This window comes from Myotis daubentonii, chromosome 4 (assembly GCF_963259705.1).
Source record: "Myotis daubentonii chromosome 4, mMyoDau2.1, whole genome shotgun sequence".
Taxonomy (NCBI): domain Eukaryota; kingdom Metazoa; phylum Chordata; class Mammalia; order Chiroptera; family Vespertilionidae; genus Myotis; species Myotis daubentonii.
In genome coordinates, this window is record NC_081843.1 from 35,535,395 (window position 1) to 35,605,960 (window position 70,566).

The 70,566-nt window shown below is 48.8% G+C and overlaps 2 protein-coding genes across 3 annotated transcripts; both read right to left on the bottom strand.

Moving 5' to 3' along the window:
* Positions 1–11,690: 11,690 nt before the first annotated feature.
* SERPINE1 (serpin family E member 1) lies at positions 11,691–19,136 on the bottom strand. Its single transcript, XM_059693590.1, has 9 exons — positions 18,979–19,136; positions 18,135–18,406; positions 16,995–17,228; positions 16,257–16,451; positions 15,487–15,685; positions 14,362–14,462; positions 14,159–14,245; positions 13,601–13,684; positions 11,691–13,309 (listed from the first exon to the last, which is right to left on the bottom strand). Exons 2-9 carry the CDS (start codon positions 18,403–18,405, stop codon positions 13,272–13,274), a joined length of 1,209 nt encoding a protein of 402 aa, XP_059549573.1. The 5' UTR covers position 18,406; positions 18,979–19,136; the 3' UTR covers positions 11,691–13,271.
* A 17,752-nt stretch (positions 19,137–36,888) lies between these two features.
* TRIM56 (tripartite motif containing 56) lies at positions 36,889–45,613 on the bottom strand. Of its 2 annotated transcripts, XM_059693591.1 has the most exons (3): positions 45,346–45,613; positions 44,134–44,210; positions 36,889–44,038 (listed from the first exon to the last, which is right to left on the bottom strand). In XM_059693591.1, exons 2-3 carry the CDS (start codon positions 44,178–44,180, stop codon positions 41,746–41,748), a joined length of 2,340 nt encoding a protein of 779 aa, XP_059549574.1. In that variant the 5' UTR covers positions 44,181–44,210; positions 45,346–45,613; the 3' UTR covers positions 36,889–41,745. The 2 variants fall into 2 exon arrangements, with proteins under 2 accessions (XP_059549574.1, XP_059549575.1); XM_059693592.1 differs by lacking the exon at positions 44,134–44,210.
* Positions 45,614–70,566: the final 24,953 nt, after the last annotated feature.

Sequence of the window (70,566 nt, forward strand, 5' to 3'; positions counted from 1 at the left end):
AAGAAAATTAATCTTAAACTAATGTGGGGGACAATTTGCAAAGACAGATGGAAGACTGGAAGGTCATCTGGGATGCAGTTTGAGGAATCCAGGCACAAGGATGAAATGGAGAGAGACAAATTGGAGAGATACCTGTAATGGGCCAATAACTGAAGTTGATAACTCATCTAAGTGGAGAAGAAAAAAGGAGAACCAAAGTAGTTGCGTGTGTGAGTTGGCCTCATCTCTGCGGCTGGATTATAAGCTCCTTGTTGGATGGTGTCTTATTCATCTTTATTTATTTACAGCACCCTGCACAGTGCTTGTTGATTGGCTTAAAATATGATTGTATACCTGGTTGTCAAATCTAGATATTTAAATCTTACTTCTCTGTACTATACAGATCATTATCATAGAAATGTACACTTGAAACCTATATAATCTTATTAGCCAATGTTATCCCAATAAATGTAATCTATATATATATAAGTCTAAGTGACCGAATGACTGGTCAACCAGTTGCATGATGTGCACTGACCACTAGGGGGTAGACACTCAACACAGGAGCTGCCCACTGGTGGTCAATGCACTCCTATAGCCAACCTCCCACAGCTAGCCAACCTCCCACCGACAGGCCAAGGGACCCCACCTGTGCACGAAATCATGCACCGGGCCTCTAGTTAATAAATAAAATTTAAAAATCTTCTCACCCAATTATGCTAAAATCTATTTTTGTATAAATGGAAAAATGGGAGAAATGAGATTCTCCTCCGTAGGTACAGATGGTGTTTGTGTTGTCACTCTACAAACTGTGCTGACACTATCCAATACTTTCCCTAATCTGGTTGTAGAGGTGGTTCCTGCAGTGGTTGGAAGAGTGGCTCAGATATCCTCTGAAGCCTTTCATCTCTATAAGTCTATGATCAGAGTTTCTCTCTTGTGATGCTCTCTGCACCTATTTTTGTGTGCATTCTTTAAGTAGTTCATAGTTCCTTGATGATGTCATTTGCAGTCATCTCTGGCTTTTTGATACATTTTTAAACAAAAACTGAGCAATTGGGATCTTATCATATGATGTTCCTAGTGGGCCTGGCAATTAAAATACTCTCTGTGGTAGATGTTTGCCATTCTTTTTCACCTCCAAGCTCTAAACCCCCTTCCTAGGGTTTAGGAATCTCCACCTTATGAATCTATGGGAGCTAGAACAATCTTCCAGGGTAGCATTTAAAATGTTCACATATTGGCTTTCACAGCTTTCTTTGCACCCGTAGCATGTCTACTGGATTTGGCCAATCTGTGCACCCACCAGGACTTTGGTCCAGGAGGGAATGAGGTGGGGATGGGGCGGTGGAGGAGCAAGAGGGCCATAGGAGCAAATTCTAGGATAGCAGTGGGGTGGCCCCAAATTACACCAGTGCTCCCACTCCACCCTCCCTGGACATGACAGTGCCATAGTGTCACTCATGCTATGTTGTCCATTGGCTGAATGTGTGAACCAGCCTCATGTCGCCAGTTGGATTGTAAGCTCCTCATTGGGCAGTGTGTTTTTTTCTTTTTCTTTTTCATTGTTGTTGTTTATGGGCGGTATCTTACTCATCTTTTGCTTCTCCACAGCACCCTGCACAGTGCACTTCAATTACAATCATTGTCAAACCTATATATTTAAACCTTACTTCTCATCCAAAATGTGCTACATTTTAATTTCATATTAAATAGTACATATTTAATATCTATTCTTTCTGCATGATAAACTATATCCTTTTGCTGTTTCTACTGTGCCTGTCACAGTGCCCAACACACAGCAGAGCACCTGATATTTGTTGAATAAATGTGTATAGGATCATCCATTTGAAAATTCCATTGCCATCTCAGACTTCACTTGCCAAAAAGAATTACTTCCTCCTGCCTTTCCCTGAAACCATCCCATCTCTAGGTTTCCCATGTGGTCAATGTCACTGCTTTTTCCTAGGCTTGCAGACGATAAGTCTGGGACATGACAGGTAACATGAACGTATGGCTATTCAAGGGACGTCGATTAGACTTGCCTGACTAGACTAGGAGAGATTATCTGGAAGAGAGGGAGAGGCAGCTGGCTGGGTTATCAGAGGGAGAAGGCAGCATTCTGAAAACCAACCTGGTGACTTGGGATTTCATCCTCAGGTGTATTCCTTGGAGCTGCCTTGCTATTATTGTTACTTTGTGATTTTGTTTACAAGGTTTTCTGGGATGCCCTGCCATTCCCTTCCCCACAGACCTAAAATCATTTTATTCATTCTTTAAGTTTCAGTCAAGCCTTTACTCTCTAGTCTGGGCGATAGTGATCATTTCTACAATGTTCCTTTCAATCATTTTTTCAGTGTTTCAGCTTGTTTGTGTCTATTCTCCTTAGGTACTTTATAGTCAGAAACATCACTTACACTTTGTAAAAAGTGCTTCACAGCTCTCAGTATAAAGTTAAGCTTTTCTTTTTTCCCCCTTTTCTTAGGTATTCATTCATTCGTTTATTTATTTTTCTTTCTCTCGCTCTTTTTTTTTTTTTAAAGTTAAGCTTTTAAAATAAATACTTATTCAATTGAATGGAGTTCAAACTTGGCAAGATTTTGGTGGAAGCCACAGCTGCTTTGCGTCAAAGAAGAGCTTTCCACTGGAGTCAAAGCGACATCTGGTGGCTAGGGGGTCAAAGGCTACATCAGGACGCTGGTGTTCAGGTTGGTAAGGCAAAGGTGTAAATGCAGGACACACTGGTGACTGGCATGAGGGCAACACCTTTGCTCCTGACTTCAACTGAGCTTTGCTCTGTGTTCACAGAGACCTGTGTTCACTGATGCCATCAAGAAGGCGTACCCATAAGGTGCAGTGGCAAGGAGCACAGACATGTCCCATTGCCTGGGCCTATGTAACAATAACAGCAGCAAGTTATTCAATCTCTGTCTGTCTTAGTTTCCTTATCTTTATACTAGAGGCCCAGTGCACGAAATTCGTGCACGGGTGAGGTCCTTAGGCCTGGCTGGTGATCAGGGCCAATTGGGGCCTTCCAGCTGCTGGCCGGGGCCTGCCGAGCGGGTGGAGAGGCCAGGGGAGGTTGGCTGGCTGTGGAAGGTTGGCTGTGGGAATGCACTGACCACCAGGGAGCAGCTCCTGCATTGATTGTCTGCCCCCTGGTGGTCAGTGCACATCATAGCGACCAGTCGTTCTGGTGTTCCGTTTGCTTAGGCTTTTATATATATACTAGAGGCCCGGTGCACAAATATTTGTGCACTCAGGCAAGGGGGGGAGGGTCCCTCAGCCCGGCCTGTGCCCTCTCGCAGTCTGGGACCCCTTGGGAGATAACAACCTGCTGGCTTAGGCCTGCTCCCGGGTGGCAGAGGGCAGGCCCAATCCCTAGGTGCAGCCCCTGGTCGGGCTCAGAGCAGGGCCGATTGGGGAGTTGGGGCGCTGCCCCCTGTCATGCACAGAGCAGGGCGGATCGGGAGGTTGTGATGCCACCTTCAGTCACGCTCAGGGTAGGGCCGATTGGGGGGTTGGGGCACCGCCCCCTGTCACACTCAAGGCAGGGTTGATGGGGAGGTTGCAGCGCCACCCCCTGTCACGCACAAAGCAGGGCCCATCAGGGGGGTTGGGGCTCCGTACCCTGTCACGCACAGAGCAGGGCCAATCAGGGGGTTGGGGCGCTGCCCCCCCCCCCCCGTCACACACAGAGCAGGGCCCATCGGGGGGTTGGGGCTTCGTACCCTGTCACGCACAGAGCAGGGCCCATCAGGGGGTTGGGGAGCTCCCCCCTGTCACGCACAGAGCAGGGCGGATCGGGAGGTTGCGATGCCACCCTCAGTCACGCTCAGGGTAGGGCCGATTGGGGGGTTGGGGCACCGCCCCCTGTCACACTCAAGGCAGGGTCGATGGGGAGGTTGCAGCGCCACCCCCTGTCACGCACAGAGCAGGGCCAATCAGGGGGGTTGGGGCTCCGTACCCTGTCACGCACAGAGCAGGGTCGATCAGGGGGTTGGGGAGCTCCCCGCTGTCACGCACAGAGCAGAGCCCATCAGGGGGTTGGGGAGCTCCCCCCTGTCACTCACAGAGTAGGGCCGATAGGGGAGTTGGGGCACCGCCCCCTGTCACACACAGAGCAGGGCGGATCATGGGGTTGGGGCGCCGCACCCTGTCACCCTCAGGGCAGGGCCAATGGGGAGGTTATGGCTCTAACCCGTCACACACAGAGCAGGGCCCGTGGGGGGCGGTTGGGGCATCGCCCTCTATCACCCACAGAGCAGGGCTGATCAGGGGGTTGGGGCGCTGCCACTGTCACACTCAGGGCAGGACCGATGGGGAGGTTATGGCTCTACCCCGTCACACACAGAGCAGGGCCCGTGGGGGGGGGGGGTGGTTGGGGCGCTGCACCCTGTCACACACAGAGCAGGGCCGATCAGGGAGTTGGGGCACCGCAGCCTGTCACACACAGAGCCGCAGGGCGATCAGGGGGTTGGGGAGCTCCCCCCTATCAGGCACAGAGCAGGGCTGATCAGGGGGTTGGGGCGCCTTCCCCTGTCACAAACAGAGCAGGGCAGATAAGGAGGTTGTGGCCCCACCCCCTGTCACACACAGAGCCACAGGGCCATCGGGGATTTGGGCACTGCCCCCTGTCACGCTGATCCCAGTGCCGGGAGGCCTCGCGGCTCCGCTGATCCCAGTGCTGGGAGGCATATTACCCTTTTACTATATAGGATAGAGGCCTGGTGCACGGGTGGGGGCCGGCTGGTTTGCCCTGAAGGGTGTTCTGGATCAGGGTGGGAGTCCCCACTGGGGTACCTGGCCAGTCTGGGTGAGGGGCTGAGGGCTGTTTGCAGCTGGTCACACACCCTTCAGGGTGGGGGTCCCCACTGGGGTGCCTGGCCAGTCTGGGTGAGGGGCTGAGGGCTGTTTTCAGGCTGGCAGGTGACTGAAGCTCCCAACTGCTCCTTTTTTTCTTTTTTTTTTTATTCTGGGCCAGCTTTAGCTCTGAGGCTCCAGCTCTTAGGCCTCCGCTGCTGAAAGCAGGTTTCTGGCCTTTGTTTACCTTCTGTATTTGAAACAATGTTGCTATCCTGCTGGCTGAAGCCCGGCGACTAAAACAGGTTTCTGGGGTTTTGTTTAGCTTCTATATTTGTAACATAGTTTCTTAGAGTTGCAGCTCAGAGGCCCGCAGCGGTAGGCAGGGAACGTTGGAGTCCTCCGTCACTGAAGCAAGCAAGCCTCATGTTCGCTTCCAGCTGCCTGGCTGCCGGCCGCCATCTTGGCTGGCAGTTAATTTGCATATCGCCCTGATTAGCCAATGGGAAGGGTAGCGGTCGTACTCTAATTACCATGTTTCTCTTTTATTAGATAGGACTAGGAGCCCAGCATGCGATTTGAAACTGCGTGGTGCCGCCCACCCTCGAGCTGCTGGTCTGACCCTGCCTCCCTCTCTGATCCTTGAAGCAGCCCCAGCCGCTGCTGATCAAGCCCTCCCCCAGTGCAGGCGTGCAGAGGCCCCTGCCGCCCCACCCCTGACACTGCACGTTCAACCTCCTCCTGTCTGGTCTACCCATTACGGCGCCCTGGTTAATTAGCATATTTCTCTATTATTTTATATATATAGATAATAAGTGTTTGCTGCTATTAGTACTGTAACTGGACAACCAAAGGGTCTGGGCTGCCTGATACTACTTGAGCCAGTTAAGCAGATAGGGTTAAAACATATATGAGCATTTACTCCAATAATACTGGCAGTAGGGGAGAGCAGGAGGTCATCCACAGAAACCTGCAATCCTCTCCCCATAAACCAGCTGCTTATATTGGTTAGAAGGACAAAGATTATGTGGGGAAAGTAGGAATTACAGGTATGGAAAGTAGGCATAGGATAATCGCTACAGGTTACAAGTCATGCGGGCTGGAGGGGTTTACAGAGGACAGGTGCCTTCGGGTGCCCAGGGACCAGATTACAGGAAATGGGGCTGGGGGTTGTAAAGAGCAGGTGCCTCCACTAGGTTTTTTCAGCCACTAGGCTGTGAATCTTTCCATAATGATAGGCAGTTCTTAGGACAGGAGGATGGACTGTATTCCAGTGTTAGCTCCCATGTCCCAGGGCGTACAGCTCTCAGCCAGGTTAGAGTGTGCTTTCTCTAATCAGAACAGAATCATCACGGTTAACAGAGCATGATTAATATTATAATTGTAGCTGGTCCCCAATATCCTATTTCTGCCCCTAACAGTACCATAAACACACTTGAGGAACCATCTTTTAAAATTGGCAGTAATGATGCTGGAAGCAGATCTTGTTTTTTTGTTTGTTTGTTTGTTTTTAATCTCTAAAGAAACAGAGGAAGGAAGAGGGACTTGGGATGGCCAAGGAGAGGGCCCAGACAAAGCCAAGCAGGGCTGGGCAGGCTTTGCACCACTGTGAGGCTGCATCATTCTCTTTGTCCTCAGAACACCTGAGAAAATCAGAGGGCACTATTAAATGGGACACTTTCTGGAGCAAATGCCCTTTGCTGTCATGAGGCCTTCTGAAGAACTCTTTTCTTTTGAGCCTTCTTAGCATGTAAGGATAGTTTTTGAACTGTATGTATACTGAAGAATTAAAGCAAATTTGTTACAGATGGCTAACTCCTCAACAGCTAGCCCAGTGCCTGTAATTGGTCATATTTTCAGGGTGTAAGGCAGATGAAAGATATATCTGGGTCTTGGTGTCCCTGAATTCTTAGACTGTTGCGTTCATGATCCAGCTACCCCTATGAGCTTAAAGGGAGATCTGTACAAGAGGAAGGAATTATTCCTGCAGGAAGAGGAATATATATGTATATCTTATATAATAAAAGGGTAATATGCAAATCGACCAACTGGCAGAACGACTGGTCACTATGATGCGCACTGACCACCAGAAAGCAGACGCCCAATGCAGGAGCTGCCCCCAGTGCTCAGTGCGCCAGAAGCCAGGGAGCGGGCCAAAGCTGTCAGTCAAACATTCCCTGAGGGCTCTTGGACTGCGAGAGGGCGCAGGCTGGACTGAGGGACATCCCCCCCCCCCGAGTGCATGAATTTTGTGCACCAGGCCTCTAATATATACACATACACACACACACACACACACATAATTGATTTCAGAGAGGAAGGGAGAGGGAGAGAGAGAGATAGAAGCATCAATGATGAGAGAGAATCATTGATCAACTGCCTCCTGCACGTCCCCCACTGAGGATCGAGCCCACAACCTGGGCATGTGCCCTGACAGGGATTCGAACCCGTGACCTCTGGTTCATAGGTTGACCTTCCACCACTGAGCCACGTTGGCCAGGCAAAATGAATACTTTAGTACCAGCTGAAGTTCTGGCCACAAATCTCAGTGTAGAAGTATTTTGAGAACTGGATCAGGCCTCATGTAGTTTTTGTGTCTATGGTCTAAGACAGTTAGAAGTAGGCCAAATGGCCTCTTTAGCCTGTTTTCTCTACTTCTACAACCATATCTTTGTCCTACAAAGCTTGTCAGCTACACAGGAAAGGAAAGATGAAAAACTCACTGAGGTTAAAACGGCATCTCTATCTAAATCTGAGAGTAGCTTTAGTGAACCACCCATTGTGCGCCTCCTTTCCTCTGGGTATTGTCCTGGCTCCCACTGGTTTTCTTTTTTCTTTTTTAAATTTTTATTGATTTCAAAGGAAGAGGGAGACGGAGACAGAAACATCAGCGATGAGAGAGAATCATTGATTGGCTGCCTCCTGAACATCCCCTCCTGGGATCAAGCCCACAAACCAGACGTGTGCCCTGACTGGGAATTGAACCATAACCTTCTGGTTCATGGGTCCATGCTCAAGCACTGACCCACACTGGCCAGGCACCACTGGTTTTCTAAGGAGAGAGGGAAACCTTCCTTCTAGGCTTGAATGGGCTCTGGGTCCCTTCTGACTCTATCAGCTTTTGGCGAAGAGAAAACTTGAAGAAATCAAACCTGAAGAGAGGAATCCATTAGGAGGAGGTGTCAGATAAGCACATCTTCTTTTTTTTTTTTTAAATATATTTTATTGATTTTTTACAGAGAGGAAGGGAGAAGGATAGAGTTAGAAACATCGATGAGAGAGAAACATCGATCAGCTGCCTCCTGCACACTTCCTACTGGGGATGTGCCCGCAACCAAGGTACATGCCCTTGACCGGAATCGAACCTGGGAATCCTCAGTCTGCAGGCTGACGCTCTATCCACTGAGCCAAACCAGTCAGGGCAAATAAGCACATCTTCTTTGAATATTTTACTGCAGTAATTTTCAATCTTTTTCATCTCATGGCACATGTAAACCAATTATGAAAATTCTGTGGCACACCAAAAGATATCTTTTTTGCTGATCTGACCAAAAAATTAGTATAATTTTGATTCTTTCACACTGGGTGACCATTGTTGTGTTGGCTGCTGTCATTTTTTTATTTGATAGTTGGAAAAGAGGTCAGTGCCCCTGACTAAATAGATATTGCATCTTTTAAAAATTCTTGTGGAACACCAGTTGAAAATCACTGTCTTAGTGTATCATGATGAGGCATCCAAGAATGCCCTTGATGAACCTTGAGAGGAAAACAGGAATGGAAAGGGCAGTGAGATGACCTTTTGTACTGTTGAATGATTGGGGAGTGAGTGAATGTGTGAATACCCTTTCTGGATTGGCATCTTGATAAAAATTTGCTCCAAGGAAGTCTAACAATTTTAGAGAGAATGATAATGTGAAGGTTCTTTTTAGTTCAAGGTCTAAAATTTATCTTTATTTATGGCAGTGGGCTTATTTAGGAAAGTTGTGAAGGCTTATTTATGCTCGAGAAAAGTCAGGATTCTACAAATGATCACTGTTGATTGTTTTATACCACTTGAACATGCTTGTTTTACCAGAATCACAGAATTGTGGGATTGGAGGTTCTTAAAAGATACCTAGTCCCATCACTAGGAAGTGATTCTATGGATATACAAACACTTGTGTATAGGGATAAATGTGCAAGGCTGTTCATCTCAGCATTGTTGGTAGCAACAATGACAATTTTAAAAAGCCATGAAACAACCAAAATGTTGATCTGCAGTAGTTAAGGAATTATAGTACATTATATATGTGTAGGATGTATCATTAGGTAAATAAAGCAAGCTGAAGAACACTTGCTTTATATATATTCTATATAATAAATCCTATATAATAAAAGCCTAATATGCAAATTGACCAAACGGTGGAACCACAGGTGGCTATGATGTGCACTGACCACCAGAGGGCAGATGCTCAACACAGGAGCTGCCCCCAACCCGCAGGCCCCAGGCCAGCCAAGGCAGGTGCCAGCGGCCCCCCCTTCCCCCTATTGCCCCGCCAGTTGCCCCACAAATCGGCCCTGATCACTGGCCAGGCCTAGGGACCCTACCCATGACACTAGAGGCCCAGTGCATGAAATCGTGCACGGGTGCAGGGAGGTCCCTCTGGGTGGCCTGCAGGGATCAGGCCCAAACCCGCAGTCCAACGCTGCCTGCAGCTCCTACCCGCCACTCCCACTCATCCTGGCCCCATTGTGCCTGCCGAGGCTTGTGCCCAATTGGTCCCGATCGATCGGGAGAAGCTCACACTGCTGCAGTAGCACTCCCCAGCCATGAGCCTTGCATCTGGTGCCCTCCCAAGGGGAGTGGCCTGTGGGATCAGGCTGAAACCTGCTCTCCCACATCCCCCGAGGGGTCCAAGATTGCGAGAGCCTGCAGGCCAGGCTGAGGGACCTCACTGGTGCATAATTGGGATGTGGAGGGACCACGGGAGGGCTCCAGGGTGTGTCCGGCCCATCCTGCTCAGTCCTGATTGGCCGGACTCCAGCAGCAAGCTAACCTACTGGTTGGAGCATCTGCTCCCTGGTGGTCATTGCACGTCATTGCAACTGGTCGACCAGTGACTGTCTGTCCCCTGGTGGTCAGTACATGTCATAGCAAGCAGTTGAGCAGCCTTAGATATCATTAGCATATTACGCTTTGATTGGTTGTTCGGTTGTTCTGCCGTTCAGTCTATTTGCATATTACCCTTTTATTATATAGGATGGTATGATCTTATTTGTGAGAAAGTAACAAATATTTTAAATATTCTTATAAATGCTTACCAAAGTTCTGAAAGAGCACCCAAGAGACTGGGGCTTACTAAGTTCCCACTTTTAATCTTTTGAGCTGTTTGAATGTCTTACAATAAGCATGTGTTCTTTTTTAAAAAATATATTTTTATTGATTTCAGAGAGGAAGGAAGAGGGAGAGATAGAAACATCAATGATGAAAGAATCATTGATCGGGTGCCTCCTGCACACCCCCTACTGAGGATCAAGCCCGTATCCCAGGCATGTGCTCTTGACCGGAATCAAACCAAGGCTCTTGAAGGAATCAAACCTTCAGTTCGAAGGCTCTATCCACTGAGCCAAACCACTAGAGCAAGCATGTGTTCCTTATCACTTAAAAAAAGTCACCTCATCTTATACCCTGACTGCTGAAGCATCCTTACCAAGTGGTCATCCTGGCTTCTTAGAACATTTCCAGTGGTGGGGAAATCCTTACCTCTTAACTACCAGACAGTGTTTTTACCAGTACCCTTCCAGATGATAATTCCTTCCTATTATGATATGATCTAGGATTCCTGGTTGGTTCTATCAATCCTGTCTTGAGGGGTCTGGAGCTGGATGGTGCACAATTTTGACAGATAGTTCTTGGTATTTTTTCAGTGAAAAAATTATTTTTGAATATATGATCAGAAACTAATGTCTTTTGGTGATCTCACTCATGTGGAATATAATTAACAAAATAAACTGATGAACGGAGTGGATCACGAAACATGGAAGCATGGAACACAATGCGGAATCTCAGAGGGAAGGCGGGGAGGGCCGGTGGGTGGGAGGTAACCAGTCAAAGACCTTGTATGCATATATGCATCACCTATGGATGCAGACAATAGAATGGTGAAGGCCGGGGCGGGGTGGGGGGGGTGGGGGTGGGGTGGGGGTGGGAGGCTAGAGGGGACCAGTGTGTGTCGGGGGAGGGGGCATATGTAATACTTTCAACAATAAAAAAAGAAACTAATATCTTCTGGGGAGAGTCTTCAAGATACTAGAATAAAATACTTTTTAGGATGTCATTTTAAGGACGATATGAAGAATGTATATAACAAAAGAGCTTTGGTTTTCAAGGAACCTGATATGTGAATGGGGGTGGGGGTAGTATGCACACCCGAGCATACATGTATAAAAGCACGGTTACACTCCAGGAAAGGAAAAAATCAGTAAATGCCAAGGGGAGTGTGAGGATGTTGACTGAATCCATGGAAATGCTGGTTGGAGCAAATGGACTTAGTCTGGATTTTGATAAATGGGGAGGGGGTAGGTGCAGGGGATAGCAGCATTTGGTGGTAGAAAGAAATGGTGTGACTAGAGATGGAAACCCAGGGGGACAGTGGGTGTGTGCGGGCCTGTCTGAGTGGTAGGTGTTTGGAGGAACTCTCTTTCCCTTTTTGAGGATGGTGCCCAGGGGAGAATCATGCCCACACAGTATGTCCCTGGGGCCTTCTTGTTGAGCCCCTGAGGCCAGTCCTGTGGACTTGCTGTGGCAAGTCAACGTGCCTGGTCCATGCGTGTATGTTTCCTAAAGATCCCTTTCACCTGAGACGGCTGTGAACTGACAGGATTTTGATTTGTACTGTGTGAGACGTGGAAAATAAAGGCGGGGGCTGTTTTTGGAATATTCTTTTTATTTATTTATTTTATTGTTTTAAAAAACATTTTTACTTTTTATATATCATAAGTGAAAAAGCATATAATCCAACACAATTTCAAAAACATTGGACCCTACATTTGGGTCTCCTTGTGAGTATAGTTGTGGCTTCACCGTCCAGTGCATAATGAAAAAGGAAACAACAACACAGGACCAAGACTTTTGCTGAAGAACACATTGGGATGACTAGGGTTCTATTAGGGTGCGTTCATTTGACATCTGTGTGCAGTTCAACAAATTGGTCTTCATGCCATACCCCTTAGCTAGCTGGTGTTCAGCAAAATTACCTAACTAGGGTCGTTGAGCCTGAATTCACTGTCTCTCTTTCATTCCCCCTCGTTTTCTCTCTCCCTTTCTCACGTGTCCACCGCTCACACACAGCAGCCGGAAATGACACACTGAAGTGAGTCACCGATGCAGCTGTGAGTCACCCTATAATTGGGGAAAGTTCTGTCCTGCTAGGTCGTGCATCCCTTTGCACTCCTGCTCCTAAATGCATTGGAAAATTTTAAGATCTCTCTGTCCTCACTCTAGTCTCTCTCACCCACCACATCCTTTGGGTCCCTAAAGTGGGAAGTTGGGTAGTCTTGGCAGGAGTCCTAATCCATCAAGTGGAAAGGAAAGGAAAGAAGAGCGACGGGGTTCAGGCAGCCACAAGGTGGCAGTGTGGGCCCCTCAGGCTTGCCGCCCAGAGGGGTATGGCAGCTAGGTGACCAGACTCCTGAGATGCAATCACACAGATCACAAAGGAACACTAAGCAAGTTTAAATAATATGCTTTTTTGTTAAATAGTCCTCTTTCTCTCTAACAAGCACACAGAAAAGTGATAAATATTCAAGCACACCTCTGTCATCCTACCCTCCCCACTAGGAGATTAGAGCACACCTTCTTCCTCTATTCCTGCAAAATAAAGTTTGTGGGAAGCAGAAACCTGCTTCTATAAGTAAACAAGTCACCTACACTCCGAAATAATAGATGCTCACTGTTTCTGGGGAGGGAGACAGCCAGGCCAGGGTGAGACCCTACAGCTGGTCACAGCACCTCTGTGCTGGAGAAGGATGGATCATGCAATGAAAGGTGTTTCTTCCATTGGTCTTCTCTGGCCCGACGCCAGCCTCCTCAGCAGTGGCAGACAGTGCAAGAGTTAGGGCAACGTGACTGGAACAGTTTCTCCTGTAAGCCTTGCGGTGCCATCTGCCAGGGCCTCAATGGGACCCCGATCTGAAGACCCGAAAAGGCAGAGCAATGGGCAGAAGCAGCTGCACACGTGGCTCTGAGAGTTTTACAGTCGGATTTGGAGACCTTCGGGGCTCAGTGCTTCAGTGGTCCCCGCCAGGGCCTCCACTGGGGAGTTTTATCGAAAGGTCCCCTTTTCTCCCTGGGAGAGGCTGAGGTCTAAAAGGCAGAGTTACCATTAAAAAAAAAAAAGCGAATGTCTTCTCTTCTCCAGAAAGGTTAATTAAAAGTTCTTTTCTTCGCAGTTTCTCCTTCTCTGATACATCTCCAGTTCTGTCCGAGTTGAGAACTTCTTTTTTCATGGTCAGGGTTCCATCACTTGGCCCATGAAAAGGACCGTTCCTGAGGACAGAAGAATCGTGGGAAATGAGAACTGGAAGGAATGGCAGAGCTCCCCAAGCTTGTAGTGATGGGTGAACTAAGATGAGTGAGATGTCTGGAGTCACAGCTGCTTTAGTGACTAAGCTAGGACCGGGGTCCTGGCACAGCACGTCATCTATGAGAGAGCACTGCCTTTGAGGAGGGAAGAGGAACAGAGTTATGGAGTCCTTGCCTAGAGTCCTGGGGTAAGAGGGTGTCTACACTTGTCTGGACCAGTGCTGACATGGTGGAGCATTGAGGCCTCGGGCTCACCTGTGGGGTTGTGCCGCACCACAAAGAGGAAGGGTCTGTCCATGATGATCTCCTCAGGGGCCATTCGGGCTGAGACGGTAATGGCTGGAAGAGAAGGGACAATGTCTTAGAACAGAGGGAAGTAGGACCTGAACCTTAAAAGTGTAGGGAAGTCTCCTGAGGCCTGGTTTCTTCCAGGAGCTTGGTGGAGCTCCATCAGCTGCTCCCCTTCAAACAGACATTTATCTAAACCCTTTTAGGGCATGTTGAGAATCAAGTTCCTTAAGGTGAGTAGCCACCGTGAAAACAACCCAGACTTTCCTTTGGGAGGTCTTTCACATTCAGAGGACCTCAGGAGCCACTGGAGTAAGGGAATGGGGTTCCAGGGAAAGCAGGCCCATTTTTCCTGGCTGAGAAACACCAAGGAAGAAAGGGCAATACTCCCCGCACAGGAAGTGCTGCTCTGTGAGGCCTGGTGAAGCAGGGCAGAGGGAGTTCATCCCAGGTGTAGGTGCCACAGGGACCCCTCCTGTCAGCCTTGGGCCAAGACTTGCCAGGCCTCACCTGAGCCTGACTCACCTGTAGAGGAGGATGCCTCCGTGCCTCTTTCATTCACCTTGATCTTCACTTTTTGCAGTGCCTGCGATACGTAAAGAGGCTCTTGATCTGAAACAGGAGTGGATACAAGAGTAGATCAGCCGTGGTTTTCCCGGAACAGCTCCTTTATCCTCTAAGGGGCTGCACAGCCCACCCGGATAAGAAATGAAAGGAAAATCTCTTACCTGAAAAAGTCGAGAAGTCCGCCTGGCTTGGACTAAAGATGTTGGTCATCCCCAAGTTCTCCAAGGGCCTCCTGAGGTCAACTTCACTCTCCAGGGAGAACCTATAGACAGGAGCAGAAAACAGCTCAAGCTCAGGCTACCTCTGGCCACCTCTCCCCGTCCCTACCAGGTATCACCCTGGCAGCTTGATAGGATTGGGACTGATGTGAAAGCAGAAGAAGGAGGCTTGTGATTTCAAGGTCTCTGCTTGCTAGAGGTCTAATATTAATGAACATTCTTATGACTAATTACTTTTCTCAAGTAAGACAGTAGTTTATTTTGTCTTAGGGAAAATTCTGGTCTGTAGATTGTGTTTCTGAGAGCTAACCAGAAGACTCAAGCAGTGAGGCTTTGGGCTGTTCTCTGCTCCCCATCAGGGCACAACTAATTACTTCCATTCTTGGGTAGGAAGGAGGAAGGGAGGGAGGGAGGGAGAAAAGGAGGGAGGGAGGGAGGGAGAGAGAGAGAGAGAGAGAGAGAGAGAGAGAGAGAGAGAGAACTAACCAACTAAATTCTCCTCTTTCCTAGGGCCTCAAATGAAAGTATATGGGAATTTGGGGTAAGCTTGGTGGGAGGCTTTCCTACAATGCTGGAATTACCCGGCCCCAGCCTTCTCCACCCTCTGCTTCTGCAGAAGGATTTAAAAGATCTGTTAGACACTATAATTCCAGCTGCTCCATCTGCACAAGTGATTCCTTTTGTTCCCATTTTTGGATGTTGACTTGAGAAGATGGGTGGGAGTGAGGGGCATTCATAAAAAGGTGAAGGCAGATTTAGCCTCTCACCTCTAGTATTTCTCTGGCTCTTCCTTTGGCTGGCTTTTGTTGGATATTCTGAGGGAGGCATATGCAGGGGCATAGTCTAGAAAACCCCTCCTTGCCCTCTAGCAGAAATGGGAGGAGGGATGATGAGAGGAATCTTAATCAAACCCAGGCAGTTTCCCATCAGCCTCCCACACATGTCCCTGCCCTGCAAACATCACATTTGGGAAACTCAACCCGGGGCTGTGTTTTCAAGAGAGAGGAGAGGCGGGAGATGAGGGGATTAAGGAAATGGCAAATGTGGCTGGAGCAATGGGTGGCTTACTTGGGCAGAATCAGGAGGCGGGGCAGACGGGTCATATTTCCTTTCCACTGGCTGATGAGCTGGGCATCCAGAATGTTGGTGAGGGCTGAGAGAGGCACCTCTTTTTCATAGGGAGCAGCAATGAACATGCTGAGAGTGTCCCCATGGTAGGGCAACTCCAAGATGTCGTAGTAATGGCCATCAGCGGTGGAAAACTCAGCTGTGAAGACACCAAGATGGCGCATTGAAAATGATTCCAGCTCTTGTTGATTTTAACCCAGCACTAGATTTTCAACTAGTTCTCCTGTCCTCTCTCCATTCTTTTGGAAGCCAGCTTTCCGTTCTGGCTTTTGAGGCCCCCACACCCACAGCTCCCCTATTCAATGTTTTCATTTCCATTTCCTTTATTTCCTGCCAATTCTGTTTCTTCTGGTTTCTCTGTCTCTTTCTGATTGTCTGCTTCCCCATATCCAGCCACTAATTCATTCCAGTCCTCTTCTCCTGAATCTCAACTTCCACATCGCCCTTCTCACAGCAGGATTTGTGGGCCATATGAGGATGTGAGATGGGGTCAAGTGGCCAAACATGGGCCTGAGGGAACTGCTGGGTTTCAGCTTCATCTTGGATAAGATAAAGCTATTTTCAGCTGCTCCAATTATCCTAGTGTCTCCTATTTGGGAAGTGTTTCTTAAAGCTGAGGTATATTCTAGGGTTTCTCCTCTCTTAGAGGGGAACAGCCAGGGATGGGGTCCAGTAGGTACAGGGTTTGGGGAAGGGAGTCTTGCACTTACTGTAGTTGAACCTGCTGGTCTGAGTCATCATGGGCACCGAGACAGTGCTGCCATCGGACTTGTGGAAGAGGCGGTGGTGGGTGCCCAACTCTGGGAAGGGTGTCTTCCAGTGGCCATTGAAGTACAGGGCATTCACTAGTACCAGGCGTGTCAGACTGTCCACGGCCCCTTCACCAAGTAAGTCACTAATCATGCCTATGGGAAAACCAGGTGATCAGGAGCTAGATCTTTTCTTAATCCTCTTAGGTAAGTTCTCTTCAACTCACAGGCTTCAAATGGATGTGTGTCTATTGAAGTGATCCAGTCAGAAGATAGTCTGGGGGTTTAGATAAACCAATCTAGCCGTTTTCAACCTGTTTCATCTGCCTGAGGATCTCAGAAAGCCTCCCAGCTCACCGCACTTTCTTGAGCCTGGGATCCTGTCTAGGATCAGACCTGGAAACTTAAGTCTCCCCTTATTTGGTCCCTAAGCTACATGTAGTCCTGAAGGGGTGTGTGTGCTCCTTATCATGGTTAGTACCATGCTAATGACGTACAGCACTTTTTAGAGCTGCCTTTTGAGTTGGTTCATGAGAAGACCTAATTATGAAAACTATGACACTGATTCTTAAATCACTTGACCTTCTGCCTACAAAGAAAAGAATGCTGAAAGGGAGAGGTTGGTATATTTGGGATTTGTTCCCATAACCCCTTTCTTGGCAGGCCCTTGGGCCCGGCTTCCTTTCCTTGCCTGCTCACCTTTTGTGTGTCTCTTCACCCAGTCATTGATGATGAACCTGGCTCTCTCAATCTCTGAAAAGTCCACCTGCTTGACTGTGGTGCGGAACAGCCTGAAGAAGTGAGGCATGAAACCTTGAACCAGCTTCAGATCCCGCTGGACGAAGATGGCATCGGCGATGCTGATCTCATCCTTGTTCCATGGCCCCATGAGTTCCTTGTACAGTTGACGAAGGGCAGGGGCCATGCCCTTCTCTGTGCCAGAGGAAGGAAAGGACACATCAGGCTCACGTTCAACCAAGGGGTCCCAGCTGGGCCAACCCTCCCTCATGGATGGGCTCTTCTGCTCCCCTAGGTTTCTCTAGAGCAGTGGTTCTCAACCTTCCTAATGCCGTGACCCTTTAATACAGTTCCTCATGTTGTGGTGACCCCCAATTTCATTGTTACAAATTGAACATAATTAAAGCATAGTGATTAATCACAAAAACTATGTAATTATATATGTGTTTTCCGATGGTCTTAGGTGACCCCTGTGAAAGCGTCTTTCGACCCTCAAAGGGGTCTAGACCCACAGGTTGAGAACCGCTGCTCTAGAGGGAGATTTCATTCCAAATCTTAATCTCTTTTGCATCTCCCTCTTTTTCTCAAAAATATCAGGTCTTAATCCTTTGTTTGGGTTAGAATATTTTTCTGTTTTTAAGTTATGAACCCTACATTTTTTTCTCATAATAATAATAATAGCTATGCAAAGTATTTCATATAGACAATTCTGTTTAATCCTTACAGCAGCCGTCTGTGCCAGGTACTTTTATTATCCCTATTTTGTTCATGAGCAAACTGAGCCTTGTTTCTCTGCCTCTTTCTTCCCTTAATTTGCCCCAGAGGGGTTAATGAGTGAGATGAGTTAAGATTATGCTAGGGGTTAAGATTATGCAGCTAGTAAGTGGTCATGCAAGGTTGTTTTACACCAAATCCACTGGCCTGTACACCTTGCGACTGGTCAAGGGTCAAGTGACATAGGGTATGGTGGTCCCTATGACATGCAGTACAGGTGTTGGCTCAGCTAAGCTGGAGTCAGCCTTTCCTCTGCTTTTGGTTGGTTACACCCTAGTTCTGTGAAGGCTGCATGAGTGCCTGCCTCCTACTTCGCCCATCTCTCACCTTCAATATCGAATTGCATTGCCGCTTGGATCTGCTGCCTGGTTTCTCCTGTGGTTGTTAGCTGCAGCATGGCGAGGACTGAGGCCACCCCATAAGGTGAGAAAATCACATTACGGTCCTTGGAGGCCTGGGCCACCTGCTGAAACACCTTCACTCCAAAATCTGTGACCATTTGGGCCGCCTCAAGCTGGCGATGGTCCGAGGCAGATCCTTCACCAAGGATGAAGGCCAGGCCCAGAGCTAGGCAGGCAAAGACTGGAGACACTTTCATCCTAGAGCAAGTGGGAAAGAATCTGATGAGAGCATAGTTCTAGAAGAATGGTGAATGGGGAGGGGAGATGACATCCCAGCCATGGGCCATGCTTCCCATGTTTGTTGCTGACGGGCGCTAAATGAACACAAGGGCAAGATTCACTAAGAAACCATGATGGGGCCCTGGCCAGTGAGGCTCAGTTATCCCGTAACCCAAAAGGTGGGGGATTCAATTTCCCGTCAGGGCACATACGCAGGTTGCAGGTTCAATTTCTGGTCTGGGTGATTGTGAGAGGCAACTAATCGGTGTTTCTTTCTCACATTGATGTTTCTCTCACATCGGATGCTTCTCTCTCTCCCTTTCTTCCTCTAAGAACAATTTTAAAAATGGTTAATAATAATAATAATAATAATAAAGAAACCATGATGGGTTCAGATTCTGCAATCACTGCTATGGAGGCAACTTAGGCTGCAGGTCTTGGGGAGGGGATGGAAGAGGCAAAGTGGGGATCTTGGACGGGGAAATTCTGTACAGGGACATTCTCTACCTTAACCCAAGGGAAAAGATGGAGAGAGTTTGATTTCCTCTTACCTGAAGTTCTCAAAGTGCCTTGTGAATGGTGGTTTGTCCAGCTGCTTGCAGATGGTGGTGATTCTGTTGCTGCTGGAGAGTGGTGTGTCTCTCTTGACAGTGCCCTTAGCCCTGCAGCCAAACACAGCTGTGCTGTTAGGGAGGCAGCTGCCTGCCTTTATACGAGAAATGGGCAGGAAGTAGATTAACTCATGGCTCAGCCCCACCTACTTTCTGGTTTGGAAGTCTGACTCCCTGAGGCATGTGTGTGCGTGCTGCTGCTGTGTATGTGTACGTGTGAAAGGGCTCAGGAACGATTGAGCAACCACCACAGCCTTGACCTAGGGGCCTCCCCTGATTTTGCTGCCTTCCACCTGTGTCCCTCTCTCTTTGGATGTTATGCCAGCCTGACCCCTGGCAGTGCCAGACAGCCCGAAATGCCCAGTGTTTGAGATTACCTCCCCCAGTGCTCAGCTTGGGGAAAAACATTTTACATTTCTTCTTTTTCCTTTGGGGAAATGGGTCACCACAGATTTATCAAAGAAGCTACGGATCCTGTGGACTTCTGTCTGCCAGCATCGTCTGTCTACACCATGTGCACGGTAGCTGAGGAAGAATGCCTCTCCCTCCTCTTGGCCACATCCCAGAGGCCACAGAGCACGGAGCGTGCCATGTGATTGTCTGGATTTTGACTGTCTAAGACATGAACCTGGCAGAGGACTCCCTCCAGTCTTTCCCTCTTCCCTTTTAGAGTGTCGTGGCGGATGATGCGTGGCTGACTCCCCCACGTGTCCAGACTCTTGAGTTGCCTCTGTGGGCTCTCTTTTGTGTAAACAGCCCTGCCTGGCAGGGATTTGAGGTATACTGGGTGGGGTGGTGGAAGGACCAAGGGTTACTCAGGTAAAGTCTTGCCAAGGAATTAGTAGCTCAACATGTAAGTTTTGTTTCTCTGAGCTGCCCACTGTGACTGGGGAGAATAAAGTCTTATTCTTTTCCTCCAGATGCAGACATTGGAGGTCTGGAGCAGCACAAGTAGGGATAGAAAAGAGGGCTTCAATTCCTGGCTGGTTTGTGGGGTGTGCTCCTAGGGCATTGAGTTTGAAGTGGAAGAGTGACCCAAGAATTTTATAGAGGGTGAAAATTGGCTGGAGGCAAGTGAGTGGAACTGGACTAGTGCATTTGGGGGCCTGGCAGGGCCAGGTACCCTTGGCCATGTGGCCTGGATGTTGTGGCTAAGTGCCAAGGGGTCCTGAGGGATGTAGAGAGATGGTGCACTTGACCTGGGGTCCACACACTGTCATGATTTGTGTAGGTGGTAGCGTTCAAGTGGGAGTATCCATGGAGACAGCCAATAACAGATTCACAGGAAGTTTAAGTGGGTGGAAGTGTCAGGATATTTGTTTTGGATTTTTTTAGTAAACAGATACCAAGGGCAACCACAGCTGGATGGCTTTCCCAAGTTTACTCTGATTCTGCCTTTGTTTTCTCCTGTTTCTCTTGGGAGTCAGGTGGGGGTGGGAGGGAAAAAGGGACAATCCCTGTTGGAAAGTTAGAATCACCGACCCGTTACAGGACTGTTCCCATGCAGTTATTATTATTATTTTTTTTTGTAGTTGCTTCTTGTTTATTCCTTTTCCTTTTCTTAGTTGTGGTTTGGAGTCCCTGAGAGAGTGGTTAACCATGAAGAAGAAGCATTCAACCCTGACTTCTCTTGGGTGGAGAGGACAGAAGTCTAGCACCCCCCCCCCCGATCTTTTATCCCCAGAAATGCCCCCAGTGCCTTGTCATACACTCTTGGGGCTCAGAGAGAGACAGGGACTTGGGAATCTGGGTTGGGTTTGCCAAGTCCCAAGTTGGAAGAGCAGTGGGTTGAGACTCAGTCAGAAACTGCTCCCTCCTGGCACCTCACTGCCTGACCTCTCCAGCCACTCCAGCTGAGCTTCCTTCCCTTGCTCCGCCGGCTATTCCAGTAGCCCTTGTCCATGGCCTTGCCGGGCCTCAGTGTAAAGGCCCCTGCTATTCTCTGTGGATGGCCTGGACCCTGCCAGCGCTGTGACCAATTCTGGCCCCCTGCTGACCTGATGGATGACCCTAATGCCATTCCAGAAAAGACACTCTGTTCTCAGGCTCAGGAGCCTCCGAGCAGCTCTGTGTCCTATTGGAGGGAGAGGGGCTACTATACATTGGAAACAGAAAGGGCTGACTTACTTAGGGGTCTTTTCCTAAACTAGAAGGGACTTGTAAGCATCTGGATGTGTATTAGAAAATAAGGCAAAACCTCGTGTAACCAAGTTCCATGCCAGAGTTTCTGATGAGCTAGGGACACTAGATGACCTAAAACCAGACTGGACTGTGGTCCCTCTGCCCCTCCCTGTGAAATGGCCTTGCTTTGACCTTGTCTGTCCTCTGCAGACCTTCCACATGGTGCTGCCTGACTACCCACTGCCACCCCGCCCCACCCCCACCCCAGGAGACCTCCCTGCAATGCCTTTCTCAGAATCTGACCTGACTCAAGGGGTTGTCACTTTCTCTCCTTTCCCTGAACCCCAACTAACCGCCTTGACCCAATCCCCTCTTTCAAGCCTTGGCTCTTTTGTAAGGGATCAAATGGACAGAGAAAAGTCCCTGCTGTTGAAATAGCTGGATCTCTGATTCCGGGAGAGTCAGAGATAAGAGGATGAGTTGCAGGGCTGTGGATTTGGGGGGAAGTTCCAGTTCCAGCCAACTGGAAAGATGTTTCCATCTGTCCTTCTGCAGGTGGTTCATGACTAGACCAGACTCAGACTCACATTTTCCATTACTGACCACCCCCCAACCCCACACACACCCACACACCCATGCCCCAGGAGCCCTGCTTCAGTTTGGGCCTCAGGCCACTGATGTCAACCTCCAACCCTTCACCTCCTGCCCTCCAGCTGCACTCTGGCCTGCCCTTGGCTCTTCCCCTTTGCTTCTCCGTTGCTCTCCCAATACCAACCATCTGCCCTCTTTTCCACTTTCCTTTTCTTGATCTCTTCTGTTCAACCATCCATCTATGGGGCTATCCCCGTTCCTTCCCCAGGTCCCCTCAAGCCGCAGCCTCGCGAGCTCACTCCCATTTCTCCACTCTTTCTTTTCTACTCTCTATGACTCAATCCCTCTTTCCCTCTCCTTTTCCAGAATCCCTTTTACAGTCAAATGTCTGTTCCAAGCCTTCCTGTGAGGAGGAGAGGGCTGCCTCCTCTCAGTTACACAGGCTCCCTGGAATGTTGGAGCAGGCCTCCTGATTCTTGGTGATTTCACTGGGAGAGCTGGGGGTGGAAGGACAGGGTCCTACTAATTCACAGCACTATTTCTGGCCTGGTTTCTCTCCAAACAACACAGCAACAAAAATAGCCTGTGTTTGGGCTGGGCCATCTCTGCCTGTCTCGTAGGAGTGAGTGAGGTGAGGGCTGTGAGTCTCAGGCTCTTAAGATCACGGCCTTGGGACAGCCTGACAGGAACAGGGCCTCCGTGGCCTTTCCAGGGCTCCTCCTCACACTGATGCCGTGCCTGACTCCCCCTCTTGTGCCTCCACAGCCTTTCTCCTTTCTGTCTTCTTCAGCCCCCACCTGCCATGTCTCCTAAAACTCCCATAACACTAAAACCTGTGTCCCTCGTGCCACGCCCACAACCACCGCTCCCCCCCACCCCCGCCGCCAATGTAGCCCTTGCGTTCTGCAGTTGCTTTTTTCTCCATTTATATCTAGAGTTTCAGGGGTAGGGAGGCCTCTAAGAACCACTTAATCCAGTCCTTTGAATTTGCTGGGAAGGGCTCGGGTCCAGAGAGGCTGCGCCATGTAATGTGTTTGAGAGCACAGAGTAACATACCACAAATGAGAGAACAGTGCTGATTGGAGCAGACAGAGCCAGCCAGCCTGGTCAGGGGCCTGTAGGCAAAACTTTTGTCAGCCTTGGTTTTCTTATTTGTGGATAGATAGGTAAATAGGGATTTAGAGATCGGTAGGTAATGACTTCCGGCCTTCAGGGCTGTTGTGAGGAGTAAGTGAAATATCGTCTGTCAGTGTCCAGCATATTTTAGGCCAGGGGTCCTCAAACTTTTTAAACAGGGGGCCAGTTCACTGTCCCTCAGACCATTGGAGGGCCGGACTATAGTTTAAAAAAAACTAGTCGGCTGATAAGCAACAGGCAGCGGCGGCAAAAGCACTCGGCGGGCCGGATAAATGTTTTCGGCGGGCCGTAGTTTGAGGACCCCTGTTCTAGGCTCTCACTAAGGGGTGGCCACTCTTGGTTGGGGCAGAGCCAGGACAGGAACCCGGACAGCGTGAGCTGTGAATTTTGCTGCAACACCAGCTCCTGGTTTTAGGCATTCTTCTTCACTTCCCTCGGCAGTTAGCGAAGTAGATTAAATGCCTGGAAAGTGGATTAACTGATTACCTGAGAGAATGGCTGCCAGCCCCTCTTGTCCATTTCAGGCCAGATCTTCCTGCTTCCACTCTGGTCCCGACCCGCTCCCACTGGCCACCTTCGCAGGTTTTTTTTTTTTTTTTTTTAATTTCCTTTAATTTTTTTAATATTTTTGTTTTATTGCTTAAAGTATTACAAAGAGTGTTACATATGTCTCCTTTTTTCCCCTCCCTTAACAATCCCCCGGCCCTCCCACCCCCCAGTGTCTTATGTCCATTGGTTATGCTTATATGCATGCATACAAGTCCTTCGGTTGATCTCTTCACAGGTTTTAGATACTGAGAGTTTCCTCTCTCTCTGTGGGGTCACATGTCCTGATCTCCTCAGGTTATCAGAAAGCTGGGTTGTGGGGGGGGTGGGGGGGGTTACCAACAGGTCAAAATAGAACTGAGCTTGGCCGACTCTTCTAGTCTCAGCCCTCTTGACCATTCTCTGCCACCCATGTCTGCTATCTCTTGTTGATCCCTGTAGCCTTTAACCACTTTTACCCATATCCCCTTAGACAAGGGTCTTACAGTCATTTCTTTACTTACCCTTAAATTTACTGTGGCCATTGCCATGTCTCATTTATCTTTATTTCCAAGGGGGAGGTAACGGGTCAGTATTCCCTTGAGGGGCCGCTCAGAATGTCAGTGTGCAATGAGCACCAGAGACCCTCACAGCCTCCTCCTCTCCTCCCGGCCCGGCAAGCATGAGCCTCCTCTCTTGGGGAAAAGAGACAGAGGGAGCAAGTGGGACCCTGTATGGCCAGAAGGGGAAGTCTGCGGCAGGGAAGGGTGGAGTGTGTGATTTCTGGGGTAGATATGACCGCAGAGCCTGATGGTATCCGTCAGAATGACTCAATGCAGGCCCCAGGGTCCTCTGGGCCCCCCGGTCAGATTCTGTCTCTTATTCCATTTCTTTTTACCTATGTGTCTGATTCTAACTCTGATTCACTTCTTTCATCTTTACCAGAACTTGTTCCTCGTTCTCTACATTCCTGAATCTCCCTTTAGAACTCTCCCTGGACACATTCTGTTTTATTTGACTCTGGCTGTTGTGTAAATCTTGGCTTCCCCAAAATGGCCAAATATTTATTGACAATCAGCGCTTCATGGTGTGATTCAGAGAAATATAAACTTCTCCCTTTCTTGGACACACACTCTTAGTGGGACAGAAGATTACATACATGCAATAATGGGATAAAAATGTAAAGTTGTCTGTATGCTATGCTGTAAGACAGGCCGTCAGGGTGCAAGTTGGGGGAGGGCTTCCCAGAAGAAGAGGGACTGATGCTGGATTAGGAGGAAGAGGCCGAGTGGCCTCAGCAGAAGCAGAGGGCAACGGGTGGGGGGCGCACAGAGCCCAGGAGGGGAAGGGGGGGAAATGCTCCCATCCTTGCTCCACCTGTTTTCATCTCTAAGGAGCAACCTTTTCATTTCTGCCTGAGGCACCCCCTCTTCGTTTTGCTCTCTGTGTGGACTTCCATATCACAAGTCTGCTCCTTCTGTATCCTCCTCCCATTTCCTTGAAATAGATGCTCTTATTCTAGTCTGGATCCTGGCTCTGGACACAACCAGTGTATGGAACTGGGCAGACGCCCAGAGAAATGATGACCCGTGGTCAGTGGGGAACCTGCGGGTGGTGGCGATCCCAGGGATGAAGCAGCCTCGTGATGCAGCCCAGCTGGAATTTGCCACTGGAGAGCCAGGGACGCCCCTGACCATTCCTTCTCTCTTACTTCCTCGCCGTAGGCGAGCAGGCCCCTTCTGCATGTCTCTTCATCTGAGTCACCCTGAGCTACTTCAGCTGGCTTGGCTAGCAGTAACACAGTTGGGCTGCTGGCTTGCTGGGATCTCCTGGGGCCCTCGTGGTTTCGTGCTGTAAGGGCTGGGGAAAGCGGGTGTACGGTGTGAAGGAAGGGGAACAGGAGCACTTTTGCCTGCTCAGGAGGTCACGGAGACAGCGGCCTTCCCTTTGTCCTCCAGCACAGCCGTGCCTGCAGCAGTTCCTTTGGGTCTCCCCTGGGCTGGATTTGAGGTGACAGTCAGAGATGTGAAGGAGGGGCGTGTCCTATCTTTAAGGATCTTACACTGTCCTAAGCAGACCCTGGACCCCAGGCAGCCTGGAGACCACATGAAAGGACTTTCCTGACTCTTCCCACTCCTACTTTCTCATCTTCTGTCTCTGTGCCCACTCCCTTCTCTGGAGCGCCCAGATCCTTCTTGCCGCCGCCCCTCACCCCGTATGTACCCACTGCTGCCTCCTTGTCCTGACCGTAGAGAGCTACCCTGATTAGGAAAGGCAGCCCAGGGGACCCGCCACCACAATAGATGGCCCTCCCTTCCTGCCAGGTATTCATTCAGACCTGCTTACTAAGTCAGATGGGTTTGCTCTCCATATAGGATTCTCTGATGGTCATCCCTGTGACCACAGTCCTGGCTCCGGTTACCAGGATGATTGTGAGAAAATCATTGTACCTTCCTAGAGCCCAGTCTCCTTGGACAGACACCAGGGGCCTGAATAAGAGGTTTTTCTGAGGAAAGAGGCAGATGTGGCCCGAGGACTAGGAGGAAACTCTGGGCGACTTCCTTTTTACCCCTGAGCCTCAGCTTTCTCTTCTGCAAAGTGGGGAGAATGACTCCACGTCCATAGGAGGGTTGGGATTGTAAAGGATGGCATGAATGAAATGATCAACGGTGTGTATCCTTGGAAAGAAAGTGATGAGCAAGTTTCAGCTGACTTTAAAAATTGTGGGATTTTGCCCTAACCGGTTTGGCTCAGTGGATAGAGCGTCAGCCTGTGGACTGAAAGGTCCCAGGTTCGATTCTGCCAAGGGCATGTACCTTGGTTGCGGGCACATCCCCAGTGGGGAGTGTGCAGGAGGCAGCTGATCAATGTTTCTCTCTCATAGATGTTTCTGACTCTCTATCCCTCTTCTTTCCTCTCTGTAAAAAATCAATAAAATATATATTTTTTTAAATTGTGGGATTTTTTTTTCTTGTGCCTTCTCTCGAGCTCCTTAGTTTCCTGAGGGTAGAGACAGGGCCTCCTGTGCCAGAGAAGGGTTAACTAATCAGGTCCTCAATAGGGGATGCCAGACGTCTATCAGGTGGGGCTAACAGGACCCACATTGGGGCAAGGAGGCCACCAAGGGCTCTGGCCCATGTCTGGCGGGGCAGAGGAGGACCAGGTCCTGCGGATGCCTGACAAAGCATTATGACCTTGTTAAAACTTTGATCTAAAGCAGACGCTCAAGGCTGGCAGTGCCTGCTGCGCCTCCTATTCCCAGGCCCAGAATTACAGCATGCCTTCCTCCATGGTCTCTTGCTTTCTTGGGGGGGGGGGGGGGCGCTTGCTGTGCACCCTGTCTGTCAGGAACTAGCAGGACTGTATGGGTAAAGGCTGATGCAGGCAGAACGAGTGATATTCACGTCGCAGCTCTGCCTTGGGGGGTGACTAAGGGAGGGGCTGGGCTGTTGGGGTGAGGGGAACTGGGGTGGCAGAGATGAGGCAGTTCAGACCTGACAAAGGGCTTCAGGGCTGGCAAGGCAGGCTGACCGGGGGTGCACCTAACACTCCAGGAATCAGACTTGGGCTCTTTCCTAGAGCTGGTGTGTGGGCTTGGGTCTAGGATAGGAGAGGGAGGCATGAGCCACCCCCCTCCACACCTGCCTCTTCTCTCTACCTTGTTCAACCCTACAGGAAGTGCCATGGGCAGGGAAGTTGGAACAGATTGAGCAGTCCTGCCCCACCCTGTGACCACATTGGAGATTGGCCTCAATGTTGGCTTGTCTGTCTGGGCTCCTTGCCTTTCTTAGCACAAGGTGGGTCTTGCACCAACTCTAGGGGACAACTGATTGGGGACTACGAAGTCCAAGGTTCCATCCAAGTGGAACCTCCTCACATGTCTATCCTGGGCTGGCTCTCTGGGCGTATGCTGCCCCACTGCACACACTGCAGGCCCGCAGAAGAGGCCCGAGACTCTGACCAAGGAGGAACAATAGCTTCCCACTTCCTGCTTCCACCCTTTGCTGCCTCCAGCCCATCTCTCCACGAGTCGCCGAGGTCCTGGCTGGTGGCCAGCACTGTCTGGACAGGAGGAAACCGGGATATGAGGAATGGCTGCGGCGGGAGTAACACCGAACACTGAGTCCTCAAGAGCAGAAATTCCACCGGAAAGAAAACAATGTGCAGGGGACAGAGTCACCGTCCGGGGAGTAAGGGGGCAAGGAGAGGGACAGGGCTTCCTGCCCCGCGCAGATAAACAGCCTTGGCCCGGGGAAGCCCCGCCATGATCTGTCTTCCAGGTACGGACGCCGCAGTGCGCCAACACGGGGGTCTGGCTCCCACTGGAACTGGGAGAAATGGTCCCCTGCACCCTTTCTGGCCTTCGAAGGTAGATAGCTCCTAGGAAGGAAAAACAGGGTCCTCTGTCATGGCAGGAGGATGGCAGGGAGGGTAGGGGCAGAACTGAAAGAGCAACCGGCAAAGAAACCTAGCTCTGCTCAGGCTGTGATAGCCACAGCCTCCAATTGGCCAGTTGGCTGCTGGAAACCGAGTAAGAAAATTCTATCAGTGGTCGGCAAACTCATTCGTCAACAGAGCCAAATATCAACAGTACGACGATTGAAATTTCTTTTGAGAGACAAATTTTTTAAACTTAAACTATATAGGTAGGTACATTGTTATTAACTTAATTAGGGTACTCCTAAGGCTTAGGAAGAGCCACACTCAAAGGGCCAAAGAGCCGCGTGTGGCTCGCGAGCCGCAGTTTGGCGAACACTGTTCTAGGTTCTAGGGCAGGATTTTCAGAGACTGGAACCTGCAGGAGTTCCACTAGGGATGGAGGTCGGGCCAAGTCAGAGTGGAGGCCTGCCCAGGGCTTCCCACTGTGCCTGGTACCAGAGGGGGACATTTCTTCCCCTTCCGGGGCCCAGAAGAAATCTACAACCGGAAGGGATGGAAAGAAACCTCCCATAGAGTTGCAGTACCCCTAGGGTCCCTTTCTGCCTTCCATGCTGCTAAGGCTGGTGGAAGGATGGATGCTGAGCCCCTGAAAACTTGTGCCAGGCAGGCTGGATTTGTGGCCGCCCCTGTTAATTTAATCTATTTAGGTGGTTTCTGGTCTGCAAATTCATTTATTTCTAAGGTGCTGTGGTCTGCATGCCTTTTCTTTAGACTTTTAGGTAAAGCCCCTTCCCAAACTGCAGCAGTAACGAGGGCTAAGATGTGCCGAGCGGCTGCTGTCTGCCAGGCCCTGTGTGATAATACACTCATGTTCACTCCCCGGCTCAGAAACAGCGAGGGCCCCTTCTATAGGTGAGGAAACCGACACACAGGTGAGTTGGGTCTCTTGCTCAGGGTCACTCAGCTAACGAGAGGAGCTGGCTCCAGCACCCCCAGCTCTTAACCAGCCTCCACTCCGTTTTCGGTGCCTCAGCTGTCCCCCTGCATGCCTGTCCCCCTAGTCCCCCAACCCAGGAGAAGTCCAGGTCCCTCCCTCAGTGTGTCCCACTGCTCCCCTTTCCATCCTGACTCCTTCCTTCAGAACTCTTCAAAATGTTGTCCCCTCTCCTCCCCTCCCCAACCCCCCCAAAATCTGCTGCTAAGGAAGAAATGGATTCCAACTCAGGCCTTGGTGATTTATTGTTTTAAACTGTCCCAAGTCACACTCGCTTTAGAATTGTGACCTTCTGTGCCTTGGTCCTGTGGTTCTCAGCCCAAGGGCACACTGGACTCACCCGGGAGCTTTTGAGAAGTCCGAGACCAGCTTCACCTCTGATGATTTGAACCTTGGATTAGAATTCTGGGAAACTGGTTTTGTTTTGTTTTTACCAGTAGCGTCTCCAGGGTTGAGACCACTTGAACAGTGATGTGGGCTTTCAGGCATCTGCTGCCCTGGGGCGGCGATTGGAGGCAGGGGACCTCTTACCCCGTTAGGAGTCTACCTGACTGGCCCAGGCAGGTCAGTCTTCCCTGAGGCCTTCAACCGGGTCTCCGCCTGTGGAGGTGGAAAAGGGAGGAGGACTTGCCCGGCTGCCCTTTGACTCATTTGCTCAGTGAGCAGTTTTTGTTCATCTCTATGGATGGTTTTCTGCTCACCTTGGACTTCAGACTTGGCTCTGAGGCAGGTGGGGATGGCATGGAGGAACTGTCTTCACCTTCAGGGCCGGAGGAGACAGAACAGGCCTCAAATGCCTCGGAAGAGCTGCACATGAAGGCCCCCTGTGGGAGCTGACCTGTGCCAGGGGCCTGGGAGGGTGACGGTCGCTATGAAGAGCACCATCTGCCAGCATTCCTGGAGAGCTGCTTCATGGTGCTGTCTGCCCGTGGGGCATGTCAAGCTGCTGGGCTGGGCTTAAGGGCTCCAGCCCTGGAGGGACTCGGGGCCCTGTTCCAGAGAAAAACAGAGGTTTATGACCATAAAGAGTCCCATGAAGGACTGTGCTAGATGCCTCTTGAGTGACACCTGAGGTCAGACATCCAGCCAAGGGGTGGGGTGGGGAAGACATGTCAGCCTGGAGAAGCAGTCCTGCAGGGAGACGTCGTGTGGGGAGAAGAGCCCGGAAATGCAGGACATCAAAGAGCCCGCCTGGGGATTTGCTCTGTGTGTGGGAGCCTGGGGGAGCCTCCCTGCTCATCACCCACTCGCCCGCCCGGAACTGCTCTTAGTCAGTCCCTGTGCCGGCTGCTCCTGCCCCTGCAGCTCTGGGGTGGTGATGAGGCCCCCGTTATTCACAGCCTAGATCGACAGCTGGCTCCCTCAGGCCCACTCCCTCTTTCCCTGCCAGCTCATCACACTATGGGGTTGGCCCCAGACCCAGACAGCCTCCTCAGTGCCAGGGTCAGCAGGAGCTCAGGGCCCCTGCAGGCAGAGCCCTCGCCCTCCTCTTCTGTCTTGCTCCACACTGGCCAGCTCTCTCAAAGGACTGGGCGGGCTCAGGAAGCAGAGAGGCCGTTGTCTCATTTCCAAGATCTAGCTCCTGCAGAGGGAACAGCCATGGCTTTGGAGCATAGGAAATTTGGGGACCCCCTTCTCATTCTGAGCTCCTACTGTTGACTAGGGTTGATGGAAACATCCTGCTTTGGTTGTATCAAGTGTTTGGTCCCTGAACTAAACTTCCAGGATGGGCTCCGGGGAACCCGATCCTCAAGTGGTCATTCAGGAACCAGCATGGCAAACTTCATTCTGTTCCTGTTTGCTGCTGATGGCAGCTCACTCAGGAAAATGGGGGCGGAGGTGGGGGCAGCAGCTGAGCCCAGATGGAAAGCCCCTGACTCGGGAACTCCCTGTTATCACTTCGGAGACAGAGGGGCTCGGAGGTGAGGGGAGGAGGTTGTGTTGTGTCTGGTGCACTTGGCTGGTTTCCGGGCTGAATCAGGCACATGGTGAGCGCAGCAGGTGGAAGGCGCAGGGCTGTCCCTCCGGGTTTGGGCAGAGGCTCCCTGCCCTTCCTCTCTGAAAGGGCTTGCCTGCCTAGCAGGCGGACAGCTCTGCTGCTGGGCAGGAGTGTGCGTGTGTGTGTTTTGGGGGGGAGGGATGCTCAGGGCTCCCTGAGTTTCTTGGCAAGCCCAGTGCCCGTATGGGAATACCAGCAGGAGCAGTGTGGGTGAACTGGGAAGGAGTTCATACTGGGCTGGTTGGGGTCTTGATCTGTCACATCTGTCCCTTCTCCATCTATACCATCTGATTTCCATCTTCCCACCACCTCTGGCCCCTGGGATGTGCCACCTCCCCTGCTTTCCTTATGTAAGTCAGCTGTCCACGAGCCTCCCTGGGCGGCTTACCATCCACCTTCCCCGCAAAGCCTCCCAGCCTCCCCCAGGCCTCCCCAACCTGTCTGTCCTTTGAAGTTGAACACTCCCAGGATCAGACCCACTCGGTCAGACACACCCTTTAGCACTGGATTGTATCACGCGTGTTCCTTTTGTTTTCCTTACGGGTTGTACATTATTTAGGGGTAAGAGCTGTTTGGGTCTACAGTTTCCCCCTGTCCCTCAATACTGCCCCACGTGGGAAGGACTCGGGGTCTGGTAGCTATGTACATTGAAGTTAACGTCGCCTCCTGAGACTTCAATTAGGAAGAAACCCGGTTTAGGGGAGGGTATGAGCCCTCTATAGACATTCCCTGGGAGACTGACTGTCTGTGAATATCCCAAATCTAATTAAGGAGACCTGGGTGAAACCTTGGAGGACAGATAAGATTGTGATTGCATTTTAGCAAAATAACTGCATTGCCTATTCCTTCTCATTGTAAGGGGGACCCAGGGAGACCCAGCGTGGTGCTGTGCGAAGGAGTTGGCTCCCTGTCCTGCAAACATCAGGGCCCGGGCCTCGGGACAGGTGAGTTCCGAGGTGGCACAGGCGCCTCAGGCCATCCAGCCATTAGAGCATCCACGGCCCTGGCCTTGTTCTGATTCTATGCTCAATACTTACATTCTGAGGTCCCCGGAAGAGTTGTGCGCTCTGTAAATCACTAAGCTGCATTCCCCTTTGCTGTTGTCTGTATGTCCAGTTCCTGTTAGTCAGTCCTGAGATCGGTGTGTCCGTGATGTGCACATAGTTGAGAACCAGGTGCTGGGCTGTAGTGAGCACCACAATAAAGCCAGCTGTCTACGTGACCAGCCCCCTTCCCCAGCTGGCTGAGTCTTTCCCCGACATCTTTACACTTCCGTTTGCCTTGGTTACGTAAAGGCAGGGCCCAATAAATCCTGGCTGTGCGGCAGGCTGATGGATTGGTGCTTGGGGCGGAAGGAAACAGCCCAGCCCAGGTGTGTGGTCTCCGGAAGGCATGAGGAGAAGGCCCACGGTCCCGGGGTGAGGGGAGAAGAAATGAATGGATGTTGATGAGCCAAGCACTGGCCGAGCGTGTTTACATTCTTTATCGCATTGATTCGTCCTGGGAGCCCTGTGGTGTATTTTACTGCATGGGCTTCCCAGATAAGGAATGGAGGTTCAGAGAGGTTAAGTGACCTGTGCAGAGGTCACCTGGGGAGTGAGTGGTAGAGCTGGGATTAAATGCAGCTCTCTTCAGCCTGAATGCCTTTCCGGGGCGGGTGGGGGGTGGGGAGAAGACCCCAGAGGGAAGGTTGGTATGCCTTCTGTGTTAGAAGAGGGGCTTTGGGGCGGAGAGGTCGACAGGGCCTGGAGGCCCTCCTGGAGGTCTCTGCTCCTTGCCCACGCCCAGCATCTGCCCTTCGGGGACAGACTTGGCAGCTGTGTTCCTTGACTGAGGATTAAATGGTAGGAAATGAGCTTCAGGGAAATTCCAGTCTTGATTCTTCGATGAGATGAAGGCTGGCAGCCTGCCCTGCCTGGGAGCACCCTGACAGCCTGCCCCCCTCCATTCGCTTGCAGATCACGGAGCTACTCCTCCTTCCCTCATCTAAACACCAGTGCAGATGCCCAGCCCCAGCCACCGGCAGGAGCCCTGTGAGTGATGCGTGGCCTGCTTCTCCAACATTGGGACACAGTCTTCCTGACAAACCCAATCCAGCTTCCGCCTGCCCTGATGACCCACCTGTAGCTGTTGCTCAGACATCTCAGTTCCATCCCCTTCCTCTCTCACTGCCTCCCCAAGCTCTTGGACGGAGGCAATGGGGCGCTGTGTCCTGAGCGTGGATATGTGTGTGGGCCTCCGGGCCCTGCGGCCTTCTCCCTGCCCCTGGTGTTCTTGGACTCCCATTCTTTCCTCCAGGGATCACTAGGAGCAAGTGGCTGGACAGAGGTCAATGCCAGCTCTTGCTGGCCTGGGCTACCTCTTTGCTGCTCCTTGGCAAGGCACTGTACCTGAGGCTTTCCGGGGAAGTCACGCCCACATTACCTTTGTCGGTGAATACTTTTATCTTCCTACCACCTGCTCCTAGGACCTCACTCCACACCCAAAAGATATCTCCGCCCCAAAGCTCAGCTTCTTTTTAGCTGGAAAGACTTTTCCTTTCAGGAGAGCCCCAGAGGGCACAGAGATCCCCTTGGAGCTCTGGTGCCTTGGGGTGGGCAGGACCTCCCTATGTTCTAGCTCAGCTCCAGGCAGCAGGAAACCCCTAGGAAAGAGTTCAGCCTTCCCCAGCTTGGGCCTGGCAGCCTCCCAAGCAGTCTGTGGGGTGGGAGGGAGTGGGCTCCAGGATCAGCACAGCCCCACCCCAGCTCTGCAGGGCCCAGGCAGGGAGAGCCAGGCCCAGGTCTTCAGTCCCCTTCTCTGCCCCCAGGTCTCCAAGGTTCTCCCACCAGGAAATGTCTTTCCAGCTGAGGAAAAGCTGCGCTTCAGGGCAAAGGTATTTTCTGGAGGTATAATGGGCTCGCGTGGGAGGTTGGTGGGGAGAGTTATAAAGAAAAACATCAATCAGCAAAGATTATGTGGGGTGTGACTTTCCAGGAAGGCCTCCTGGGCAGCTCCTCACCAGGGAGTGGTGAGGCGTTGGCCCTGGCGGCAACCATTGGTGCTGGCCTCTCTCCAGCTACTTGCCCAGCTCCTGGTGATCTTGTTTGTGTTGCATAATCTCTCTAACCTGACCTTCCTCACCTTTAAACCAGGGATGCGAGTAGTATCTGCCTCTTAGAACTTCTGAGGGGACTACATGTTTGATACATGTACAGTGCACAGCAGGTAGAGGGGCCTGGCTCAGAGTAAATGCTCAATAGATACCATTCACTCACTCACTCATCTCAGAAACTATTCTGAGGGCATATCAGTGTACAAAACAGGCCAAATGTCCTGTCCTTCCGGGGCTTGCCGTCTCCCCAGGGTGGATATTGGGGGAGGAGACAAACAACAAACAAGAAGCAGGATAAGCCCTGACCGGTTTGGCTCAGTGGATAGAGCGTCGGTCTGCAGACTGAAGGGTCCCAGGTTCAATTCCAGCCAAGGGCATGTACCTTGGTTGCCGGCACATCCCCAGTGGGGGGTGTGCAGGAGGCAGCTGATTGATGTTTCTCACTCATCAATGTTTCTAACTCTCTATTCCTCTCACTTCCTCTCTGTAAAAAATCAATAAAATATATTTAAAAAAAAAGAAGCAGGATAAATAATGAAATGGAATGCTACGTTAGGAGGTCAGAGTGCTGTGGGAAAAGAAAAAGTACAACAGGGCCCTGACCAGTTTGGCTCAGTGGCTAGAGCGTCGGCCTGTGGACTGAAGAGTCCCAGGTTCGATTCCGGTCAAGGGCATGTACCTTGGTTGCGGGCACATCCCCAGTAGGGGGTGTGCAGGAGGCAGCTGATCGATGTTTCTCTCTCATCGATGTTTCTGGCTCTCTATCCCTCTCCCTTCCTTTCTGTAAAAAATCAATAAAACACATTTAAAAAAATAAAATTAAAATAAATTCAAAAAATTAAAAAAAAAAGTACAACAGGGAGACTGTTACCTTTTCCCCCAGAATTTGGGTACGTTTACTCTTACTCATGTCTCCCTTCTAAGGAAAAGAATAAACCTCTTTTGCTTCAGGCCGTGCCTGATGACAGCTGCGTCCCCTCCCAATGTCTCTGACACCAATGCCGGTGGCAAGGTTTTAGCAGATTCACTCATGTGTTCCTTCCACCAGCAGGTATTTATGGAGCACCTGATTACGGGATGCTCTGCGTGACTCAGAAGTTCTTGTCCTAAAGGGTCTTGCAGGTGAGGAAATTGCTGCATGTGATCAGGCTTGGAGAAGGGCAGGCAGGTGTGGCGGCGAGCAGGGGGCAGTGTGTGCCCTGCACCGTGTGCACCAGCCCATGGTGCCAGCCCCTCCCCGGACTTGGGGCTGTTCCACCGCAGCTTTCTTGGGCTGTTTTCTTCTGGTAAGTTGATGGATTTCCCTAATTTAGTTTTGAAGGGAGGGAAAATATGCATTGTTATTTCTGAGGGGGGAGAGATATTTTCTAAGTTGGGCTTTGAGCAAAATCAAGGCCTGGGATCCCCCATCTCACCCCACCCCCTCAGAGCGGGAAGGGATGCTGTGACCATCTATCCAGTTGTGTGCCCAGCCTGTGATGTTTATAGGCCTCGCCACCCTTTAGTGTGGCCTCCGCTGCCCTTATTTGAAGGCCGGCCTGATCCTGGAAGAGCAGTGAAGGGAGAGGGGCCCCTTGCTGCAGACCCCACAGCTGTGGGAAAGGAGGCGGCCCTGATGTCTCCAGGGCCGTGACTTCTTGAATGCAGAGAAGAGACCCAGGCCTGCGGGCGGCTTGGCCACATGGCTAGGAAGCCCAGGCCGTGTGTGTCTGACCACAGAAGCAGACACGCCACCTTGGGGTTTGGAGCTGGGAACAGACCGTTCTCTCCACAGTCACCGCTCACATGGACCACGGTGATCTCGCCTGCACCCGGCCCCCTCAGCTGCTGAGTCATGCTCCCTGGGGTTCGCAGAGGCGCAGCTCCAAAGCAGGCTGAGTCATTAGATGATGAATTGTGGAATTCTTATTCAGGCTGTCACCACGGCAGCAGTGGGCCCTGATCCACACCTCCTGTTCCCCCACCAAGCCTCTCAAAACATTCTCCCCTCACTTGTCATTCCACCTTCATCTTGGGGGGCCCTGACAGTGAGCACAAGACAGCAGTGGGATGCGTAGGGGTATCCCTGAGCTTCCCTACTTGGGTCTGGATTCTGGACCTATTATAGCGACAGGGTTTGGTCTGTTAGCTCAGGAAAGAACCTCAGATCTCACTTTGTTCAACTCATCGGCGAACAAGGAAACAGGAGACACATGCTCAGGATTTAGAGCTGTTTGGAAGGTCAGCTTTGGAGTCAGAATCTAAATCTACTTCGCATGAGCAAGTCTCGCCAGGCTTCCGTGTCCTTGTCTGTCTGTCAAATGATGTTAATGTTCCTACTTTGTAGGGGTTGAGGCTGCTGGAAGTCATGGGTGAAAAGCACAGGGAGGTGGGTGCTCCATTAGATGGGAGCCTGAGGCTGTGAATTAGAAATGAGGACCTGAGGTCTTTTTTCTTCCTGCTCAGGACACTCAGAGGGGAGGGGCAGGAGAAAGGGGGGTGAGGGTGGAGGGGGCGGGGGAGGAAGAGGCTTTGGAGACAGATCAGAGGAGGGAGGGTGGGTTGTGCCAGCAGGCAGATATTCCTACAGCCTGATACCTCCCAGCCCTGCAGGGGCCACTGTGAGCTTGCCAATGCAGCATGCTAGAAGGTATTCACGATATTCATTTGGTTTCCCCAAAACAGAACGCCAGCAGAGATCAGTAGTGGGCACAGCTACCCTGACCCGGGCTCATCACCCAGTCATACCTCACCTGAGTGTTCATGTGTGCAGTCCGGCTGGGCCAGATCACCTGCTGGCTCCCACCAAGCATTAGCTTGGAAGGTACACCTTTTTGCCTAGAGGGCCCCTCTGCTACAAGCAGGAGTGGCCCAGGACAAGGGCGGGACCACAGATGGTGACTATGCCTCCCAAGTACTGGGCTGGCATCTTTGGAGCTACAGCAGGGGTGGCCATGATATATTTTCCCTTTGCCATCGGGGCCTGGGTGTTAACAGTCCCCCATACCCATGAACCACCTGAGAAAAGGCTCAAAATTTTAAAAAGAATTTATTCAGCAACAGGATAAAGATATAAACACAACTGAAGGAATGAGAGTTTACAGCACATTTTTCAGCCCATTTCAACTAAAAGAAATTTCCTGGGCTGACACCATAGATAACGAAGCCCCAGTTACAATTTCAACCCTCTCTCTTGGCTGATACGCCAACCAGTTCAAATGTTCTCCTGAGACAAGTCAGGCGGCCTTCTAAAACCTCAAGGCTACTTCCTGATCGCCTCTTTATACACAGGCCCTTCTCTATTTGGTCCCAAAGATTCCTCACCTGGGGCTTCAGGTGAGGCCCACCCCGACCCTGCTGCACCTTATCCACTCCTGCAACCAAAGGCATCTGTGGTCCCTCAAAGATCCTTTTTTGCTTTTGTCCTGATCCATTTAACTAAACTATACTCACCAACCAGTTGGGTAGGATGGTTCTACTACCTCTGGTCAAGTTACCAATCTTCCTAAACCTGCATCGGAATGCTCTCCCTGGTAGCTCTCTGCCCCAGCTAGTCCAAGACTACATTCTCCCCAAAACAGAACTCTGGACCCTTGTCCAGTCTCCCATTTAATTTATGGGATAACTCTAGCTCCCAGCTGACCTGCCAAGGAGAGATGGTCAAGTCCCTTGATCTTGACACCCACCTACCCAGCTCAGGTCACCGACCTCACCAATTTTCTTGGAAGATCTGCCTTCTCTCTTGGACTTCTGCCCCTGTGGAATTTTATCTCTGTAGATTTATTATATAGCATGGCTTTATAGACACAGTAATAGTAAGACTACAATGAAAGGAGAGCTATTCCCTCCCAAATTATATTTTCTCTAGATTATCAAGAGATTAGGCCACTCTTGCCATTTTGAACCTCTAGGAATCTATAGTTATCAGTCCTTCATTAGTACAGTCTGGTTCTCAGCTGGCTTTTAGGAATAGCATTGCATTTTAGCAAGCTGGCCACTGGTCCCTTCTGCTCCTATATCACAGTTGTGTTATAGTACATGGCATCTTCAAATAGCTGCTGGAATGCAAAATAAAAGTCTTCTCCAAAGGAAAAGGTAACCGCTCTACATTGATGTTGAGCTTTTATCTGCAATATGTGCACATAACATCCCATTCAAGCTTACACTGATGTAAGAGTATTATGTTAGTACAAGTGAGCTGAACTTTTTTCTAACCAATACCTCGGATTTGAGCTTTATGGCATACAAAATACAAATAATTCTACTTCTCACCCAGTCCTCACAACCCTGTGAGGTGGGCATGGTGGGTAGTATTAGCCCCACTTAACTGATGTAGAAACTGAGGCGCAGAGAGGTTAGGGAGCTAGACCAAGATATAGTTATTAAGTGGAAGAGCCGGTACTCAACCCAGGTCTCTGCTTCTTCATTCACTTTTTTAGGTGCAAAGTACTAGTATATGAAAGAGGTTTTCTCTCCCTTTCTCCCTACCTGAGTGAATGGCATTCTCCTCTCACCAGTACATGCACCCGCTGGAGAGTTCCAAACAGGAAAAGGAATGATGGGCCAAGTTAACTGTCGTGGTCCAGTGGGGATGGGGGCATATCTTTCACAATGTTCCTGATTGCTTAAGATCTGTAGTTTAACCAAGAACTCTTTCCCTCGCTGCTGAGTGGTGCTTTCTGTGGGTTTCGTTAAAATTCCCAGGTCACAGTTAAGATGCTGGGGATTTTACCCTAAGTTGGCTCAATGCGATACTCCCCATCTATTTCATATTTTGCCAGTGTTCTGTGCCTTCCCACCCCTACCCTTTAATGAGGACAATTTAGAATTTCTGTCAATCTTCCAATGCCTGGCTTTCCGAGATGCGTACGGCTTCCGGGAAAGTCACGTGGCTCCTGTATGCCTGGAGCATCAGGGTTTCTTCTTGTAGGCAGGTGGCACTTCCTTTCTAAAGGTCTCTATTCCTGGTTTGCCTCCTGGGTGAGCCGCTTGGCTGGAGCCATTTCACCAGCCAGGTGCTCGGCATATGGTTCCTATACAGCTCTGTAGAGCTGCTGCTCCAACCTGAAGATGTATGATCCCCAGGCCCCCCTCCACACACATAAGCAGGACACCCCGATCTCAACTCTTTTGTGACTGGGAGCTGGGCCACACCGCCCCACTGTCTCCTCCCCAAGCATATGGAGGACTGTGTCCACAGTGTCCCCCTGCTTGAGATTTCCCATAAGCCAAGGTTTTGGACAACTTGGTTGGATAGGGCTATGTCATTTAAGGTGGCAAATCTCTGGTAGCTTACCACTGTCCCATCCCCTTTCACAGGTATTAATTCATTTCACACGTGTGACCGAGCACCAACTATGAGCCATCATTTTGTTAACTCTGCAGACAGAGCGGCAAAGACAGACCCTCCCACCAATGCAACTCATCCGACACTAGTTGGTTCCTTAGAACCACCACTTGGTTTCCAGTTGGTCTGAATTAGTTGGCAAACTCAGCAAGACCTTCCCCTGCCTTCTGAGCACTCCACCATGATCTCCCTTAAGGGATCACTGACCTTGGTAACCCTTCCCATAGAGGGTTCCTTGGTCAATCACCGAATAGACCCCTGCCCTGATGGCCTTTCTCCCTGCCACGCCCGGCCAGCTGGTACTCTCCCCCTGACTCCTGCCCCTCTTCTATCAGAACAGTCTCATTTGTGCTAAGAGACATATCCATTCGCAAATCCAGTAGCTATTCTTGAATATCATTAATAGAGGTGTATTTTTAAAGTAAATATTCAAGCATATGTTACTTAATGGACAAAAATAACTAAGTAGTAATGTGCATATATGAGTAACAACAGCACAAAATAACTCAGAAAGAACCCAATCTCCCAAATCACTGACTATTTACATATTTTGAACCTATTTCCACTTGGTAATGATTCAGACATGCTTTCACCTTGTTGCGATCACCATGTGATCATAATCCAAATTCTTTTTTGCCTTGTGATTACATCACACAACATATTCTTGTAAATAGTTTTCATAGTTATCATATATGAAGGCAGTAGCTCATTGTCCTAACAGACCACAATCTACTTAGCTGTCCCCCACAGCTGAGCAGTTTCCAGTCAAGACTGTAATTTATAGGGTGGCCACAAATACCTCTGTGCAAATACTTTTTTTCTTTTGAATTATTTTCCCAGAACATATTCCCCAAAGTGAGATAACTGAGTTTTACAGTCATTTTTTTTTTTTTTTTGTACTCTTGTCAAGTATTGCTAAAATTCTCTCCAGGAAGCACCATTTTATAGTGCCAGGAGTCTGTTTCTCCACAACATATCTTAAAAATGTATTTCTGACACATGAAAGCGGCTGACTTTTAAAAATCGTTTTGCTTAGTAGTCTTGGCTTGTGCACGTTTCCTCCTGGGCACACAGCCTATTTGGTCCTCTGACCAAGTAAGATATGTTGGTCACTGCATATATGCAGGCTCAGCTCTTACTCAGATCAATTCTACATATGCAGTTTTCTCATCTTACTGGTTTTTTTAAAATCTTCGTTCTTTGCTGTACACATTTCAATTTTTATATAATTGAATTTGTTCACCTGGCCTTGAAGATTTCCCCCATCACGTCAATAAACAAGCAATACGTCCCCTCCTCCATGCTCTGCGCTTTCGATTTGGACTTGTCCTAATTCCCCTGGTTCCCTCGAACACTCCATTGTCCATGATCCTAACATTACGATTCCCTTAGGTCATCTCTCGACAGCCCCTGGCTAAACACGTCCACCTCAGTTCCACCATTGCCATGACCTACGCAAAGAACCAGTGGCTGTGGTTCACCTCCAAGGTCCTCCCCTCCGGTTTTCACTCCTCCACCATCCTAGCCCCACTACCAACCCCTTAGGGTTTCCAGCGATTGTCTCCCCAGTCCCACAGCAGGCCTCTAGGGCGGGTTGTTGGCCCCAGCAGCAGTGGCCTACCGAAGGACACATTCCCTCACCCCTTAGTTCAGCCAACGAAAGCCAACATTTCTCCAACGGAATTTTGCTGGAAAACTAAGAGGAAACTAAAAACAGACTCCAGGAAATGTAAAGATATCAACACAGAAGAGATCCTACATAAGTCTTGGCTCAGAGGTGGCAGGGGCACCTGGGGTCCCTTCTCTCACACTCAGAACCCCGGGTATCGGACTCTGACCCTGCCAGGATGTCTTCCAGCAGCACATTCTCTTTGTGGACTTCGAGGTAAACCCCTCTTAGTCTGGGCTGGCCCTGCACTTGGTAGCTCATGAAGCCCACGCCATACTGCACGGGGGGCGCCACTATCAGAGAAGCCTGCACTCCCGCCCACGGCTGTGGGAGATGCCATTCACTGCCATTTCGAAATCCCAGGCCTCTTCTGACCCGGCGTGTCCCTGTCCCAATCTGGGGAGAGCCAGTTCTCAGCCCTTTCAGAGGCATGTGCCTGACACACCCTGAGACCTTGTGGGCTCAGAGGACTTCTGCCCACCTCCCCAAGACTCCCGCTGGGCTCCTCCACCAGGAATTGTTTCGAAGAATGCAAATTAGGACAAGCTTACCAATCTCAGAGACTTAAACTATAACAAGAGTAGCAGAGGGGGTGGCGGTGATGGTGGGGGCAGTCACCCACAAAAAGCAAGAGGTGGTTAACTCCCAGCACCCTGCCAGTCCCTCCTCCTCTGCTTCTGAGAACTTTGGTCATGCCCCAAGCCTTGGTCCCTAACTCTGCACACCCAAAAAGGGGTTGGCAGTGTGGCACGTTACATGGAAAGGTTGCCAACACCTGCCCTCTGGGAAAATGCCTCGTCCACCACCTCCCATGATAACCCTGCCCCACTCCCTCCCCAACCCCACCCAGTTCCACCCCAGTCCCAGTCCTTTAACTGTCAGGAGAGCGGACCCGAAAGATGTGGATGGTCCCATTACTGAGGGACACGACCAAGTACCTGCCGTCCACCATGGTGGTCACCCGGGGCTTTTCCAGGCCATGATAGGCTGTCAGGAAGTCGCCTAGCAATGACCCCTTCGGGTCCAGGATCACCACCTTGTTGACCTCTCGGAGGGTCAAAAAAATATAGCCCTTCTTATCCACAGACACGGAGCCTGGCTGGCAGCCATGCAAGCCTGGTCCTCCGTACTCCCCAATCACCTGACCCAGCCCATCGCAGACTACCACACTATTCTGCTGCCAATCTGACCCCACAAAATTGCCCTGGGGACTGGTGGTCAGAAACACCAGTGCCCGAAGGCCTCGGTTGGCCTTGCCCCCAGGGATGAAGCGGGTGGCCAGACTGCCTTCCATGTTGTACACCTCCACGTGGCCCGACACACTGACAGCCACCCGGTCCCCACTCGGCATGGCAGCCACCGCATGGCTGGCCTGGGACAGGCTCAGCGCCCGGCGCCACTGCACCTCACCGTCGGGGCTGATGAGGTACAGCCGAGCCCCAGCTGAGAAGGCCACCGCACCCTGCAAGGCGGCCACGCTGCACGGGGAGCAGCCCTCGGGGACAGGGATAGCTCCTTTGTAGTCGCCATTAAGGGAGAAGCGCTTCAGAGCCCTGTTCTGCTCATCAGCCACCAGGATCTCCCGGGGGCCAAAGGGACAGAGCCCAGTGATCCGGGGAGACCGCTTGTCTCCAGGCATCCGAGTGGGAAAGCTGCAGGAAAAGATGGGCCTGGGGAGGAGGCCAGAGCCCTCCAGGTTGGGCCCGGGCGCAGGGCTGGGCTCCCGGGAGATGGACTTGAGCCTGCCTTTGAATTTCCTCTTCTTGTTGGATCTGCCGCCCCCTGCAGTCTGGACTTCTCCATCCTCTTGAGGCATCTGCGATCTGCCTTCTCTCGGGGCCTGGGCTCTGTCTGTCTTTGGGGTCTGGGCTCCATTTTCCTGGGGCAGCTGGGCTCTGTCCTCTTTTGGGGTCTGGGCTCCATCCCTGCTCTGGGGCTGGGCGGCACCTTGTCTCTCCATCTTGGCTCCATCCTCTCTGGGGCTCTGGGTTTCCTCACCTCCCTGGCTCCCAGCTCCATCTTTCCCACTGTCCTTCTGGGACTGCTGATTCTCAAAGGAGAGCCACAGCAGGTGGCTGTTCTTGTCCAGGAGCCCAGGATGGAGCTCCAGCTGGGGCAGCAGACAGGGGGCTGGTCCAGGCATCCAGGGACAACCCTGCAGCTGCCGGAGCCTCTGGGCAATCGCCCCCTCCAGCGAGAGGATCTCGGCCTCGCGACCGAGGCTGAGCACCCGACGGGCAAAGGCAGCCGCGGCCCGGGCCACCTGCTCCCGGCTCTCCAGCTCGCCCAGCCTTTCCCGAGCAGCCTCCTCAGCAGCCTCCACGTGGGCCCGCAGCTGCCCCAGCACCTCCTTCTTCTGGGCCAGGAGGGCCCGGAGAAGCCCCTCAGCAGCCTCCTCCACCTGTGTCCCCACCCTGGCCGCTTGCTCCCGCAGGCGGGCTAAGGCTTCCTTTTCCACCATCCGGGCAGCCTCTAGCTCGGCCAGGTTCGTGTCCACACCTGCTAGTAACTCCTCCAGGCCTGGTCTCCGGGCACGCACAGCTTCAGCCAGGGGCAGGCAGGGGTGATCCAGGTGGGGATCCAGGCGACACTCACGGCACAGTAGCTGGGAACAGGGCTGGCACAGGAAGCGCAGGGCCTCGCCTGGGTGCTGGGGGCACTGGGCTGCCTGGCGCTCCCGGGCCTCCTCGTCATACCACCCTGCCCTGTAGCCCACCAGGTCCACCACTCGGTGGGTGTGAGTCTGTCGGGTGCAGCGGTGCCCATCGGCACAGGCCTGGCACAGGTCATCAGCACAGTCTAGGCACCGGGCTGTGGCTGGCCCCCCGGCACTGGCACCCCCCATCAGGGGGCACAGCGCACAGGCTGGCTTTCCTGCATGCAGGTCTCCACCAGCCCGAGCCCTCACCAAATCCAGGAGCCCATTGACAAAGAAGTTGGTCTTGAAGGCGGCCACGCCAGCTGGTGGCACTGGCACGGTCTCACGGCACTCAGGGCATCGGAGGTGGCCGTCTTCCGCCAGCTGGGCGAGGCAGTCCTGGCAATAGGTATGCAAGCAGGGCAAGGTTTTGGGTGCCCGCAGCTGCTCCAGGCAGATTTTACAGGCCAGGAAGTCGCTGCTCAGGGCCTCCAGAAGGGAGGGTGAGGATCCCTGGGACATCATGCTGCAAGCCAAGAGTCAGGATTAGCAGAACACACCACCAGCCTGCCCTCCTGCCTCTCCCCCTACGCTCAAGCCCCACCAGGACTGGAGAATCACCTGAATGGCCAGGAATTTTCTTCTGGTCTTCTGAGTTCTCTGGCCATTTGCTCTTGAGCCAGGGAGCTGCCCTTCTCCTTGCATACATTCAGCAAATACGAAAAAAGTCAGTGCCGCTTGCACGTGTTAAGAGATATAAGAAATGACAAGACCGAGAAGAGAAACCCCTGGCCTCAGAGAGCTAACAGAGTAACAAGCCTGGTGGCAAGTGAGACCCAAGCCCCCTGTGTGAATAGGTCCTGGGAATCCTGCTGGGGCCGAGGTGCTGGGTTGGGGGACACAGTGGAAGGCCCAGGTGGGCGGAGCTGTCTTGGCTCCTGGCCTTTGGGGCAGTATAAAGGGCCCCAATTTCCCCCGGGCAGACACCTGTCTTCTAGACCCTGGGGGTGGCTTCATTGGTAGCGGGGGCCCCGCTTCATGCCCTGACTTCCTGAAATGGGTTCTAGAGCAGGCAGCAGGGAGGCTGAGGGGAAGGGGCTGCCCTGCCCGCTCCTTCCAGCCGCTGGGCCTGGGGTCACAGTAGCCTTTGCCTCAACTCCTAGACCAGTGATGGCGAACCTTTTGAGCTCGGCGTGCCAGCATTTTGAAAAACCCTAACTTAACTCTGGTGCCGTGTCACATATAGAAATTTTTTTGATATTTGCAACCATAGTAAAACAAAGACTTATATTTTTGATATTTATTTTATATATTTAAATGCCATTTAACAAAGAAAAATCAACCAAAAAAGTGAGTTCGCGTGTCACCTCTGACACGCGTGTCACCTCTGACACACGTGTCATAGGTTCGCCATCGTTGTCCTAGAGTCCTCTTCTTTCAGTCTTTCCTGCTGCAAGAGGCCCTCTGCTCTCCTAGAAACCTCTGAAGGGTCTGAGATGCGTGAGGCTCATCTGGGGATCCCCCCCAGCTCCCAGCACAGTGGCTGTGAAATACTGAAGGGACTTAGGGAATTTCCCCCAAACTTCCGGCAAGTGGGGGCTGGGGACAGAGCTCAGAGAGTGGGAAGGGGTCTTTCCCAGGGAAGCCTCGGACCTCTGGTCCCGTGGGGTGAAGTGGGGGTGCTCCCGCCCAGCCTCCCCTCTCCTCCTGACTTCCGGGTCCCTCTCCCCGCCTCCCCCCTCCCTTCCTCTTCCTCCCGTGCGCTCTCTCCCTTCCCCCAACTCCCTACAGTTTAGCTCTTCCTTCAGCTCCCCTCCCCCTGCCTCTCCTTACCTGGCCTCAGCTGACCTTGGGCTCCAGCACCAGGAGTGGGGGGCCGAGGCCTGGACACGGCTGCGGCAAGGTGCCTGCAAGAGAAACAAAACTGAAACTAACTGTACTTGGCAACTTCCGTCCCAGCTCCGGGACACCGACCAGCACAGCCTCCGGCCCCGCCTTCTTCCCCACCCCGCCAGGACCTCTTCTTGGGGGCCCCACCCCCATCAGAGCTCGAGCCCCTCCAGCAGGCTCCGGGGTCTGCGGGTCAGGTGTAGCCTCGGGACTTGCTCCGAGCTGAGCATGTTTGCTCCTCTGAGGGGAAAAATTAGAGCTCATCTGTGATTCAGACCCCAGTTCTCAGGCCGGCTTCCAGCGCTGCAGCTTATCTGCAAATCCAGCCCTGGGTGAGGCCCTGGTGGCTTAACCTTCGGCTGAGCTATGGGAGAGCCTGGGGGAACCAGATAAGGGGCCTCCATCCGAGGGGTTCAGCAAAAGCTTCCTGGAGGAGGCGCCATTTGAGATGAGTTTAGAGAGTGACCAGGGGCTTGGGGGTCGCTGGAGAAGAATACAGGGAAGAGTGTTCTGGGAAGAAGGAACAGCAAGTACGCGGACACAGAGGAATGAAATGGCACGACTCTCCTGGGTGGCTCTCAGTAACCTAGGCTGGTTTGTGGGAAGGGGGCATGTGAGTGGTGGCAGATGAGGGTGTAGAAGGAGGCAGCATGGCCAGATCTTAAAGGGCCTTATGAACGGCATGGAGTCTTGCGTTTCATCCAAAAATCTAAAAGAAATCACTGAAGGATATTTCCCCCAACATCTTATGAAAAATTTGAAGCACAAGGAAATGGAAAGAATTGCAACAAACACTCCTATATTCACCACTTGGATTCTGCAGTTAACATTTTTACTATAGTTGATTCATCATATACCTCTTCAGGTACACACCCCTTCATCCACAATGACAGGGTTTCAGCAGGAAACCCAACTAAGGAGAGCGCCCTCGCAGCAGCTGAGAGAACAGAGGAGAACCTGACTACAGGGCCCAAGTGAAAAATGTGTGTGTGTTGGGGGGGGGGGGTGCGGGGGGGGGGGTCTGAGCTGACCCTGTTACCGTGCAAGGCAAAAGAAGCCACGGGACTTGCGATCGGCCTGGGAGGGAGGTGCAGGAAGGAGGGCAGGATGCCGATCAGGTTTTGGAGGTCTAGAGGTCAGGAGGGAGGGCTAGGCTGGTGACGTTTTCATACATCTCCCGTGTGTATCTATGGGTTAGACGAGGTCACGCAACAGTGTCCAAAGGGAGAAGAACAGGGCTGAGATGGCACTACGGGGAACACAGACATTTAAGGGCACGTGGGGGAGCGGTTGGGGATGGAAGGAGTCTGAAGTAGTTGCCAGAGGGGTAGGTGGAAATCCAAGAGAGAGATCACAGGAGTCATAGCTGGAGAATGACCGGTGGTGTGGAATGCTACAGACCAGAATGTCCGCCAAGATGAGGACAGAAAAATGTATTGGCATAGGTGTGCCCTGAGGTTTTGCACACACCTACACATGCGCATGGCCTCTGAGTGTGCTTGTTGTGTACATTCAAGAATGATTTGTTAAAAGCCCACTGTGCACAGACAGTGTGCCATGCACTACGGAATATACAAAGATAAACAAGATATGCGCCCCTGCCCACAGAGAGTTTGCAATCTAACTGGGGAGGTGAAATGTGTACATGGAGCAATAGGAGACAAGTAAGACAAATGTCATTAAGGTGCCAAAATAATCACCACACGGCTCCTTTCATTGGGTATTTAGCATGAGCTTGACGCGGGGTGTTGTAAACATATCCTGATTTAATCCTCACAGTAACCTGGTGAGATAAGTATCATTATTGCCTTCATTTTACAGGTGAGGAAACTGAGTTAGAGAGAGGAAAAGTGATTCACTCGAGGAAGCCACATAAGTGCTATGATGATCCGAACGAAGGAGAATTTATCTGTTCCTGGAATGGTGGTGGTGGTAGAGAAATCAGGAAGGCTTCCTGAAAGAGCAGACATTACAGTTACTGTCCTACCCAGCCTCCCTTAATGTTGAACAAAGCTTAAAGGGTCTGCTGTGTGTGGCCAGGCCCCAGCATTATAGTTTCTCTACTCTGAGAAAAGGCTCCTAAACCAAGTGATAACTCAACTACAGCTCATTGATAAGCATTACTGAGACCGGACAATCAATGGCTCTGGGCTGCCTGTCATTACTTGAGCCAATTAAGCAGAGGCAGCATTGAATCATATATGAGTGTTTATTCCAATAATGCAAGCAGTATGGGAGAGCAGCAGGTCATCCACAAAATTTGCTACCCGCCCCCCCCCCCCATAAGCCAGCTGTTTATCTTGGGTAGAAGGACAAAGATTACATGGGGGAGTAGGCAAAAGAGGTAAGAATGGGCATGCAAAGTGGGCAGTTTATAGGCAATGAGGGCTGGGGTTTGCCAAAGCTTTGGGGTATGCAAAGGGCTGGTGCCTCTGGCTGTTAATCTTTCCATGATAACTGGCAGCTCCCAGGGTAGAGAATGGGCCGAATTTCCAGGTGAGCTCCCAGGTACCCCTCCCAGCCAGGTTGGAATGTGCATTCTTTAACCAGAACAAAACAACCATGGTTAACATAGCACGATTAACATTTCTTATTATAGCTAGTCTCCAATATTCAATTTTTGCCCCTAACATTACCATGGTTTCATGTGCAGGGGAGAAGGAATTTGGGGTAGGGTGGAAATAGTTGCTGGAAGCTGAGGGCACCTCAAGAAGACTCTGGGGGAAGGGGGTTGGTCTGGTTGGAATGTGGTTGGTTGGAGATTAGAGTCAGGAAATGGCAGTTGAGCAGGCAGAACAAACTAAAGCTTCCTGTTTAGAATCCTATAAGGTCTTAAGGTCGTGGGGAGGCATTATAGGATTTGGAAAGTTTGGACTTTATTCTGCAGGTACTTGGGGGTGTTGGGAGGGTGAGCAAAGATTTTTAATCTTAATTTACATACATAATAAGGATAATTTAAAATACATTTAAAAATACATGTCCTCATTGTAACAAAATATTTCTTCTGTGTATATTTCCTTTGTTCACTGTCCATATGAAATACATTTTACATAATTGTATTTATAGTATATGTTAAGTCTGATCAAATAAACGAACCCACACCCCCTCCCTTGGGAACTGACCTTTAGGCCACTTCACGGCCTACGTTCCCTTCAGCTGAGACCACATTCCACTTGCTAAGACCATTATCTTTCCCCTCAGGACCTGCCCAGAGAATTCTCCGCCCAGAAAAAGCCAATGCCTTTACAATCTCTGACTCCCCATGCCTGCGTGCTGGTGCCATTTTGGAGCTCAACCCATTTGGTTATCCAGATGACCTAATACATTTATAATTCTGTACCCCTTTTGGCCTCGTGTGTTTCTTCTTCAGCAATCCTAATATTTGGTGCGAAACCAAATTCATAAATCCCTTCTTTTTTTACACCTATTTTTACTGTGTGGAATCACTGTCTCCTACCTCTGACATATGTACTATGTGTGTGTTTTAGTTTTCTTTGCCTTGTATATTTTTTGTTACCTCCAAGTTGTTTTTCCTCCCTCCTTCCCTCCCTCCCTCCCTTTCTCCCTTTTTAGATGGCTGTACTTATTATTTCACATTTTTTTGTTAATTCTCACCAGAGTGTGTGTGTATAGGGAGAGGGAGGGAGAGGTAGAAACACCAGTGATGAGGGAGAATCATTGATCAGCTGCCTCCTGCACGCCCCACACTGGGGATCGAGCCCACAACCCAGGCATGTACCCTGATGGGGAATCGAACTGTGACCTCCTTATTCATAGGTCGATGCTCAACTACTGAGCCACACCAGTCAGGTGAGGAGATATATATATATATATATAATTTTTGTTGTTGTTGTTAATCCTTACCCAGGGATTTTTTTCCATTGATTTTTAGGGAGAGTGGAAGAGAGAGGGAAAGACAGAGAGAAACATTGATGTGAGAGAAACACATCACTTGGTTGCCTTCTGCACAAGCCTGCAACCAAAGTACATGCCCTTGACTGGAATTAAACCTGGGACTTGGCCTCTAGGCTGACGCTCTATTCACTGAGCAAACCAGCTAGAGCAAAGAAAAAAAAAATTGCTCTTCAGAGAGTGGAAGAGAGGAGAGAGAGAGAGAGAGAAAGAGAGAGAGAGAAAAACATTGATATGAGAGAAAAAAACCAGTGGACTGGTTGCCTCCAGCACATGCTCCCATGGGGGTGGGGGTGCAAACCCACAACACAGGTATGACCTGGAATCAAGCCCTCGACCCTTCGGTTGCCTGGGCTGACGCTCTAACTACTGAGTCACACCAGCCAGGGTTAGTTCACATTTTAAAATTAGCTTTCTGAGGTATAATTTACACATAATAAAAATCACTAATTTAAGCCTATAGTTGAATGAGTTTTGAGGAATGTATATAGTCATGTGGTTAACAACACAATCATATATAGTACAATATAAAAACAAGGAGACTGACATTGGAAAAATACTATTAACTAGACTACAGATTTCATTCATATTTCACCAGTTTTTACATGCACTCAAGAGTGTGTGTGTTCTATAATATATATAGTTCTATGCAATTTTATCACAAGTATAGATATATGTAATCACCACTATAATCAAGAAACCAAATTGTTCCATCAATACAAAGACACTTCCTCCCTCCATCCCTAACCTCTCTCAGCCCCGATCTGTGTTCCATCTCCATAATTTTATCATTTCAGGAATGTTATATAAGTGGAATCATAAAGAATTACACATTTGGAGACTGTTACTTACTGTTCTTAAGATTCATGCACATTGTTGCATATATATCAATAGCCCATTTCTTTTTATTGCCGAGTCATATTCCATTAAATGTACCACAATTTATCCATTCTCCCATTGGAAGACATTCAGATTGTTTCCAGTTTGGGGTTATTACAAATACTGAACATTTATATAGTTCAGTTACTATGAACATTTATATAGTTTTTTGTGTGAACATAAGTTTTCATGTCTCTGGGATAAATGCTCAGAAGCATGATTGCTTGGTTGTATGGTTAGTGTATGTTTAGTTTTACAAAGAACTGCCAAAACATTTTTCAGAGTGGCTGTACCATTTTACCTTCCCACCAAGGATGTATGAGATCCATTTTCTCCACATCATCATCAGCATTTAGCATTGTCAGATTTTTATTTTATTTTATTTTATTTATTATTTTATTTTATTATTGACTAGAGGCCTGGTGCACAAAATTCGTGCACTTGGGAGGCAGGGTTCCTCAGCCTGGCCTGTGCCCTCTCACAGTCTGGGAGCCCTCAGGGGATGTCTGACTGATGGCTTAGGCCCTCTCCCTGCTGTGGAGGCGGGAGAGGCTCCCACCACCACCGCTGCACTCACCAGCCGTGAGCCTGGCTCAGGGCTTCTGGCTGAGTGGCGCTCCCCCTGTGGGAGCGCACTGACCACCAGGGAGCAGCTCCTGCATTGAGCGTCTGCCCCTCAGTCAGTGCGTGTCATAGTGAACAGTCATTCTGCTGTTTGGTCAATTTGCATATTAGCCTTTTATTATATAGGATTTCAGAGAGGAAGAGAGAGGGAGAAAGAAATAGAAACATCAATGATGAGAGAGAATCATTGATTGCCTCCTGCATGGCACAAACTAGGAATCAAGCCTGCTACCGGGGCATGTGCCCTGACTGGGAATTGAATCTCGACCTCCTGGTTCATAGGTCGACACTTAACCACTGAACCATGCTGGCCGGGCATATTGTCAGTTTTTTAAATTTTAGTCTCCTAATAGATGTGATACTTCATCATGGTTTTAGTTGGCATTTTCCTGATGGCTAATGATGTTGAACATATTTTCACATGCTTATCTCCCCTCTATATATCTGGTGAAGTGTCTGTTCTTTTGCCAGTTTTTTAAATTGGATTTTTTAAACTATTGTTGAGTTTTTGTTTTGTTTTTTTAAAATATATTTTATTGATTTTTTACAGAGAGGAAGGGAGAGAGATAGTTAGAAACATCAATGAGAGAGAAACATCGGTCAGCTGCCTCCTGCACACCTCCTACTGGGGATGTGCCCGCAACCAAGGTACATGCCCTTGACCGGAATCGAACCTGGGACCTTTCAGTCCGCAGGCCGACGCTCTATCCACTGAGCCAAACCAGTTACGGCCTACTGTTGTTTTAAGAGTTCTTTATATATTCTGTATAAGTCACTTGTCAGATTTGTGATTTGCAAACATCTCCCAATCTGTACCTTATTAACAATGCTTATGGGCAAACATTTTTAATTTTTATGAATCCAATTTATCAATTTATTCTTTTATGGTTTATGTTTTGGTGTCATGTTTAAGAAATCTTTGCCCAACTCAAGGTCACAGTGAATTTCTTCTAGAAGTTTTATAACTTTAACACTGATATTTAGGTCTGTGATCCATTTTGAGTTAATTTTTGTACATATTTTGAGGTAATGTGTATTTGTTTGCATATGGGTGTCTCATTGTTCCAACCACTATTTTTTGAAAACAACAACACATCTTTTTAAAAAATATATGCTTTATTTATTCCAGAGAGGAAGGGAGAGGGAGAAATAGAAACATCAATGATGAGAGAGGATCATTGATTGGCTGCCTCCTGCACACTCCCTATTGGGGATCAAGTCTGCAACCGAGGTACATGCCCTTGACTGGAATTGAACCCAGGACCCTTCAGTCCACAGTCCGACACTCTATCCACTGAGCCAAACCAGCTATGGCAATGCATATTTTTCTCCTTGAATTATTTTAGCATCTTTGTCAAAAAACAATTGACCATAAATGTGTTTATTTCTGGATTTCCTGTTCTATTCCATTATTCTACATGTCTATCCTTATGTCAATGCCACACTGTCATGATTACTGTAACTTCACAGAAAACTTTTGAAATCAGGTAGAGTTCTCAATCTTTGTTTACTCAAAACTATTTTGGCTATTCTAGGTTCTTTGCATTTCCAAACAAAGTATCAGAAGGTCTGATACTTAGAATCAGAAGGTCAATTATTAAAAAAGCTGTCTGGAATTTTCATTGAATCTATAGATCAATTTAGAAATAATTACCATCTTAATAGTATTGAATATTTTAATTTATGAACATAATATATGTCTCTTCATTTACAAGGTGGAGCAAAAGTAGATTTATAGTTGTGAGTACATGAAGCAGAGTTTATTCTTGTTTATTAATTGTATTTTACGTATAAACAACTGTTAACCTACTTTTGCCCCACCCTGCCTTTGTCTCTTCTTTAAACCTCTCAGCAATGTTTTTTAGTTTTCAGTGTATAGGTTTTGCACTTCTTTTGCTAAATTTGTTCCTAAATATTTTATTTTGGGGATGCTTTGTTGAATAAAAATTTTTAATTTCAATTTTTATTGTTTATTGCTAGTTTTGGAAATAGAACTGTTTTTTTATGTTTTGGTCTAATAGCCTATGGCCTTGCTAAACTCACCTGTTAGCTTTTTTGTTTTTTTCTTTTTGTACATTCCTTAGGACTTTTTACGTTCAAGGCCATGTCATTCATGAATAAAGACAGTTTTATTTCTTCCCATCAGTATGCCTTTCGCTTTTTTCTTGCCTTTTTGTACTAGCTAGAATCTCCAGCAAAATATTGAGTGAAAGTGCTGAGAGCAGACATTCTTGTCTTGTTCTTGGCCATGGGGGCAAAGCAGCCAATCTGCATAATTAGGTATGATGTTAGCTCTAGGTTTTTTGTAGCTGTCCTTTAACAGATTGAGAAAATTTCCTCTATTTCTGATTTATTGAGAGTTTTTATTTTTAATCATGAATGGGTATTGGATTTTGTAAAAATTTCCGCATTAATTGAGATAATGTGTTTTTTTTCTTTATTCTATTAATGTGGTATACTACATTAATTTATTTTTAGAGTTAAATCAATGGTACATTTCCAGAAAAAAACATTTAGCAATAGTGTACAATCCTATTTATATGTTGCCGGATACAATTTGCAAATATTTTGTTAAGAATTTTTGTGTCTACCCTAGCTAATTTGGCTCAGTGGATAGAGCATTGGCCTGCAAGCCAAAGGGTCCCAGGTTTGATTCTGGTCAAGGACACGTGTCTGAGTGGCAAGCTCGATCCCCAGTAGGGGGTGTGCAGGTGGCAGCTGATTAATGCTTCTCTCTCATCATTGATGTTTCTCTCTCTCTCTCCCTCTCCCTTCCGCTCTGAAATAAATAGAAATATACTTAAAAAAAAGAATTTTTGTGTTTATGTTCCTGAGTGATATTGGTCTGTTATTTTATTTTCATGTGATGTCTTTGTCTCTCTTTGATATTAGGGTAATATTAACCACATAAAATAGGTTGGAAAGTGTTCCATTTTCCTGTTTCCTGAAAGTGTTTGCATAGAATTGATATTACTTCTGCCTTAAATGTTTGATGGATTCCTCAATGAAGCCGTCTAGGCCTGGACTTTGTGGAAAGGTTTTAAAACACTAATGAAGTTATTAAAAGTCAGGGTAGAGATGAACGGTGATGTCGAAGAGAAGCAAATACAGAAAAGAAGTCCTTGAGTTAGTGACGGGGGTCGAACTCAGCAAGGCCCTGCAGAGCTGAACTGAGGCCTGAGCAAAAGGGAAATTTGGTCATGTTGATCCTGTCTTTACAGTTTTGATGTTTAGTTCATTGTGGATTTTAAAAATATATATTGCATTAAAATATTATTTAGGCTGATTAACGAGTTTTCTTGGTGCCCCTTTATAATTTGCACCTGCTGTCCTGTGGAGGGGAATCTTTGTGGGAGATTTACTAGTATAAGAGGGAGGTTGGTCCGACTGGTATGGTTCAGTGGTTAAGCGTGGACCCATGAACCAGTGAGGGGCATGCAGGAGGTAGCAGATGGATCGATGTTTCTCTCTATCCCTCTCCCACCCTCTCTCTCTAAAAACCAGCTGCAGTTTGTTAGGTAATTTTCAGATTGCAAAGGGCCAGACCTTTCATATGCAAAAGCCTCTGCGCACAGCTTGGGTGGGGCGGGGTCTCAGGGAATCAACAGGGCGGAGCAAACAGCTATGGCAGATCCTCAGTCCTACCCTAAGAGGCCCCGTGTCTCAGTGTTCCGGTAATTGCTACAAGCACCTCTGAGAGAAAGCCGCCCTCAAGTTCCAACTAATGCCAGACAGTCCAGTTTCTCCCCATATGAGTCTGGGTCCCCAGAGACTCGCCCAGAACTGGAGTTCAGAGCAGTTGGGAGCTTGAGACTCCCTCCCGATTGAAAAAGACAACCGTGTCCTCAGTTGCCAGCCCTTTCCAAGTGCACCTCTGTACCTCTGCACTTTACTTCTGCACCGCACCTCCTCTGAGTCTCAGTGTGCTTTTCTCTTTCCTTCTAGTTGTAGAATTTCCACTCAGCCAGCCTTCCTGTGGTTCTGGATGATGTCCATTTTGTCTTTTAGTTGTATTTTTGAAGTGGTTGTGTGAGGCAGCAATTTCCGGTGTTTACCTATGCCGCCATCTTGGTTTCTCCTTCAATCACTCTTGTAGCAACCACAATTGCTTTGAGTCACTCAAAAGTCATCTAGTCCCTGATCAGCCAGCCTTCATAGCCCAGGACCAGAAGCTCCAGGATCAGGTTTCCAGTGACAGCAAACCTTGCTTTGCAGCCCAGGCTGACAGTAGTCCCTTTCTCCTTTTACCCTCCTTGACCTCTCTGACATTTTACTTATTTGCTTTTTTAAGGTCCCAGCCTCACCGTGCTAAGGAAGTTTATTTTCTGGTAGTTGGAACCTCATAACTTCTATATGGAAATTTTCTAAAGGAATCTTGGCTTGGACTTAAAAGCCTCTATTATTTGCTCTTCTATCCTGAGACTAGAACCAAGGCCAAGAAACTCCTTCCACAACATTTCCTCTGCAATGCCTATAAGTTGGGGTGAGATCCTATCTCATCGGTAGTATTCCCATTTTATAAGTTTGAACAGTACTTGAAGAGGTTTACATGTGTTCGTTTACACCTCTTGCTGCACTTATGTAAATTAACCAGGCCTATGCTAATTAATGAGGCCTGTCTGACATGTGGAAGTGTTGATCACTCCCTGCTTAAAACTGGCTCCTCTCTAGGCCTATGCCCTCCTCCCTCTCTGAATGCTCCTTTTTGCTACCCTGCACGTAGCCCACCCAGCAGTGCAATCCACTCCGAGCTGTCTTTGCCACCCCGGCCCACCAGAGGGAGCTCTTATCCTGCCGAAGCTGACCGAAAAGGACAACAACGAAGCCAAGTCACCTCTCCTTGTTTCTGGGTTCTGGGAGGTGCCTGAGAGCTTGAGGACTGCTCTTGCCAATCATCAGAGGCCCTATGCCCCCCTCTATTCTGATATACCCCCAGAGACCCCTTCACCTCCCTCTTTTTTTTAAAATATGTTTTTCATTGGTTTTTAGAGAGAGAGGGCGGGAGAGGGATAGAGAGAAACATCGATCCATCTGCTACCTCCTGCATGCCCCTCACTGGTTCATGGGTCCACGCTTAACCACTGAACCATACCAGTCGGACCAACCTCCCTCTTATACTAGTAAATCTCCCACAAAGATTCCTCTCCACAGGACATCAGGTGCAAATTATAAAGGGGCACCAAGAAAACTCGTTAATCAGCCTAAATAATATTTTAATGCAATATATATATTTAAAATCCACAATGAACTAAACATCAAAACTGTAAAGACAGGATCAACATGACCAAATTTCCCTTTTGCTCAGGCCTCAGTTCAGCTCTGCGGGGCCTTGCTGGGTTCGATCCCCGTCACTAACTCAAGAACTTCTTTTCTGTATTTGCTTCTCTTCGACATCACCGTTCGTCTCTCCCCTGACTCCTTCTTTAGCATATTTGCCATCTTAAAACTGTGCCCAAAGAAAAGGGGCCACATATTAAGCTTCACGAGCTCAGGGAAGGCCTGCACGGCAAGGCTTACAAACTCAGAGACCTAAAGTAACCATATAGGACGGTCTGACATTAAAACCTTTTAACTAAAAGTGAGTCTTGGTGGGTAGTCATGTCCTAGCCCAGTATCATCCTTGGCAAAGGTCAGTCTTTACCTTAACGGAGTGTTTTGTCTTTTTGCCTCTATGATAACACCTTTGGAATGTCAGAGTACAGTAATCCTCTTTTTTCCAGAACCCTCAGGGCACAGTCTCCTACCAGAGCACCAGATCCCAGAACCCCTCGCTGTTATCTTGTTCCCCCGCATACCATCTCTCTGTGCTGTACATTTCCCCACCAGAGCACTGAGGCCACAGAACGCCATTGTTATCTGGTTCCCCGCATACCATCTCTATGTGTAAAACTTAACTGTTAACGGCCCTACACCCACCAACGTAAAGGAAATATTTCTCTTCATTTTACTCTTTATTCAGTTTCAGAGACGGAAAATAAAACAATCTCGATTCATTGATAACATGATTGTCCATATTGAAAATTTCAAAGAAAAGAAAAAAAGAATTGGATGCCTGTTCAGCTTACAAATGGAAATGTTTCTCCCGCCTCCCTAATCTACCGCCAATGGATTTCATGAACCCACCTTGCATCTCCTCCTTTGATTGTAATGTATAAAATAAGCTGCAAAACTGCCGTTCTCCGAAGCATTTTCTCAATTCGTCGAGATTTTGCTTCCTGGCAATTGTCAGTTTGGCTCAAGTAAACTCATAAAAATTCTCTGCAGGTTTGGACATTTTTTATTTCGACATAACAGAATACCAGTTGCCTGCTTGACCTTACATGCTGAGGCTATCATTGCCTTTCTATTCTTCATTTTCTCTAAAACCGACTACAATTAGGCTTTTGTTCTTGACACTCCTGAGAAACTATTCTAGCCAACATCACTAACAACCTCCACCTTGTCTGTACTCCTTTTACTTGGCCATGGCCTCTGACAGGAGAGATCGCCCTCTCCTGGAAGCTCTTTCTTTTTGGCATCTCGGTCTCCCAGCTTCTCCTGGTTCTCTTCCTCCCTCCCTGCTCGCACCTTCTCTGGGCTCTCCTATCTTCCTGGCCCAAACAGCGCATTTAGACCTCCTCTCTGTCTATACTCCCTCCCCAGGTGACCTCATCCAGTCCCATGGCTCCAAACGATGTTATATCCTTGATAGGACGGCAATTCTCAAACCTTTATCTCTAGACGAGGCCTTTCCCCTGACTTTCAGGCTCATGTCCAATTTCCCTACTGAACATTTCCATGTGTACGTTGAACAAGCATCCCATTCTTCTTTTTTTCTTTTCTTTGAAGTTTTTGACATAGACAATCATGTTATCAATGAATAGAGATTGCTTTACTTATTTTTTTTTTTTATATCTGTACGTCTTTTATTTCTTTTTCCTGCCGTGTTGCACTGGCCAGGACTATGAGGCCAGGACTATGAATACAATATTTATTAGGAGTGATAAAAGAAAACATTCTTATTTTGTTCCCAATCTCAGGTGGAAAGCATTCAGGTTTTTAACATTATACATCTTTCTATATGCCCTTAGCAGGTTAAGAAAGTTTCCTTCTATTCCTCGTTTGATGGGGGTTTGTGTGTGTGATTTAAAAAAATGAATAGATGTTCAATTTTGTCAAATGTTTTTTTCTGCATTTATTCAGATGCTCATGCAATGTTTAATATTTAGTCTATTAAAATGATTAATTTCATTGATTGCTTTTAAAAAAATACTTTTTTAATTGATTTTACAAAGAGGAAGGGAGAGGGATAGAGAGTTAGAAACATTGATCAGCTGCCTCCTGCATGCCCCCTACTAGGGATTGAGCCAGGGACCAAGGTATATGCCTTTGACCAGAATCAAATTTGGGACCCTTCAGTCTGCAGGCCGATGCTCTATTCACTGAGCCAAACCTGATAGGGCTCATTGATTGCTTTTTACATGTTGAATAAACCTTGTATTCCTAGGACAAAACTGACTTGTTCTAAACACTAGCTCCCACAGCCCAACCTGTCCTCCCATCCCCAGCCTCAGGCATCTCCATCTCTTAAACAACTTCATACTACAGTTGCTGAGGCCAAGTGCTTTGCAATCATCTTTGATTGCACTTTTTCTGTTGTATTGTGTAAACTGTCAGCTCTCCCTTCAAAATGTACTCAGAATCCGGCCTCTTCTCCCTACCTCTTGCCTGAACTACTGCTATAATTTGCTCACTGGCCTAATGTGTTCATTCTATGGTATCTACAAAGATGAGTTTTATGAAGAAATACACCATAGGTTTTATATAGGACTCATGTGTGTTTGAGAAAAATGTATGTTCTTTAAATTTCTGGAACCAAATTTTAATATATATATTTATCAGATAAAGTGTATAGTTCAAGGCTTGTTCAAACCCTCTGTATTCTTTTAAAAATATATTTTTATTGATTTCAGAGAGGAAGGGAGAGAGAGATAGAAACATCAATGATGAGAGAGAATCATTGATTGGCTGCCTCCTGCACGGGCCCTACTGGGAATCGAGCCCACAACCCCAGGCATGTGCCCTTGACCAGAATCGAACCTGGGACCCCTCAGTTTGCAGGCTGACGCTCTATCCACTGAGCCAAACCAGGTAGGACAACTCCTCTGTATTCTTAACATAATTTTTTTTCCTGCCTAAGATATCGATCACCAGTATGTGATTTTGTAAATATCTCATGAAGGCTATGAATTTATCCTTTTCTTCTTGTAATTCTGCCATTTGTGATTTCTACATTTTAAGTTATACTAAATCTATACACATTTAGAATTTTTATATTTTTCCAATAGGTTGAACATTTTTACCATTATGCTAATATCATATATTATTACTAGAGGCCCAATGCACGAAATTAGTGCAAGGGGCTTGGCCCTCGCAGCCCCAGCTTCGTCCAGAAGGTCATCCGGACGACTGTTCCACTGTTCGGTCTATAGAGCATATTAGCTCTTTTTTGTAAAGGATAATGCTTTTTGCCTTAAAGTCTTTTTGGCCTTTAAGACCTCAATTTCCCTTACCTATCTTTTCTCTGAGGAAATATTTACCTTCAGCCTAATCTGGAAATGGAGTATTTGAATAAACTATAATGAACATGAACTAATGACAATTAGTTATGCATATTTATTTACTTGCGAGTATATTTATGCTCAAGAAACAGAGGGTACCCGTACTTTAAGAGCACACACGAGCCATTCACAGACACTGATGATGTACTAAGTTACAAAGGCACCTCCGTAAATCCAAAGTTTCCGCATGATAGAGACTTTGGTCTCTGACAGTAGTAAATAACATTAAAAGTCAACAGCAGCCTGGCTGGTGTGGCTCAGTGGTTGAGCATCAACCTATGAACCAGGAGATCATGGTTCAACTCCCGGGCTCGACCCCTAGCAGGAGGCAGCCAATCAGTGATTCTCTCTCATCACTGATGATTCTACCTCTCTCTCCCTCTCCTTTTCTCTCTGAAATCAATAAAAAATATATATTTTTTTTTTCAGTCAACGACAAAAGGCTAGCAAACACATCTCATTTGTCTGGGATTTATTAAGAAACCACTACATTTTGAATCATAGGTTGAAATCACGAGGGCAATTCTCTTTCCTTTTCTATCTGTCCACCTGGCCTTCCAGGTTCCCCTTATCTTTCCTGAACTTCCCCCTGAGCTGATCACCCTTTCGTCCTCTATTTTGCTTCAACTCAGCCACAGCTCCTGTTCTGAGAACTCGACTTACCTTCTTATCATAGACTGATTTACGTGTTTACTCGTTGGTTTCTTTAGATAGTTTGTTTTTCACATTTAACTCTTTTTAACTGAAGAAGTCATGAATTGCTGAGGTAACAACTTGTCAACTGGAACAAAGGAGCCTATGAAATGTCAGTTCCTCTCTCTGGGTCCTCACCTCATAGCAACCACTAAAGATTCTTGGTTTCTTTGTTTTATTTATTTTAATTGATGAAGTATAACACATGTAAATGGAGTAAGTACACCAATATTAAATGTTCTTATGGCTGAATTGTGCCCCTCCCCTAAATTCATATGTTGAAGCTTTAACCCCTAGTATCTCAGAATGTAACTATATTTGGAGAAGAGTCTTTTAACAAGCTGATTAAGTTAAAATGGAGTTCTTAGGGTGGGCCCTAATGTAATCCAACTGGTGTCCTTATAAGGACACCCAGAGAGACCCCAGGGGTGCCCCACATGTGAGGACACAGTGAGAAAGCGGCAGTCTGAAAACCAAGGAGAGAGGCCTCAGGAGAAACCAGCCTTGCTGACTCCTTAATCTCAGACTTCTACCCTCCAGAAATGCGAGGAATAGCTTTCCATTGTTTAAGCCACCCAGTGTGGGGTATCTTGTTATGGCAGCCCTAGCAAACAAATATAAGTGCATAGCTGGAGAAGGTTTTACATGTGTACATACGTGTAAGCACCACTCACATCAAGATAGAGGCCATTTCCATCACCCAGCCCACTCCCAGCCAACCCCTACTTCCCAAAGGCCACGAGGACTTGGACTTCCATCATTATAATGTGTTTTTGCCCGATTTTGAAACCTGTGTAAGTGGAAAAGACCCCAACAGGCATGTATAACATGTTTATAGCATCTTCATTTATAATAGCCAAATACCGGAAACAATTCAATAGTACATTAGGAGGTGAATGAATACACAAATTATGGGATTCCATTGCGTGGAATATGACATAACAATAAAGAAGAGCAAGTTACTGATACCTGAAACACTATGGAAGAATCTCAGAAATGTTCTGTTGTGTGAAAGGAGCCAGACACAAGAGAATACATGTTGTATTGAAGTATGGTACCTATTTGCTTTGTTTAACAATGGACAGGTTACTTTGATTTTCTAAATTGTGTAAGTCATCCCATTCGACTGAAGGCCTTATTGATTGTAATATGACTATCCCATTGATTGTGATCTTACTGGTTATCGACATCAGGCCTGGGCTGGGGGCAGAACCAGTGATGGGGGGAAATGAGGGGCCCCTGCCCAGGCCTGACGCCTCTGTTAGAGGCGTCAGGTCTGGGCAAGGGGCCGATCCTGCAATTGGAGGGTGACGGGGGTCAACGCCTGAGGGCTCCCAGTATGTGAGAGGGGGCAGGCCGGGCTGAGGGACACTCCCCCCCCCACACACACCCAGTGCATGAATTTCGTGCACCGGGCCCCTAGTCAACACTAATAAAAGAGAAAAATGGTAATTGGCGTACGAGCTACCCTTTTCATTGGCTAATCAGGGCTATATGCGACGCACATTCTTCTGTACCTGGGAAACAGGACAGCACAATTATCCTAAATTGTTTTAGTGACCACAGATAATGCGTTCCAGCTGACTCAGTGGTCCCAAGACCAGGACAGCGCAATTACTCTAAATTACCACGATGGCTCTAATGAGTTCCTGGCAACCCAGTGGTTTCAAGACCCGAGGGCTCTAGATAAGGTGTTTCTGTCAATTCAGTGACCCTGAGACCCAAAACTACAATTAACATGCTTAATTCTGCTTCTGTAAACTGCTGTTTTGCAAACCAGGTTCCTCATTCCAAACCTTGAGATGTAATCAATACCCTTGTGATCTTTGCCTATTTAAGTCTGGTTTTGCCACCATCTTACTACTATGAGATTTGGGGAATGGCCCCTCAGTCCCGGATTGCAATAAATGTGACTCTTTAATTCGACTTCTTGAGGCGTCCTTCTGTGATTCGCGGGGTACATTACAACAGTATGATTCCATTTACATGACTTTCTAGAACAGACAAAGTAATTTATAGCGACAGAAAGCAGACCAGTGGTTGCCTGAGGCTGGGATGGAATACGACTGCCAAGGGGCATAAGGAAACTCTTTGGGGTGGTGGAAATATTTTATATCTTCATTGTGGTGGTGATTACACAGATATGTATGTTTTAAAAATGTATTTACTGAGTTGTGCACTTAAAATGAGAGTATGTAAAAAGTGCTTATGTAAACTATACTTCCATACAGTGGTTTTTGTTTAAAGAAAAAACAAAAGCCAACTGTGCCGCTTGGAAAAACCAGTTGCATGCCAAAACCGGTTTGGCTCAGTGGATAGAGCGTCAGCCTGCGGACTGAGAGGTCCCGGGTTCGATTCCGGTCAAGGGCATGTACCTGGGTTGCGGGCACATCCCCGGTGGGGGATGTGCAGGAGGCAGCTGATCGATGTTTCTCTCTCATCGATGTTTCTAACTCTCTCTATCTCTCTCCCTTCCTCTCTGAAAAATCAATAAAATATAAAAAAAAAAAAAAAAGAAAAACCAGTTGCATGCCAGCAAGATAAAAACCTACATGATCCCTGCCAGTCCTGGTTTATTTCCCAAGTTCAGAATTAATTGAAAGAATGCAGGAGACCCGCGATAGCCACTTGATCTCTGATAAAGACTCTCTTAGAGGATGTGGCTAAGATTCGTGACAAAATGGGTTTTTAACATTCTCTGTCCTCTTTCCGCAGACCCAGCCTTGGGACCTCCCATCTGGGAAAGGGTTACATACCAGAGGCACTTACTCTTGACTGGTGCCTCGTCCTGCTCAGGAAAGAGAGAAGAGAAAGAAACTTGAATTTCAGTGTGTAAAGTCTTTTAAGAATTGGCACAGTCATTGAAGAGATTTATACAAAAGGCTGTCACTTACCATTGCAAGTAAAGTAGGCAAGATCCAGAAATAATATCTAGTGAAAATCTTGCCACAGGGAAACACAAGGATTGGGGAATGAGTGTTTCTTTTAATTAATCCATGTGACCCCTGTGATATTGTGATTGATCTGTCTGTCTGTCTATCTATCTGTGTGTGTGTGTGTGTGTGGTGTGGTGTGTGTGTGTTCGGTCTTCATTTGGTTTCTGTCACAGAGCTCCTAAAACCTTTGGAATTTCTTTTTTTTTTTTTAAATATATTTTATTGATTTATTACAGAGAGGAAGGGAGAGAGATAGAGAGCTAGAAACATCGATCAGCTGCCTCCTGCACATCTCCTACTGGGTATGTGCCCGCAACCCAGGTACATGCCCTTGACCGGAATCGAACCTGGGACCTTTCAGTCCGCAGGCCGACGCTCTAGCCACTGAGCCAAACCGGTTTCGGCTGGAATTTCTTAAGTGAGGTGAGCCCTAAAGGTGCCTTTCGTTAGGTTAATGAGGTGGGGGCTGGCTGCCAAAAGAACAACCAAGTGATTAGAGGGTTGGAACTTTCAGTATCACTCCCACACCCCCTCCCCCCCACCCTTGACCTCCAGGGAGGACCAGATATTGAATCAATCCCCAGTGGCCGCTGATGTAATCAATCATGCCTGTGCAATAAAGCCTCCAGGCAAACCCAAAAGGACAGGATTCTGAGGGCTTCCAGGTCGGTGAACCAGAACACTTACACGTGCCACTGTTCCAGGCCCAAACTCCCCAGGGACAGAAGTTCTTTTGTTTGGGACCTTGCCCCAGGTATCTCTTCATTTGACTGTTTATTCATATTGTTACCGGAAAGGGGACCTGGCTCTGAGCAGGTCTGCCTAGGGCCATCTGGTAGTGCCTGGGTTCTTGACTCCGTGCAGGAAAGATTTCACAACGTGAGTCCAGGCGATTTTGCGGGTTTGTTTATTAAAGCTGAGACAGTGAAAGCAGGAAGGTTTAGCATAGAAGAAGCAACAGGAGAGAGCCTAGGTGAGGCTGCTTTAGCTCACTGGGAGGTCAGAGGAAAGGGGGCCTTGGAGACAGGTTCAGGAGTTAGCCTGGGATGAGCTGCCACTGCCCATTGCTCTCCTGGTTGCAAATCTCCTGGGGTTCCTTAGAGTTAATGAGATGAACACCTGTGGGGGAAGGAGAGGGGGAAGGGAAAGGTGTAGGCATGCTTTTGTTCACACTGGGTCCTTTGTCTTGAGGGCTTTATTTCTCTCTTGCAAGAATTTTAGGGAAGGTCTTGGGGGAAGGTTTCCACAGAACATTCATCAGTTTGTCCAGTATGCCCTTTCAGGGCCGTGGTCTCCACTCATTGGTCAGTGCCAGGGCCGGGTGTCACTAGTCACTGCAACTGGTCCTGGCCTCGCCCATCTCGTTTTGCTGCTTTCCTGGGCCTGGAGCTGACACACTACTGAGACCTAGATACTATCTCTGTGGAGGTGATCTCCTGTTTCTGGCTATAAATTGCTTGGCCAGTTTGTTCAGCTTTCTGTCTCAGTTTCCCCATTCTACTTGCAAAGCAATTTTCCTGGCTTCTTCCTATCCTGCCTCAGTGGGAGTGGAGCTGGGCACAGACATTCTGGAGAGCTATATGTGGAAACCCGATGTCCCAGCAATACAACTCCTAGAGAAACTCTCACGTGAAAAGGTCTTAAAAACCTAAAACAGTCCTAGCTGGTTCTGCTCAGTGGTTAGAGCATCAGCCCTAAGACTGAGGGGTCTTGGGTTCGACTCTGGTCAAGGGAGCATACTTCAGTTGCAGGCTCCATCCCCGGCCCCAGTTGGGGTGTGTGCGGGAGGCAACCAATTGATGTATTTCTCTCACATTGATGTTTCTCTCTCAGTCTCTCCCCCTCCCTTCCACTCTCTCTAAAAATCAATTGAAAAAATATCCTTGGGTAAGGATTAACACACAAAACCCCCCTAAAAGAATAGAAACAGAAAAAGATGAGATCCACAGTACACATTCATATACTTACAGAGATAAAACAGAACAATATAACTTTCAAGGCTACATTAATATATTAAGGTATAATGAATATCTATTTAGCATATGGGAGTGGGCAGGGATGGAGACGGGATGAGTCTTGGCTCAACTGTTGACTGTAGGGTGATCTGAAATGTGTAACCAACTCAGGCCTCTGCACCTGACACCCAGTGAAAAGCCCTCCGGGAGAGCAGCGCCCACACTTTGGAGTATCAGCTTCACCTAGGTCCCAGCCTGTGTCAAAGAGCTTGAGCATCTAGGTTCTTTTTGTTGTTGTTAATCCTCACCCAAAGTTATTTTTCTATTTATTTATTTATTTATTTTTTTAGGGAGGTGGAAGAGAGAGAGAAAGACAGAGAGAAACATCGATGTGAGAAAAACACATCGATTGGTTGCCTCCTGCACGAGCCCTGACCAGGGCCAGGGAGGAACCTGCAACCAAGGTATGTGCCCTTGACCGGAATTGAACCTGGGATCCTATGGTCCGCAGGCCGATGCTCTATCCACTGAGCAAAACTGGCTAGGGCGAGCCTCTGGGTTCTTTGATGGTGATTCTGATCCTCTCCCAAGTAAGAGAACCTCTGTTCTAGGAGAAGAGCTGTGTTATGGGTTAAATTGTGTTCCTGCCCTCCAATTCACATGTTGAAGTCCTAACTTCAGTACCCCGCATGTAACCTTATTTGGAAATACTGTAAGGTTGTTGTAGATGTAATTAGTTGAGATGACAATACACTGGAGTTACAGTGGGCCCCTAATCCAGTAGGACTGATGTCCTTATAAAAAGGGGAAATTTGGACATTGACATGCACACAGGGAAGACACCACATGAAGATGAAGGGAGACCAGGGGTGACATGTCTACAAACCTCAGAACACCAAAGATTGCCCACAAACCACCGGAAGGAGAGGGAGAGACATGGAACAGATACTTCCTCATGGCCCTCGGAAGGAACCAGCCCTGCTGACACCTTGATCATGGACTTCTGGCCTCCAGAACTGTTAGGGAATAAATGTCTGTTGTTTAAGCCACTTTGCTTGGGTGCTTTATTACAGCAGTCCTAGGAAACTACTATAGGGGTTAGCCCTCCTTGGCATGTGTCGGAGGTCTTGACGTGCTGCCTGGTGAGTGAGTTTTGAGGGCGCAGCGAAGCCGGCAGGGCTATTCCTGAGAAGAGCTCACCACCAGGGTTTCCAGGCCAGCCTGCCCTCCAGGTTTAAGAGTGAAGCCGCAGCAAACCCTCAGCTAGTCCAGCGGTGTCTCTGACTCCTTGCACCAGATCACAGGCCTGAATATTCTCGATATGGGCCTCTGCAGTGCAGACAGCTCCGTTCCGGTAAGGGGGGAAGATGGAAAGAAAACAGCTTAGTGCTTGATGCACTAGGGCAGTGATGGCGAACCTTTGGAGCTCGGCGTGCCAGCATTTTGAAAAACCCTAACTTAACTCTGGTGCCGTGTCACCTATAGAAGTTTTTTGATCTTTGCAACCATAGCAAAACAAAGATGTATACTTTTGATATTTATTTTATATATTTAAATGCCATTTAACAAAGAAAATCAACCAAAAAAATGAGTTCGCGTGTCACCTCTGACATGTGTGTCATAGGTTCGCCGTCACTGCCCTAAGGTGTTGCTCAGCCCTGAGCAGGAGAGCGCTCAGGAGCAGCCTCCCTTTGGTTTCCATCTGGTCTCCCCTGTGACATAGAAATGGGGCCTCTGATCCTGCTGAACGAGGCCCCCATCCTACCCAGGCCCACAACCTGCCCTTGTTGGGTGAGAGCTAGCGATGATGACCTGTTGATGTTGGACCTGGTGTTGGGGAGAGAGCTTTCCTTAAAGCTTGTTCACATAGTGGGCTTTCAAACTAAGCGTGCCCAGTGCAAAACTACCCCCCCCACCGCCCCCCCACCGGCCCTGCTAGGTGACCACAGGCAAGCCACTTGGCCCTTCAACTCCTCAGTTTCCTCATCTGTAAAAAAGGAACCAACGGTACTTCCCCCTGGGGTGTTGTGAGAATTCAACAAAATAAAGGTGTGTTTTCAATCCTTTTTCATTGGGCACTTGTGAAAATGATTGCATTGGTCAGACTGGAGGCCATGTTCCTGTGGCAGGATGGGGAGGGCCAGTCCTGCCAGTGGTTGAAGGGCTGGGGGCTCCCTCTCTTCACAGATTTGTACCCTTTCAGGGCACACTGGACTGAAGTGCCCAGGGTGGGAAGCTAAGCATTAATGCATGCGCATGCTTGGCACCAGGGCTGGCATTTACCAAGGGCTCACAAATGGTTGGACTGTGACTGTAATCCGGACAGTTTGGAAGCCTGGAGAAGCCACCTGGCAGGGCCCATCAATGGCCTGTAACAACTGTGAAGAACAAAACCACTCAGTCCTCACCAGGCATAAGGGGCCCTCTTTTCCCAAAGATTCAACATGTTCGTCCTATGGGAATGGGGGTGGAGAGAGCAGAAACAGCCATTCTATCCCCCAAGCCAGACCTCCAGGGGTTCCTGCAGTTGCTCTACAAGAACCCTGTGACCTGCCACCAAGATCAACACCAGTGAGCTCTGCTCATGCCTGCCACACATAGAAGAGGCTGAGTCTGAGGGTCCTGAGACGGGGCTGCTGATGGCTGATCTTGAGTTTTTAACCTGGCCAGCACCCAGTGAGGGGGTGCTATAGGCACCCCAGATCTGTCTGCCATCTTCCCCCCTCACTCCTGGCTTCTCCCTCACCCATGCCTGTGCGCCCCTCCCCGCCCCCCCTCCCCCCAACTGCAGACTTTAATCTGTTTGCTCTGACCTACCCTGACTCTCACTGTATGAGACTTGTTTCCTCTGAGTCTGCTGCTCTCTTCACTTCTTGGGGCCCCAATTGTTCTTGACCTTAGCCAATCCCAGCCCCTGAAGCTCCACCTTGATGCTGGCTGACCTGTCCTCCCACCCCCACCCCACACTGCCTCCTGACCTTGGCTCTCTCCAGGAGGCACTGAGCTAATCAGGCTGATTATCGCCCAGGTCCAAATCCATTTTCCTTAGTTACAACACACAGTAAATTTCCTTAGCCGCCTGGCTCCCTGTGAGCCCTGCCTCTTGTCAGGCAGCCTGCCTTAGGAAGTCAGCATCCTGCATCCTCCTCCCCGCTCCTGCCCCACCTCCACCCGCCTGCTGTATCATCACAGATGAATCAGGTCTGCCTGACCCCAGGGGTGTCATCTAAACACCATCTCCAAAGTCACATCACCCTCAGCAACAAAACACAATTGTCACATCTTCCCAGATCTAATAAAATCTCTGGGGTTCTGATTGCCAAGACCCTTACTGTTTTCCAAAAGAATATGCTCTAATCAGTGTGCGAGAGAGCTGAGTTTTAGAGGTTGCTTTGAAAACCATTTCCCTCTTCTCTACACATTCTGAGGCTGAATTAGCAGCATTAGTCTTTGTTCACCATCAGGGGATGGCTCTTGTACTTCCAGCCTCATTTCATACCTGTCCCATCCCCAGGGTCTTTGGGTGACTGAAAGCGACATGAAAAGACCCAGGGAAGAAAAAGAAGGGAGACCAGGAGGCTGTATTTATTCCCAAACCCAGGCCCCCCGGGATAGAGAAAAAAGCCATGCTGACCATTTCTTCTGTCTTGATCTCTTCTAGAGAGAGTGAGGCTTGGCTGTGGGAGGAAGGGAGAAAAGAGGAAACCAGAATATGTAAGGGTCCTGGGCATGCAGGGCTTGTGCTAGATTCTACGGCCCGGAATCCGGTGCTTTCCAAAGGATCGGAGATAAGCGTGTGTGCAACAATTAGAGAACAAGTAAGAATGCAATTCTGTTATGTTGACACAAGCCAAAAAGGCCACAGAAGCGTGAGATGAATGTGACAGGAGATGCTTTAAAAAACATTGTGGAGATGAATCTTGATTCAATTAAATGTAACAACCATTAATAGCATCTTCCATGCACAAGGCACTGTGTTAGGTGCTATGGGGGTACAGAGGGGAACAAAGCCCCATGTGTGCCATGTGGGCATAGTTATGTAGGGAATATTATCAATGTGATATAAAAAGATACATAACAGTGTTAGGGAGTAGTCTGGCCTGAATGTTTGTGTCCCCACCCCCAAAGCCCTAATTCCCAATGTGATGGCATTTGAAGAGGGGGCCTTTGGGAGTTAGATGAGGTTATGAAGGTGGGGCCCTGGTATGATGGAATTAGTGCCTTTATAAAAATAGACACCAAAGAGCCTGTTCCCTGCCCCCTTCCCCCCAAAAGCAGTCATGAGATCACAAGGTGAGAATGAGGCCATCCGCAAGTGCAGAAGAAAGCCTTTACCAGGACACAATCTTGCTGGCAGCCTAATCTTGGACTTCCAGCCTCCAAAACGGCAAGAAAATTAATACTCGTTTAAAGCACCCAGGATATGATATTTTGTTATGGCTGCCTGAGCTAAGACAGGGAGACGTAGATGAGACAGATGAGTTGTGAAGAGTTGTATCAGAGAGGCTTTCCTGGAGGAAGTGGGATTATAGCTGCAGGATGAATCAGGTTCGAGAGAGGAAGGTGTGGGAAGGGCATTTCAGGCGGAAGAAGCAGCTGAGGGGCGGGGGTGGCATTTCAGCAGAGCTTGCGGTGGAAAGATGGAGAGATGGAGCCACGAGGGAAGTGGGCCCCGATCCCAAGGACCTTGAAAACCACTCTGAGGAGTGTAGATCTTGCTTTAGAAAGAGCAAGTGAGCCTGGCCCATGCGCCTCAGTTGGCTGAGTGTCACCCCATGCATAGAAAGGTTGCTGGTTTGATTCTTGGTCAGGGCACATACCCAGGTTGGGGGTTTGATCCTGGGTGGAGGTGTCATTTTTCTCTTTTCCATCAATGTCTATGTCTCTCTCTCTCTCCCCCAATAAAAACTTTTTTAAAGAGCAGGTGAACAGCATAGTTGGGAAAGAGACAGGGGCTTTGGCAGGAAGGAGTGATTATCAGGAGGGCAGGCCACAGGAATAACTGTGAGCAGACAAGGCGATCTGCTGGGCCAGAGGTGAGGCCCTAAACAGACCCATGGTCCAGGCAGGGGCAGTGCCAAAGGGGAAGCCGTGCACCTGGAACTGTGTGACTGGGGGTGACGTAGGAGCCAGAGGTGAGCCTGGAGGGGTGGTTCTCCAACTCCCATTTGCTCTTAAGCCCCGGCCAGAGCCCCCTCTCCGCGTCTTCGTGTCTCCGCTTCTAACCTCCTTTTGTGCGTCTCTGTGCATTTAGATTTCCCTGCTTCTACAAAGTGGAGGGGCCTTCCTTTCATCTTGCCCCCATATTTTAAGGTTGGAAGAGGAGAGGAAGGAGAGACTTAAAAGAGAAAGGCTATGGAAAGAGAGAATTGTGAGGGGAAAAGTTGATGTAACAATAACTGTTTTCTTTCTTTCTAGAACTTTCTCTGACTCAGGTTTTGTTCCAAAGACTTTACATGTACTAACCCAGTTAATCCCAAGAGCAGCCCCGCAGGGAGGGCACATACCTGATGGTCAGGAACACAGGCATGACTGGTTTATTATCTCAGCTTTACGATCCACCGA

Excerpts from the sequence above, each read along its gene's own strand:
- TRIM56 (XM_059693591.1), bottom strand. The coding sequence starts at position 44,180 with ATGGCCAGAGAACTCAGAAGACCAGAAGAAAATTCCTGGCCATTCAG. Across the intron at positions 44,039-44,133 it reads GAAAATTCCTGGCCATTCAG|CATGATGTCCCAGGGATCCT; the intron begins GTGATTCTCCAG and ends CTTGGCTTGCAG.
- SERPINE1 (XM_059693590.1), bottom strand. The coding sequence starts at position 18,405 with ATGAAAGTGTCTCCAGTCTTTGCCTGCCTAGCTCTGGGCCTGGCCTTC. Across the intron at positions 14,463-15,486 it reads CGCCTCCTGATTCTGCCCAA|GTTCTCCCTGGAGAGTGAAG; the intron begins GTAAGCCACCCA and ends TCCTGTCTATAG. Across the intron at positions 14,246-14,361 it reads GGACTTCTCGACTTTTTCAG|ATCAAGAGCCTCTTTACGTA; the intron begins GTAAGAGATTTT and ends CTCCTGTTTCAG.